This window comes from Colossoma macropomum, unplaced genomic scaffold (genome assembly GCF_904425465.1).
Source record: "Colossoma macropomum unplaced genomic scaffold, Colossoma_macropomum, whole genome shotgun sequence".
NCBI lineage: Eukaryota > Metazoa > Chordata > Actinopteri > Characiformes > Serrasalmidae > Colossoma > Colossoma macropomum.
Window position 1 is genome coordinate 2,078,737 of NW_023494808.1, and position 60,948 is coordinate 2,139,684.

At 38.8% G+C, this 60,948-nt stretch overlaps 3 protein-coding genes and 1 long non-coding RNA gene across 6 annotated transcripts in view; 2 read left to right on the forward strand and 2 right to left on the reverse strand.

Annotated features, from left to right (window-relative positions):
• The window catches only part of LOC118797898 (lysophosphatidic acid receptor 1-A-like), a 41,590-nt gene extending 17,362 nt beyond the window's left edge, over window positions 1-24,228 (forward strand). Inside the window, exons 2-5 of the mRNA XM_036557195.1 lie at window positions 6,757-7,293; window positions 9,127-9,541; window positions 11,091-11,347; window positions 23,887-24,228. Coding sequence (XP_036413088.1) covers window positions 6,958-7,293; window positions 9,127-9,541; window positions 11,091-11,347; window positions 23,887-23,991 — 1,113 coding nt within the window. The 5' untranslated portion in view covers window positions 6,757-6,957 and the 3' untranslated portion in view covers window positions 23,992-24,228. The remainder of the gene's footprint in view (window positions 1-6,756; window positions 7,294-9,126; window positions 9,542-11,090; window positions 11,348-23,886) is intronic.
• A 3,004-nt stretch (window positions 24,229-27,232) lies between these two features.
• On the reverse strand, window positions 27,233-29,657 carry LOC118798157. Its single transcript, XR_005005979.1, has 3 exons — window positions 29,549-29,657; window positions 28,356-28,667; window positions 27,233-27,277 (listed from the first exon to the last, which is right to left on the reverse strand). It is a non-coding gene; the product is annotated as an uncharacterized LOC118798157 (long non-coding RNA).
• Window positions 29,658-35,223: 5,566 nt separating this feature from the next.
• LOC118798153 (lysophosphatidic acid receptor 1-A-like) lies at window positions 35,224-41,411 on the forward strand. Of its 2 annotated transcripts, XM_036557507.1 has the most exons (5): window positions 35,224-35,327; window positions 35,581-35,624; window positions 37,337-37,925; window positions 39,158-39,572; window positions 40,762-41,411. In XM_036557507.1, exons 3-5 carry the CDS (start codon window positions 37,578-37,580, stop codon window positions 40,989-40,991), a joined length of 993 nt encoding a protein of 330 aa, XP_036413400.1. In that variant the 5' UTR covers window positions 35,224-35,327; window positions 35,581-35,624; window positions 37,337-37,577; the 3' UTR covers window positions 40,992-41,411. The 2 variants fall into 2 exon arrangements, with proteins under 2 accessions (XP_036413400.1, XP_036413402.1); XM_036557509.1 differs by lacking the exon at window positions 35,581-35,624 and having other exon boundaries at window positions 35,263-35,327.
• Window positions 41,412-45,244: 3,833 nt separating this feature from the next.
• Window positions 45,245-60,733, reverse strand: LOC118797669 (NACHT, LRR and PYD domains-containing protein 3-like). 2 transcript variants are annotated; one of them, XM_036556941.1, is made up of 12 exons: window positions 60,671-60,733; window positions 58,214-58,432; window positions 58,074-58,112; window positions 54,049-55,882; window positions 53,764-53,938; window positions 51,608-51,687; window positions 49,907-50,080; window positions 49,356-49,526; window positions 47,611-47,784; window positions 47,152-47,325; window positions 47,013-47,059; window positions 45,245-46,237 (listed from the first exon to the last, which is right to left on the reverse strand). In XM_036556941.1, the coding sequence occupies exons 2-12, from the start codon at window positions 58,356-58,358 to the stop codon at window positions 45,789-45,791; spliced, it is 3,462 nt and encodes a 1,153-aa protein (XP_036412834.1). In that variant the 5' UTR covers window positions 58,359-58,432; window positions 60,671-60,733; the 3' UTR covers window positions 45,245-45,788. The 2 variants fall into 2 exon arrangements, with proteins under 2 accessions (XP_036412834.1, XP_036412835.1); XM_036556942.1 differs by lacking the exon at window positions 60,671-60,733 and having other exon boundaries at window positions 58,074-58,132; window positions 58,214-58,326.
• Window positions 60,734-60,948: the final 215 nt, after the last annotated feature.

Sequence of the window (60,948 nt, forward strand, 5' to 3'; positions counted from 1 at the left end):
CTTGTAGGTTTTTTTGTTTACGTATGAATTTAACATTACAGCATTTAGTAATAATGTTAATATTCAATATGAGGCAAATTTACAAGGCTAGTTAAGAAAGCTGTAAGGTGGCTGTTCTTAGATACGTTACTGTTACCTCTCCATAATCTACGATGAACCCAGGCAGTGGAGTTAGATTGAAAACGTGGTGTGGAATCGATCAGCGGTGTAATCTGCAGTGGTGGGTTTGCTGTGATTAGCTGACCTTGTCATGATTAGCAGAACTAGCCTTAAGCAGCTTAACTAGCTATATAAATAACTCATGGTATGTTTACAGTGCAGTTTTACGAATATAATCTTGAATGATTTCAACATTATAACATTTAAGTCAGTAAATGATAGAATTCTGTGTTATTTTTGCTGCAAGGCTACTTAAAATAGCTATTGGCAGCTATGCTAACATTATTTCAATCCAGGATCCAGTGCAAGCAGGTACCTGCAAGCACCCTGACAGGTTTTCTCACCACGTCAGAGCGGAAATTTTTATATAACTTTCTAAAGAGGGGCTTTCCACTTTTCAGCTTCGGGCCACCAGCCTAGCAACAACAATTTTTTGAAGGTATAAACGCCCATAAAGCCATTTCCTTGTAATACCTGTGTGGCAGGTGTTTGCAGAACAAGTTTTTCTTTCAATTTGGTAGCAGCTTGACAAGAAGTGAGGGAGAGTCGTATTTCCCTGGACAGTGTAAAATTAAAATAGATTTTTTTTTTGTCAAGATTTAAAAAAATGTGTGAATGTTATGCATCATTGTGCATTTTTCCGTATCAAATAAACACCACGTGTAATTTGGAGAACCGAGTTTTTCTGTTTTCTGAAATATGAGTACCAAGCTAAGAAGCCTAGCTGCAAAAACAGCCCATTTTAAAGTCACAGCTTTTATATTGTAACAAAAATGAAGCTATTCATATACAAATCCCAGCAGGTGTACGACGTGTAGCTGCATGCACTGCTGACTACGCTTCTGGAATCAGTGACAAGCGGCTGTTTTTATCTCCTGAATGGAACAGGAATGCGGAATTTCTGATTGTTCCTTCTTCACTCACGCCGGGTGCAACCAGTCAGGGATTGGTTTCCCTTCAGTTCACCAGAGTTCAAGATATGAGAGCAGGAACCCGACCGTGAACCTGGAGCAGCTCTTTATGACTGATCTCCACTGTTCGCTTCCAATATTTTCAGCTTCACATTAAGAATTTGTCATAAGCACAGAGAGACAGGCTGCACTGTACAGTGAAGTTTGCATACTGTACAACTGTGCACTACTAAAGAACCCTTGAAGAACCATCTTTAGGAAAGGAAATAGTTCTATACAGAACCATGAACATGCAAAAAACCTTTGCATGATTAAAGGGTTCTTTGCATCGTGACAGGTTTCTTCAGATTGTGGGAGAATGTGCTGTACATTACATACATACATTACATACATCCTAACCCTAACCTTTACCTCAACCTAAAACCTAAACCCAACCCTCACCCTGGCCCTAATCCTAACCCTAACCTCCACCTAAAACCTAAACCCAACCCTCACCCTGGCCCTAATCCTAACCCTAACCTCCACCTAAAACCTAAACCCAACCCTCACCCTGGCCCTAATCCTAACCCTAACCTCCACCCAAAACCTGAACCCAACCCTCACCCTGGTCCAAATCCTAACCCTAACCTTAACCTCAACCTCAGCCCAAAACCTACACCCAACCCTCACCCTGGTTCTAGCCCTAATCCTGGTCTAAATCCTGACCCTAACCCCACCACTGTTAAGAGTTTCAGTAGATAGTTTGTTAACAATTTGAACATCTGTAGATAATCTATTGGAGACTATCCAAATAAAGTGAGACCCAAGCTTGTAACAATAGAAGAACCCTTTTGGGTGCTATATAGAACCACTTTCAAAAAGATGGTAATTTAATCATTAAGTTAAATTACGGTAATCATCGAAAAAGGTTCTTTGAGTGTTCATGGTTCTATATAGAGCCATTTTCATTACAAAAGAACCCTTGAAGAACCATCTTGTTATCAGCATGAATTTTTTAAACAATATTTTTCATGATATTTAGTTTTTCTGTGGTTTGTGAACTAAATGCACCAGTAAAATTGTCCTGTCACATTAAAAAAGACTGAAAAACTCTCAGTACTGTGATTTTTTTTCTTTTAATCAATGCTCACAAAAACAAACTGTTTAAGAAGGAACAGGAAGAGAAATCAAGCAGTTGGTAAAAATAAATAGGCTGCCATCCGAGAAAAGAGATCCTGTCATAATGGGTTCCCTTCCAACTAAAGATGATGCCAGAATGGGCTGCCTTCCTGTAAAAGACGAGCTATTTTAGTGCAAAATCGGTTATCGAAGTGAAATTATCTTAAAAACCTGGGGGTCGACAGTTGTGGAAAGAGTTCAAGTAGAAGTATGTAGTATAAGAGTTTACCAAGAAATGTGACTCGAATGTTTATCGCATGTACTCGAGGTGTGGCTGTAGATTAAAGTGACACTTTGGCCAAAATAAAAACTCATTTTCCCACCTGACCCCACACATAATTCACCCATCAGGTGATGTTCGGTGTCTGAACGTTCCTTCTTTAGTTTTAGCACTGGAGCTACGAGGCTAATGTAGCTAACAAGTACTGGAAGCTTATACCAACCAGTTAGCGCAGTGTTAGATGACCGCACGCTCACCTCAGACCATGTGGAGGTGTTTAGTATTTCTTGTAGTCTGGATTATGTGGTTTCTAACACTGTATGACACACTGTTCTTTATAAACATGGACTGCAGATCAGTTTGTGAGGATTACGAGGGGAGATTTCCTGAATGAGGCCTGAGGAGAGACAGCGGGAGAGAGGTGGAGATAAACGAGTGTGGAGGGTGGAGAATGTGCTGGTTTGTGTAATAACAGGCTCGGACTGGTAACCGGTGTTTAAAGTTCAGCCCTGCCCAGCTTGGTCACACATGCACACTCACACATGCAGAGCTACAGTAGCAGTGGGAGTTCAGGCTCATTCAGCCTTATGGAGATTTGTATTTTACTGTTTTACACATTTTATAGCCCATGTGTCAAACACAGGGCCCGCGGGCCAAGTGAGGCCCGTGACACAGTCATATTCGGCCTGGAAATTATTCTAATTTTCAATTATAATAGCCCGTTTCACCCTGAGATGCACTACGGTCCCCATCATGCACTGCAACATAGTGTGTGTTCCTTCTTTGCCCAAAAAACAATCTATGGGCTATGGAGCCCTGCTGGTGACATCCTGTGTACTTAAAAATAATGCATAGTCACAACTTAGTAATGCCTGGGAACAAGACAATTAAGTCGTGGCTATGACTTAGTGAGGTGTGGGAATGAGATCCTAAAGCGTGGCCATGACTTAGTAAGGCATGGGAACAAGATCCTAATGCCACATATTAGGCTCTCATCCCACACCTCGTTTCATTCGTTAATAAGGTGCATCATTATCATTATCCCACGCATTATTTTTATTTATATGGGATGGGTCTAGTTTAAGCAAACACGCAGTTTAACAAAAACTACCTAAAACCATTCATTTTTTTCGTAATTATTTTTCAATATGCATTCAGTGCCTATACGGATGTTGCATTTTTGGCATATTTTGCATAAACAGTGGCCCATTCATGTCGTGGCAAAATGTTAAGTAAAAATGAAATAAAAGCACAGATGGCCCACAGATCAGCTGAGATTTTTAATATGGCCCTTTTAGTGGTTGAGCTTGACACCCCTGGTTTACAGTAGCACTGAAGTAGAAGGGCGATAGGGCAAAAATATATTACAGTTTTTTTATATTGACCTAAAATGTGATGTTCGATAAAACTGTCGGAAATCACGACGACAAAATGAGAAGCGGTAAATTATTACAATAGAGCGCCTCTGACTGGATATGATTTTTTTGGATGGATAAACAGAAAACTAACATCTCCTTTGAAGCAAATAGCAAAACACAAAATTACAAAAGCACCATTATTGCACAAAATAACAAGAAATCAAATACTAACGGCTGCTTACATCAGAACGGAGAGCAGAAAGAAATAAACAGTCAGCATGGCCTCAACCGTTTTTTCTGTAAAGGCCACAAAAACAAATGTATAATTTATTTTTACACAGGTGCACAGGAATGAATAGTTTTATTTATTTATTTATCTTTAAGTTATTAGATATGTTTGTTGTGACTGTAGCCATTACTGCCTCGCACACTTACTGTATGTGAGAACAATCTTAATGTGTGATGTGTTTTTAATTCTGGATGTTAGTGTTCGAGCTGTGCTGTGTGCGTGGTGTAATTGGCTGTTCAGCCTAATGGTTAAGTACTGGTAAATGTAATGGTAATTTGATCTGTTCCGTCATCGCAGCTCTTAACAATGTGTTTATTGTGGAAACTCATATGGCGATACTGATAAGATAGGATTCATTGTGCAGCCAAAACGGACCCAATAAACTAGCAGCGGCTTATTTAGGAACAGCCATTTAAAAACTCAATACAGTGACTATTATTTCCCATGTCACATTCTGTACTGCGCTAAAACAGGACAAATTAAACTGTCTCTGTAATGAAACATACAGTGTTCAAGTACTGACGATATCCACGACTCAGGAAAGATTATTGGAATACATGGAATTAGGCAGTGAGCATTAAATGTTGGGCTGTCAAATGAAAGACTTATGAGATCGTCTGCAATATGGCCGTCACTGATTAACGACAGTATCTTCCAACTTGGAATCTCCTACTTCCCTCCATGGTTCATTATAGAGAGGTGTCTTTACAGTGGTGGTGATAGGAACCAGGGGTCGCCATGACTACAACACAAATAAAGACATTTTATTTACTATCCAGAACCACCAGTGAACCTACACGAGTCTTCTGAGTCTATATGGAATGTTGATGATGGAAAATAGTGGAAAATCTGAAATAATAAGTTTTCTTTGGGGACTATTTTGCCTCAGAGCGCCCTGCATGTATCCCTCCACCATGAATGGAGTTTAAGTTCTCTAAACTATCATAAAACAGTGTCTCAGTCATCAGGCAGTGAATTCATAACCATTTCATGTAGGAACTTTCTGTGAGGGAGCTTTTAGAGGTGGACGTCTGGTTCCTATCACCACCACTGTGAACAGTTCTGACTGAGCTTCTCTGGAGCGGAGCGTCTCTCGCCCTCTGTTTTTCTCTCTCTCTGCACTGGACAGTGTGGTTGTTTGGGTTGAGGTTAGGTTACAGTCTACACTCTGACTGATTGTGTTGGAGGGGAAGAGAAGAGAGAATGTGAAAGATAAAGCTGTGTTTTTTGCAGTTCTTCTTTGCATGCAGGAATTCGGTACAGTGTGCTGTGCGTGAGCTCACCAACCCGAGCCGTTCCCGTCAAATATTTCACGGTTATTTTGACCAATTGAAACGATTGAAGCTGTTTTATCAGTGAATATGACTCTGAGGTTTATCCTGTGTAGCTATGACATAACTGTAATTTGTTAAAACAAAACAAAAAAAAAAACAAAAACCAAAAAAAAGTTAGGTTTGCTTCTTTAGCTTTAGCTTTACGCTGGTACTGCACTCTTAAAAAAAGATGGTTCTTCAAGGGTTCTGTAGTAAAGTAGATGGTTCTATACAGAACCATGACCACTCAAACACATCAAAGACTTCGCATGATTAAAGCGTTCTTTGCATCATGAAAGCGTTCTTCAGGTTGATAAAGTGCTAAAATGTGCTGTGTATGGTTCCATATAGAACCTTTTTTAAAGACATTTATATAGCACCAATTGTAAAAATAGCAGAACCCTTTTGAAGCTATATAGAACCCTTTTCAAAAAGGTTCCGTATAGAACTATCTACAACACATTCTCCATCAATCTGAAGAATGCTTTCATAATGCAAAGAACCCTTTAATCAAGCAAAGAACTACAAAAGAACCTTTGAGGAACCAACGTTTTTTAAGAGTGTAGGCTAATGTGTACTGTTAAAGATTGTTCTTTAAGGGTTTTTAGGAGTTCTGTATGAAACCATTTCATGAAATGGTTCTTCAGATGGATGCTGAATGTGTTGTATGTGGTTCTGTGTAGAACCTTTTTGAAAATGGTTCAGTGTAGCACCAAAAAGAGTTCTTCTATTGATATAAGCTTCACATCATAATGATAGCAGAACCCTTTTGGAGCAATGTAGAACCCTTTTCAAAAAGGTTCCATATTTAATCATCTACAGCACATTCTCCATCTGTCTGAAGAACCCTTTCATTATGCAAAGAACCCTTTAATCAAGCAAAGACCTACTAAAGAACCTTTGAGGAACCATCTTGTTTAAGAGTGTAATGTAATGTAAGAGACTAATGTAACTCTTAAAGATGGTTCTTCAAGGGTTTTTGAGTTCTGTATTAAACCATTTTGTGAAGTGGTTCTTCAGATGGATGCCGAATGTGTTTTATACGGTTCTGTGTAGAACCTTTTTAGAAAATGGATCAATGTATATCACCAAAAAGGGAGTTTGTAACCTTGTAAGAAGCCATTATTGGTGCCATATTGAACCATTTTACGTACAGAACTCATGGTTCTAAAAAGAACCGCTGTCTTTAGTAAAGAACTCCTTAAGATCTATTTTAAAAGCATATAGGTAACAAGTCATGAAGATTACAGCCCACCAGTTGGTATGGATTAAAGGAAAAACTAATGATGTCTTTTTGTCTAATTTGCTGTTTCCAAATTTCATTTATATGGTTTTGACTCTTTTTCAGATCTTCCTCGGAAGCTTGTTCTTGGTGTATTGGAGGAGAAACACATGAACCAAAGCTCAATGCCTCACGCTAGTCCATTAGCCAAGAACCCCTTTTCTTAATTTCTACTAGAACCACCACATTGGTGTGCCAACCAACCCTCCCACCCCCAGGCCAGCCAATCGCCTCCCAGTCCAGTTCTGAACTCCACATTTGACCAACATGGCTGCCGTAACTGCAGCTAAACAGACCTGCTACTACAACGAATCGATAGTGTTCTTCTACAACAACTCTCGTAAGCCTATTTCGGACACCTGGCGTACGCAGGACTACATTGTGGTCAGCCTTGGACTGACGGTGTGCGTCTTCATCATCCTGGCCAACATCCTGGTCATGACAGCCATATTTGTAAACCGAAGGTTCCACTACCCCATCTACTACCTGCTGGGGAACCTGGCGGCGGCTGATTTTTTCGCCGGGATTGCGTACATGCACCTGATGTTCCACACTGGGCCATGGACCCAAAAGCTGACAATCTACCAGTGGTTCCTCCGACAGGTGCGTACTTACTTACACATGAACACCAGCTTGCCACTATTTCAAAACAGCATCTCAGAATTTTTGTTTTATTGTTTTTATACACCACTTGACTATGATGTGCTAGCTGCCGCTTTATATTGCGTAAATATGTCTTGATGAATGGACACGACGAAATTCTTCACCAAAACTGAAACCCAGGAGGCGCTCAGCTGAAAACCGAAACAGTTGACGACAAATAAAAACCATAAAATAGACTTATTAAAATTATTAGAGTTTGTAATCCAACGTCCTCAACAATAGAGAACAGTGGATTTTCCAAGATGACGAATATTATATGATTATCATTATGTTCTTCCTGCTCAATTCTACATTCTGCTAAGTCTTACTGCTAAATGCTTAATTTTGTTCATTCTTTCTGTCAAATGCCAACTTCTGCTAATTCTTGCTTCTAAAAACTTATTTCTATATATAAAGTTTATATATTTAATTCTAATTCTGATTGTTACTGCTAAATGCGTAATTCTGCAAATTCTTACTATTAAATGCTAATTCCTACTGCTAAATGCTAATTTTGGTTAAATCGTATTGCTGTATGCTGCTAAAATTTGAGAATTTCTGACCATTCTGAGAAAGAAGCTTAGCTATCCATCATCTTTACAGGAGTTTCTGTTGACCTTTGGTTGTTTGATTGCAGTTAAGAACTACCTAACCTTAACCTCGCTAACCGAAAAGTTTCATCTACAGAGACAAAAATCAGAGTGATTGGTTCAGCCATTTTATAAGCAGTCTTCATTATGGTTTTATTATGCTTTTAACTCTAAAGATCTGTTTTACCTCTCATTTACTGAGGTATATATTATTTTTAGCACAGGAGCAAACTCCTGTAGCATTGAAGTGAACTGTGTTATGGCAGCAGGGAATCAAACCTTCTGCTGTTAGCCTGCTGTGTGTTTGAGTGCGAGTTAGTTTGAACTCTTCATTTACGACAGAAAGAGTGATGGTCATTATCACTGAGGCTGTTTTCTGAGGTTTCGTCATTATTGTTTAACTTTTTTTAAAGTTTACTTGGCTCAAAGCTGAACTGGATCAACCACTCGTTAACCACTCGCTGCTTATCTGCTTTAAATGAGAAAAGAAACCGACGTTCGCAAAGCATAGCAGCTTTTTTATTGTTTTTAATTTAGGAATCAACTGTATGATCATCAGGTTGGCTACTAAGTCTAATGCTAACACCAACCCAAGCTAGCAGCAATTAAACATTATCAGAGTTTCTGTATTAATGATGAGGTATTTCTTATTATGACTTCATCACTAACTAGATTGACTAGATTGATTTCCCACGGTTAGTGGTGTTGTTAGGCATCACTGAATGGAGTAAATGACTAACAGCGCTGCCTCCAGTGGATGATTGCTCTTATAAAACAGCCACAAAATATAATATGACAAAATATGCTTATGTGCAGTAAATAAGCGGCGGGGTGTCAGCATGCATTACTTGTTAGCTATATTAGCCTCGTAGCTCTAGAGCAAAACTAATGAAGCAAACTTTGACTACAGGTGGAAAATTGTGGAAATTTTTCACCGAACTGTTTCTTTATCGTACACCAGTTAGCTCCACCCACACCGTCCGATAGGTTGAAAAGTGCTTGACACATTATTTGTGACAACAGCACATTTTTTTTCCCACCATACCCATCTACACCTAGTGTACCATTCCACTGAATGATCAGCTAACGGAACTACTTTTTGTGGCGGAAGAAGTTGCCATTATTCAAAACATACATTTGAAACAGTATTATTTGCTTAATGACCGAATCACAGCTGCTCAGATGTTCTCCGTGTTTGTCGTAGGGTTTGATCGACACCAGTCTGACCGCTTCGGTCATAAACCTGATGGCCATCGCTCTGGAGAGGCACCAGACCATCTTCACCATGCAGCTGCACAGTAAAATGACCAACCAGCGTGTGTTGCTGCTGATCTTGGGCATCTGGGTGGTGGCCATCCTGATGGGCCTGGTGCCCACCATGGGCTGGAACTGCGTATGTAACCTCAAGAAGTGCTCGATGATGGCGCCCCTGTACCACAAGGACTACCTGGTGTTCTGGGCTGTGCTGAACCTGGTGAGCTTCACCATCATGGTGGTGGTTTACACGCGCATCTTCATGTACGTCCGGCACAAGAGCCAGCGCATGAGCCAGCACACGACGCAGGTCAAGCACAAAGAAACGGTGGAAAGCCTCATGAGGACCGTCTTCGTCATCCTGGGTAAGTCGCCCAGACTCGCACACGTGTGCGTGCGTGCGTGTGCGTGTGCGTGTGCGTGTGTGTGTGTGTGTGTGTGCGTGTGTACATACCAAATAGTCTTAGAGCACATTCTAAAGGACAGTTAGCATTTTAAAATTCTCAAATAAATAGATAGATCGAGATACAAGTTGTTATGACAGCGCAGAGCAGGTACTATTTGGGTGGTGGGTCATTCTCAGCACTGCAGTAACACTGACGTGGTGGTGGTGTGTTAGTGTGTGAGGGAGGAGGGTTCAGAGGCTGTTCTGTGTCAGACGTGTTCAGACTCGTTTATCCAGCCTTTCTTCATTCTCGAACACCTCTGTCTCTCTCCCTCTTTCTACTTTTATCATTTCTCTCTCTCTTGTTATCTTTCTCTTTATTTCACTTTTTCTTTCACTTGCTCTTTTCTTTCTATCTCATTTCTCTCTCTCTCTCTCTCAGTCTCTCCCTCAGATTAAATTCCTTGTCTTTATCACTCCACTCCCTGCGTTGTGTGTGTGTGTGTGTGTGTGTGTGTGTCCTGACAGAACAGCTTGCTTCACACTCGCATATGAAAGAAAACACACACACACACACACACACACACACACACACACATGGTCTGGAAATGCTTAAATTCTTGTGAAATTCTCCTGTTTCATATCAGCACCAGAGACTAAATTGTCAGAGACCCCCCCCCCATCATTTATTAATTTCCAAACAAAACAGCCGTTAAATACAAATTATTCATTTTTCAGCACCAGAAAACACACATTTTAACCCACTCGCTTTCAGTTCCTCAAAGAATCTGCAGACACGCCTCCAAAGTTCAGTCTTAGAAGCTGGTTGATCATTTTCTGAAGTAATCAAACACATTCAGTGGTGTTGAGGTCTGGACTCTGGGGTGGTCAGTCCATCGTTCAGCTTCTTTGTTTGATGTGTCCGTCTCCTTTTCTCAGTGAGGTTCTTCTTGACCGCTACACATCCTTTCAGACCCACAGCGCTGAGTCGTCTTCTCACAGTGGAAGGATGGACAGAAACCCCTGTGGATGTTTTCAGATCTGAAGCAGCTTGATTTTCTCCTCTCTCTCAGAGATGAAAGCTTTAAGTGCTGTTTATCTGGTGGGGGGCAGTTTTGGGGGCTACCAGCTCTTCCAGGTGGTTGTTAGGAGCCACATTTTCTCTGCAGCTTTTAAGTTTTGGAAATTCCTGTATTTTTTCCTTTGACTTTCCTCAGAAACATCTGTTGAACAATTAATAACTTGGGCTTGGGTTCCTAATTAATTGTGCCATTTGGACCCATGAATGTGTGTCTGCAAGAGACTTTACTTAATTAAGCATCGTAGTGACCCCCCCAGCCAAGACCACTTCGAGCCAAATTTGGGAGCCTCCTCAGTTTGTCATTTTGTGCATATGGTCTGGATTATCAATAATAAAAATTCTAGCAATTCCAAGAAGGATTCCAGCACCCACATAATTAATAATAATAATAATAATAATAATAATAGTAGTTATATATTCACCTTATTTCTCTTTCTCTCTCCCTCAGGTTGTTTTGTGATCTGCTGGACGCCGGGTTTGGTCCTGCTGTTGCTGGACGGTGTGACAGATAAAGATTTCGTCTTAAGGGTTGAGAAGTACTTCCTGGTTCTGGCTGAAATGAACTCCCTGATGAACCCAATCATCTACTCGTACCGAGACCAGGACATGCGCCGCACCTTCAAACGGATCCTCTGCTGCCTCTGTCCTCGCGCCGGCCAGAGGGGGCAGCACGCCGGTGTCCAGTTCAACACCCTGGACCAAGAGGTACACTCCGACAGCAACGGGACTCAGATCACCCACCACCCCAAGGGCAGATCCACCCTCCGCCACTGACTGTAACGGCGCCAGCGTTAGCATTAGCGTTAGCTACTTAGCTGCCTAGCTAGCGAGTGCTTCGTTTGTCAATATGAAAATCATCAGGAAAGTGAAACTGCATTTGCAGCAGTTGGGAGGAACAGGTTAGAGTGCATTGGTTCTTCAGATCGGGAGCCGTCTAGATCTTCATTTTTAACACGAAAGTAAACGTGCTGCTTAGGAATAACCAGTCTGAGCGAAACGTCTTAGCAGATTCTGAGCTACACTCAGCTTTTCTTGCGTGTGGTCATTTTACAGTTTTTATTTGGGAAAAATCAATGTAAGGAAGTGGTGTTAGCATCAGTGTTAGCACTGAAAAATCACACCACCATAAAAATGAATATTAATAGCATCAGCAAAGTGAAACTGACATTTGCAGTTTGGGAAGAACGAGATTTTTCTCCGATTGGGAACGAGGCTTAGATACTTGCGTAGGATGCTGAGATTGGACGTAGAGCGCCGCTAGTTTTAAAACTCACAATCAACATCTGAATATAAATGTTAGTAAACGTAGCTGTTTTACAACTTTTACACAGAAAACTGCTCAAATTAATTTAAGATGCTGCTGTTAACATTTTTTTAAACTTTTAAATTTTTTTTCATACCATTTGAGCCACCGACCATCAGCGCTGCAGTTGTTTTGATTGGCTAGCGACTATATTAGCTTCTAAAATGAAAAATGCTTGAATCCCAGCTGTGCCACGTGCAGTCCGTGGATGGGGGTGCAGGACGAGGTGTTGGTGAGTCGAGCACGGTGACGGAGTGGTTAGGGGCGGTTAGTCCCAGATTGGAGGTTATCAAGCCTTACCAAGGCTGATAATTGGAGACAATTAAATTGAAGTTTTTTTTTTTGTTTTTTTTTGTTTTTTTTGGTTTATTTCATTTTTTCTCATGTCCAGAAAATTGAGAATCATGAACTATTATTATTACTATTATTATCATTTATTCTTTTAGTTACTTCCAAGTACAGAAACTGACAAAGATGTCAGGAGAATGCTAATAAGGAAATCAGTGAGTTCAGTGAGCTCTCCACACACTCCATACCTTTTTACCTTTAATTGACTGATGAGTCCAAATCTAACATCAAATATATGCAGCTTATTTGTTAGTAAATAGTTTCGGCTGCGTTCACATTACCAGGCTGAAGTGGCACAGATCTGATTATTTTTCAGAGCCGTGTGAACAAATCAAATCCACTTAGGCTGCGTTCACATTACAAGCCTCGTTGCTCAAATCTGATTTTTTGCTCAAATCCGATCTCTCTGACTCGATGGTTCACACTCGTTTAGGTAAGTGACTCAAATCTGTCATTAATGTGACGAACCGGCGTCCTGAAATGACCCTCATGAGCTCATCCTACTCAGTAACGTCACGTGAATGAATCACGTTCATCATCAGCACAAACTAACGAGCAGAACGAGCTTCGCTGAGAAGATCATTAACTCTGAGCAGCTCTCAGCTTCATTATTAGAGCGAGACGAAGGAGAAAAAGGTGAGATGAGCTGCTTTTCCACCGTTTACAGGCTTTAACTTCTGTTTGCGCTGCTGCCGCCAGAGTAACGCTGAACGCGCAGTGCGGAAAAAGCAGATGAATTCCGATCTGAGCGTCACGTTAAGGTCGCATGGCCACAAATCGGATACGTATCCGATCTAGGACCACATATGAAAGTGGCTCAGGTTGGATATGAAAAGATCAGATTGAATAGATTGAATAGATTCGCGTGTCCACACAGCTCTCAAAACATCAGATCTGAGTCACATTAGGGCAAAAAATCGGATTATTGCTACTTCAACCTGATAATGTGAACACAGCCTTTCGTGTGTGGTCCTTGATTGGGAACGTGTCTGATTCTTGATGAGAACGGTCAGATCAGAATCCATGTGAGGGTTTTTTAGTACCGCGGCAGCAGCGTCTTGCTTCAGGGAGTGAATCTGTTCACATTAATGAGAGATTTGGAAGTGGATCTGTGGATCTGGGGAAAAAATCTGATTTGAGGTGTGTAATGTGAACGTAGCCTTAGAACCACATAGACACACTTTTCCGGTGGCCCCTTAGTGTGGCCTTTTCACCTGACATACGACATGTTTCATACAAGAATTTGGCTCAAGTGACCCAAGCTGTGCTTTTGTAGCTGTCAATCAGTTAGAGGTTTATTTATTTATTTTTTTTGTTTCGACTAGTTGCCTTTTCATATTCAATGTAAATCACATCGCCTAAATGAAATTGACATCCACAGACCAGAACGAGTGCAGACGTTCTTGACTTTGGGGGCCAAACACCCATTTCATTGAATCAGCTGCTTATATATCTGAGCTGGGATTGGTTGAGTGATGTAAACCTCATAGAAAACAAATATTTACCTTTTTAAAACTCATTTTAACAGCTCATGTGGTCTTCGTGTTCTTCAGTGGGCATTCAAAGTTAGGGATGTTTGCAATACACGCATAGTTAAAAACATGACCGGCAACATTACAAGCAGATTATGCTCTATTCTGTGAGTCTAACCATAATTTATTTATAAGTGTAGATACTAATAATGTTCAGATACCCACATGTACATTAATTATCAAGTAGTATTGATGTGTTCTAATCAGATTCCCACACACCTAAAAAAGGGTTCTATATAGAACCCTGAACACTCAAAGAACCCTTCGCTTGGTTAAAGAGTTCTTTGCAGGGTGAAATGGTTCTTCAGAATGATGGAGAACGTGTTATAAAAGGTTCTGTATATTGTTACAAGCTTGACAACGTTACAGTAGAAGAACCTTTTTGGGTGCGACATAGAACCCTTATCAAAATATATACACTACATAAGATGCAGAAACATAAATATGTAAGATCCCCCAATCTAAAGAACACTCACCATGCAAAGAACCATTTGATCATGCAAATCGTTCTTGGAGCGTTTATGGTTCTATATAGATCCATTGTCTTTACTAAAGAACCCTTGAAGAACCATCTTATGCCATCATTCTGGGGGAGACTGTGTGTATGTGTGTGTGTGTGTGTGTGTTTAGAGGTGGGGGCGGCACATCTTCAACAACAATAATAATAATAATAATTATACAGAAGTGGTGCATATTTAGTTTTATATGTGTTCATATAGTGTTTATTGACTCATTCATTCATTCTAATGTACTGTAAATAGTCCCATCATCAGTTTTTTATTGTTTTTAATGTTTTCTCCTTTTCCTTTTTTTTATTTTGTCATTTTTGCTATCCAGAGAAGGCGACAAGAGTTGGAAGACTCGTGGATAGCTTGTAAATTAACTTGCGCTTCATCCTCGTGATTGGATGAAAAAAAAAAAATCGGACTATTCCTCCTTGCCGACCAATCAACTTAACCGTTTGTAAAGTGTGTTTATTGATGACATGTTTCTTTTTTTTCATCTTTATGCTGTGTATCTTTGGGAGAAAGAAGCATAGACTCTGAATTCTGCTGCAGTTTATGATCTACGTGCCCATTAATAGTATCTGTACCCCCAAATGTCCTGAATGTGTGTTAAAGCCTGAACACTGTTAGTTAGAGCATCTGTTTGTGTGGCGTGTGGACTCGTGCTGGGTTTGGGAGAACATTATAACGACCAGCTGTGCTAGCACGCCTAGGATGCTTGTTCGGTACTAGCATGCTAATTTATTGCAGCTTGGGATTAGCTCCACATCTTCGCAGTCCAATAACCCTGCGTCACCCGAGAGTTGCGGTTGCATTGCTCTAAAGTTGTGGCCACGTTGCCACAACCTCCACGACCTACTTCTAGCAGATGTGCAGCGGCTCCCTGGTGTGTCGTGTCCGTCATGCTAGCGTCGCTTCGTGACTCATTTATGAGCTCGTGTGTGTTTTGTAGACTAATCACTCAAATATTTACACATCCGTCCGTCTCCGGTGGAAACATTTCAGCGTAGCGCGCAAAGAGGGGGGTAAATTGTTGCGTTACGCCGAATTGTTCGCGGTCCGCCTTCCTGCCGCTTGTTTGTTCCCCCACACATACATCCACACAAAGGAATGCACTGATAAGTGCCCCTCTTATATGTGCTCAGCAGGCTTTGTGTGGATAGATTGTGGTGTGTTTAGCTGCCATCCAAAAGGGCCCATATCATGCTATTCTCTCCATAATCCATGTTTGAGGTGTAAACAGAGGTTCAGAGTGGTTTGGTGTGAGATGGTTCAGATGTCTTTACAGTGGTGGTGATAGGAACCAGAGGTCGCCATGACTACAACACAAATATAGACATTTTATTTACTGTCCAGAACCACCAGTGAACCTACACGAGTCTTCTGAGCTTATATGGAATGTTGATGATGGAAAATAGCAATAAATCTGAAGTAATACATTTTTGGGGGACTATTTTGCCTCACAGCGCCCTGCATATTATGTATCCCTCCACCATGAATGGAGTTTAAGGCCGAAAATCTTCTCAAAACTATCGTCTCAGTCATCAGGCAGTGAATTCATAACCATTTCATGTAGTGACTTTCTGTGAGGGAGCTTTTAGAGGTGGACGTCTGGTTCCTGTCACCACCACTGTGAACAGCTCTGACTCTAGAACTGAGCGTTTCACAACAAACCACTCAGAATGACTCTGTTTACATCGTAAACATTCAATTATGCAGGCACAATGTTGCAATAAAGGCAGCCTGTTTAAGTGTATGAATTAAATAGAGGTTGGTTAAATCACAAAAATTAATTACGATTTGTTTTTGATACATAAAATTACACAAACATTGAGTGAGAATGAAATACTGGACAGGATATGGGCCCTTTGAACGGGAACTACGTTAAACCTACCAGTGCAATGGCTCAACAGAGCTGCTTTTTTTCAGTTTACTGTAGTTGGTCTTTTAGTGACCACTGCAAAGTTCTCAGAACATCTCAGTAGTTGTGGGGAATTCTCAGTAGGAACATGCATGGCCGTCATACCTCTAGCTAGTTTGTTCCTCGTGCCTCAGCAAGTGCGTTCGAGTGTAATCTGTACGTGTTTCTGTTCATGACCCTGTTGGGGAGGGTGGGGTGTGTGGGGGGGGGTTGGGGTTTTAGAAACATGTGCGATGCATTATGAATGTGTTTGAGAACTTAAAATGGTGTGAAAACTGTGGTTTGGTGTAAACATGACTGTAAGCAATAATTTCCTAGACAGTGCCAGAAAAAGCCAGTGTGGTTTAGCCTTTAGCATCTGAGTTCACACTCGCTTTATACTGCCTGTTTTTCTTTTCTTTCTTCCTGTTTTCTTTATTATTATTTTTTTTTTGTATTTTTGAACGGCTTGTGTTTTATTATTTTCATACACAAATGGATCTCTAGATTATTTTTTTATCCAAATAAACACGCTTGTAAAAGCAGCTTCTCTTTGTCTCGCTGTCTCTTTCGTCCTGCATGCTTGTACTTGCTGAGTTAAAGCGATAGTCCAATTCGGACACCCTCCCCCACAGATGTGGCCGATCAGCCAAGGCATGTTTGGTGCCTGAAGATTAGCAGTGGAGCTACAATAGCTAATGGAGCTAACGAGTAACACTGAATGACGTACTGTTGCCTATAAAGATGGACCAAAGTACGTCTCAAAGCTAAAAAGCAGTCCAGAGCTAAAGGGGGAGCAAAGATGAACAAATCAAACATGCACAAAACTATCGCTTTAACACCGGAGGTGATCCTGAGCAAGGCATGATCGTTTGGTTATGCCTGTTCAGACTGGCTCAGGTTGTGTGCTTGAGGTTTGCCCTTTTATGCTAACATAAAACCAGCTTTACACAAATTAACCACAGAAGCAGAAAAGGCTAAAGCCTAATATCAACTAAGACGTTAACAACTGACCACCAAAAATAGCCACAATCAGGCCATGTTAGCATAAAAGGGCAACCAATTCCACCAATGCTAATGCTAGCCCAGATAGATGAATGGAAATTGCCTGTCATCAGCATAGCTATGAAAATTTATGACAAGTTTCCTAATGGCATCACCTTGAGATAACGTACTAAGAGAAAAGCAAAGGCCCTAAAACTGAACCTTGAGGGACACCACATGCAATTATTGATTTTCCAGTGAAACCATGAACTGCCTATTACCTAAATATGATTTAAACCGGTCTAAAACTGTGCCTGAGAGGCGGAGCCACCGTTCAAGACGTTGGATTAAAATCTTGTCAACAGTATCAAAAGTTGCAGTAAGATCTAATAAAACCAGAATTTAAGGATTCTGTACATCAGCGCTGAGCCTGAGGTCATTCACAACGCCAACTAATGCTGCCTCTGTTCTATGATTAGAAAACTATCGCTTTAACACCGGAGCTGATCCTGAGCAAGGCATGATCGTTTGGTTATGCCTGACTCAGACCAGCTCAGGTTGTGTGCTTGAGGTTTGCCCTTTTATGCTAATATAAAACCAGCTTTTCCTTCCCACAAGTTAACCACAGGAGGGGAAAAGGCCAAAGCCTAATATCAACTATGATGTTAACAACTGACCACCAAAAATAGCCACAATCAGGCCATGTTAGCATAAAAGGGCAACCAATTCCACCAATGCTAATGCTAGCCCAGACAGATGAACCCAAAGAGTCTTTAAAACGTTATGGGTGTGTCTGAGAGGTTGAGACTGGGCGCATATCTGCTAATTTGAATTTTTTTGAATCTGCATTGCTCAAACTTTGCATCTTTGCAGTGCCTTGTAGCGCAAACCCTGTCACCCCCAGAGGCCTCACTGTGATCTACAGAAGGCAGTCAAGTCCAGATCTTTTGATTTTATGCCTTTCGATCAATTTGATTAATGATGAGCTCCATAAAGCGTCAATGGTGGTTTTTATTTAAAGGTGTAAGACACGTTAGAGTGATGACAAGAAGGTATCTACACTCCTATGGTATTAACGTTTGGTATAGCACCATTGGAGGTTCTTTAAGGCTATTAATTTTCATACATCTCATTAATAAAAATAGTCCTTAAAAAATGCTCGATTTGAAAGGGTCTTTAGGGAACCAACAGTGGTCAAGAGTGGTTTGGTGTGAAATGGTTCAGATGTCTTTACAGTGGTGGTGATAGGAAACAGGGGTTGCCATGACTACAACACAGATATAAACATTCTATTTACTATCCAGAACCACCAGTGAACCTACACGAGTCTTCTGAGTTTATATGGAATGTTGATGATGGAAAATAGTGGAAAATCTGGAATAATAAGTTTTCTTTGGGGACTATTTTGCCTCACAGCGCCCTGCATGTATCCCTCCACCATGAATGGAGTTTAAGTTCTCTAAACTATCATAAAACAGTGTCTCAGTCATCAGGCAGTGAATTCATAACCATTTCATGTAGTGACTTTCTGTGAGGGAGCTTTTAGAGGTGGACGTCTGGTTCCTATCACCACCACTGTGAACAGTTCTGACTCTGTAAGTTTCTCTAGAATGGAGCGTTTCACACCAAACCACTCTTAACCGCTCCGATTACATCTTAACAATTTAAATGGTGAAGCATACATTTGCATACAATTTGCATAAATATTCCCTTGAAGAATCAGACCAGGTGAAGACGCTGATCATTTAAACATTTCAGCTCCATCATCCAGCACTTTAGCTGCACAGCGTTGCTCAGCTGCTTGCTTCACTGAGCTGTTTTTTCTTGTGAAAATGCTTTCTGCACATGAATTAAACACATTTACAGCATTTGGCGGATGCTCTTATCCAGAGCGACTTACAATTTCATCACCTTTTAAACACAGCTGGGTGAAGGTAGTGTTAGGAGTCTTGCCCAAGGACTCTTATTGGTATAGTGTAGGGTCCTTGCCCAAGCAGGGGATTGAACCCAAGAAGGCAGAGGTGTTAACCACTTTTTATTAATTGTTATTAATTTTATTTTTAACTGTATTCTGGATATAAAATTGACCAGCTTTTTTGTAGCAACTTCGGTGAGGTTGGACAGGTCTCGCCTCTATAAAGTGTTAATAATATCCAACAATACCCATATTTATCAGCCTGGAAATCCCCCCTCAGTAGATCACAGTGCGTTGGCTTTTATTTCCTTGTGCGTTCTATTTGAGGACATTCTCACAGTACAGAGTAGGTTTCACAATATTTAGTTTTTCCAAGATTTGCAAACAGACTTGAGCCAAATGTGCCAAAAAACAGAAGTGATAAATTTTAAGTCCTTCAAATACACTCTTAAAAAAGATGGTTCTTCAATGGTTCTTTAGCAAAGAAAATGGCTTTGTATAGAACCATGAACACTCAAAGATTCCTTTGCTTGATTAAATGGTTCTTTGCATCATGTAAGTGTTCTTTAGATCAAAAGAGAATATGCTGTAGAACCTTTTTGAAAAGGGTTGTATATAGCACCAAAAAGGGTTCTTCAATTTGTTACGATGCCAAGCTTGTTACAAAAGAAGAACCCTTTTCAAAAGGTTCTACATAGAATGCTTTCATGATGCCAATAACTCTTTAATCAGGCAAAGGGTTCTTTGAGTGTTCCTAGTTCTATATAGAACCATTTTCTTTACTAAAGAACCCTTGAAGAACCATCTATTTTAAGTGTGTATCTAAGGAAGACGATGTGGAAAAATCAAACAGGTGATAAAAAAAATGATTGAAGTAGTAAATAAAATAGTAAAATATCAAGGTAAATATTTGGAAAGGGGGGAGGTGGGTGGTGGTGGTGGTGGTGAGGGGTTCTATACGTTCACCAAATTCCAGGATTTTATACTGACAATCAAGTGCAAGGGATTGTTATTACCACCAGTCCAGATCTTCCTCTGGAAGTCTCTTGAGAGGCTAATCTGTTTCCTGAAGCATGACCAGCAGGAAGTTCCTCTGAATCTAATCATGTATATTTGTGGTCAGCAGTGAATTTCACACCAGCAGCTTGTGTAAACGCAGCTCTCGGCTCTGGTTAAGACTCAGGAGAGGAATTTTGCTTTGGTTCCTCCGTCCTCACGTCCTGCTCTTGCGTCTCGCTTCTCTGTCTCAGGTCCTCAGGGCGAGGAGCTAAGACGAGAAGGTGGGATAACAAAGAACTAGCACCAGATGAACTGACCGGACTGATGTGCTCGATCACTGAGTCACCATCACTCGCTAATGATTCACAGCTGTATGACTCGTCACTCCGACGCTATAAACTATTCAGAAGTTTGGGTGCCGTTAGTCAAATTCCATGCTGTAAATAAGTGAACACGTCGTCTACAGAGAACACTTTGGAACAGGACGAATGCGGTCACTTTAAAGTTAAAATCAAACACTAAATACCCAGAAAAAATCCAATCATATGTCTGATTGCGTTTATATGTGTGCTGTGCTGTGCAGAAGTCAAGAGACCCTTCTTTCATTTATTCCAATCAAAATGGCCATTACGAACAAACCCTTAGTGTCAGATACATTTAACAGAAGATGACACAAAAATGTCATGAATTCAAATCTAATCTCAGCTGTCTGAGTGTTCAGTGTTCAGTGAGTCTCTCTTCACCTTTATTCCAGCTTCCATTCTTTTCAGGAGACTCACTTTCAGTTCCTCAAAGAATCTGCAGACACACCTCCAGAGTTCAGTCTTAGAAGCTGGTTGATCATTTTCTGCTTTCCACCATCCAAATAATCACAATTACAAATCTAGACTCATCGGTCGATGAACCCTCATTCCACACCTCAAGAGTTTTCTACACTCTTAAAAAAGGTGGTTCTTCAAGGGTTCTTTAGTAAAAATAATGGGCCTCATTCACCAGGATGGCACAGTGGGTAGCACTTTCGCCTCACAGTAAGAAGGGTCTGGGTTCGATTCCTCGGCCGGGCGGCGAGGTTTCTGTGTGGAGTTTGCATGTTGTCTTGAACTTTAAGTGTACCTTTTTTTGTAAGGGATCTCAAGATTATCAGGACTATCAAGTTACCTTGAGAAAGCATGTTATCTCGAGATCACAAGACAAATAAGTCATGATCTCAAGACAACAGTAAAAAAATGATACCTACCTCATGACCTCTCTGGACTTCCGTATACACTCTATTGAGAGTCTGTTCTCCGATTCTGTTTGCCACACACATCACATACATCAGTGTTGTACAGTATTGTACTTGAGACAAAGTGGACACTCAAAGTAAAGTGTGACGTCTTTAACCGAAAGTGCCTACAGTACATACGCTTGTATATCTGTGTTAAAAACAAAAGCCTCACTGAAGCGCTTCACTGCGCTGGTCATTACTCCTGCGCAGTAGCAGCCGAGCGCACACCGGGGGCGGGATGTGCCGCTTCTCTTGAGCAGTTTTCCACAAGAATTATGTACAAAATACAGACCTGTGATGGTTTTCTTACAAAGACTGAAAACCCAACACTATAAAACCAAAAGAAACGTTGAGATCTTCAGTCCGTACTTAGGATGTCATTGTTTTTCCCAGTAATGTTCACTCATGATCTCTCCCAAGAATTTTTTGGGAATCGTACTAAATGTTGTGCAGTCAAACTGCAGCAGCGATCTAACCGGAATTAAGACTCCGGCTTGTGTTCACACCTAACCTCTTCCCATTTAGTTATCGTTGAGCTTTCCCTTGTAAAGGTTCCTGTGTAAGGATGAGCTGATGTCTGGACTCGGAATTACGAATCGGAAAATTACTGTGTGGAATCAACATGGATTCCTAAGGAGCCCCGCTGGTGACATCCTATATAAATAAAAACAGTGCGTGGCCACGAGTTAGTAAGGTGTGGGAACAAGATAATTAAGTCGTGGCCATGACTTAGTAAGGCATGGGAACGAGATCCTAATGCGTGGCCACGACTTAGTAAGGCACGATGTCATCATTCCCACGCCTTACTAAGTCGTGACCACGACTTAATTATCTCATTCCCATGCCTTACCAAGTCGTTGCCACGCATTAGGATCTCATTCCCACCTGTAAATAAGGTGTGGCCATGCATTATTTTTATTTATATGGGAATGTCACCAGCAGGGCTCCGTAGATTCCCATCACTTGGAATCAGAACTGGAATTGCAGATTGAATATAATCAGGTTGCACTGCTAACATCACACTCTGATTTATTCACGTTCATAATCGTTGTGAAACTTATAAAATTGTGTTTTTAATCCTCTCGTCAAGGAAGCTCAGTTTTTCAGTACTTCATCGTGTTAAATCAGGAGCTGCTGATGGAATTTAATAAATCTGCGATGTCTGGAGAAGAAAACTAACACTGTTCTTCAAACTACTGATTTTTTAAAATCAGAAATTCTCGTTACTTTTTACCCTCGTTTTGTTTATTTGCATTGATTCTAGTGACATATTGTGTTCCAACCAGCGAAAGCACACTTATCGCCGAGATTAATGGTTTTAAATAATGTGCTCAAAGCAAAAAGTGCAGATTCTCAGCTTGTGTTTGCATGAAAAACGAGAGATATTTTATCATTTTATTATTATTCAATTGATCAAAAAAAGTTATTCAACTGTTATCAATCAGATTGACTTGATTCAGTTTATGGGTGCACTCAGTAAGCTAATGCTAAAGGTTCAGCCTCAGGGTGGTCACCGCCATACATAAAGGGCCGAGTTAAGCTGAAATGGAAAAGTATGTATTAACTGAATACAGTGCTGTGAAAAAGTGTTTGCCCCTTTCCCAGTTTCTTCAATTACTGCATTTGAATGTTTCAGATCATCAAACTACTTGTAATATTAGACAAGTAAAACCCAAGTAAAAGTTTTTTCGAATGATGATCTCATTTACTAAAGGAAAAATGCTGTTCAGCCCTACCTGGCCCTATGTGAAAAAGTAATTGCCCCCTTATCTACTAAATCCACCAGTTAACCAAATTCAATTGACTATTGGGTTCAACTTCACTAGCCACACCCATGCATGATTACTGCCGGACCTGCTGCATCTAAACATCACTTAAATAGAAAGTGTCTAACAATGTGAAGCAGCTAGAAGGTCTCAAAAAGCAGCATGTGATGCCACGTTCTGAAGAGATTCAAATACAGATGCAAAACAGAGTCATTGAAATCTACTAATCTAGAAAGAGTTACAAAGCTATTGCTGAGGTTCTGGGACTCCAGAGAACCACAGTGAGAGCCATTATCCACAAATGGTGAACCTTCCCAGGAGTGGCCGGCCGACCAAAATTTCACCAAGAGTGGATCGGCGACTCATCCAGGAGCTCACAAAAGAACCCAGACAACATCTAAAGAGCTGCAGGCCTCAGTTAAGGTCAATGTACACGATTCCACAATAAGACAGTGGGGAAAAATGGCATCCATGGGTGAGCTGCAAGGTGCAAACTACAAATTAGCAAAAACAGAAGAGTCGTGTGGGGGCAAATACTTTTTCACATCACTGTATATACTGTATATACAGACCTCTTGTTTAGATTTGATTCCAGAGTTGGTGGAAAGAAAAATCAAGCTGTATTAACAAGAGGAGGTTCCAAGCAGATGCTGGAAAAAACATATTAAAAAATCAGATGTTAATGTTACAGCATTGCTCATTTCATTTCTCTGTATGTGAACAGGCAGGCAGGAACCCCAAAGACGACCCGATCCTGATGAGTCAGTCAAACGGGACTCAGCTGTCTCTTCGAGAAGCAGAGGACCTACAGAACTGCACTGAGACCTGAGAGCTGGAGTTCTCACATGTAGATGAACAGAAGGAAAACTGATTGTTAATGTAGCACGAACTGGTGACCAGTTCAACATTTGTGTGGCAGCAAAACTGACACAGGTCACGAGTTATGTGATCTGATCTGCAACTGAATGGACTTGCTTGGACAAATTGAAGGAAACAACAGAGGAATCCACTGATTAGCCATAACATTAACACTCATTGTCCATCTTATCAGCTCCACTGACCACATAGTTTCACTTTGTAGTTCTACAATTACAGACTGTAGTCCATCTGTTTCTCTGATACTTTGTTAGCCCCCTTTTACCCTGTTCTTCAGTGGTTAGGACCCCCATGGACCCTCACAGAGCAGGTACTATTTGGGTGGTGGGTCATTCTCAGCACTGCAGTAACACTGACATGGTGGTGGTGTGTTAGTGTGTGTTGCGCTGGTACGAGTGGATCAGACACAGCAGTGCTGCTGGAGTTTTTAAACACCTCAGTGTCACTGCTGGACTGAGAATAGTCCACCAACCAAAAACATCCAGCCAACAGCGTCCTGTGGGCAGCGTCCTGTGACCACTGATGAAGGACTAGAGGATGACCGACACAAACTGTGCAGCAGCAGATGAGCTATCGTCTCTGACTTCACATCTACAAGGTGGACCGACAAGGTAGGAGTGTCTAATAGAGTGGACAGTGAGTGGACTGATCTGATCCACTCGCACCAGCGCAACACACACTAACACACCACCACCACGTCAGTGTCACTGCAGTGCTGAGAATGACCCACCACCCAAATAATAACTGCTCTGTGGGGGTCCTGTCGGGGTCCTGACCATTGAAGATCAGGGTAACAAAGTATCAGAGAAACAGATGGACTACAGTCTGTAACTGTAGAACTATAAAGTGCTGCTATGTGGTCAGTGGAGCTGATAAAATGGACAATGAGTGTAGAAACGAGGAGGTGGTTTTAATGTTATGACTAGGGTGGATCCAAATAGGGCTAAATATAAGTGTAATGCAACCTTAATATGTGAAACTGTACAGCTATAAAAGCACTGTTTTCTCTTACTGATGGAGTATTCTATGATAAAATTTCATTTAAACAATATAGACGATCAGCCAAGACATTCAGTGTCTGAAGCTTCTTGAGTTTTAGCACTGGAGCTACGAGGCTAATGTAGCCAACAAGCAGTGAACATTTAGCTTAGCTTGGAAATATGCATTCTCCTACTCTGAATAATCACAGACTTTCTGGAGGTGTTCAGTGTCTCTAATAGACTTGATTATGTGGTTTATGAGTTTGTATGACTCACTGTTATCCGTAAACATGGACTAAAGAACGTTAGCATAGCTAAAAACAGTAGCAGCCACCAGCTACACATTACCTCCATACTTCTGTCCATTTTGCATTCTTTCAACCTGAATCGACTCAACAGTTAGTTACTTAGCCTTTCATTTACCTTCTATTACATGCATTATTCAAAAAAATAATCATTATTCTTGCAGAAAATAGACATGGTTATTCAATTTAAAAAACATTTAAAAAAAATTGTGCAGGGATCCTTTTGGATTATGTTGCCTTGAGGCAACATCGTGCAATGATAGGAAGAAATAATATAGAGCTGTGTTCCCTGAAGCGGTGAGACCTGGCTTGTGACTGGCTAAATCCATTCCACTGTTGCTTCTAGGCAACACACATATTTCTGCAAATTCTCATAACAAAAAATGATACCGAATGTTTAAAAAGAGGTGCAAGTGGCCCATAACAAATAGTATAACCAAGTATGTGCTTTTTACTGACTTGCTCAAATTCTTCCCTTTATTGTGAACCATATCGTTGTCTTTAAATTTGTATAATGTTGCCTTATGCGACGATGAGAAGAAATGATATAGAGCTGTGTAGTCTGAAGTGGTGAGACCTGGCTTGTGACTGGCTAAATCCATTCCACTGTCACACAATGTTGCTTCTAGGCAACAAACATATTCCTGCAAATTCTCATAACAAAAAATGATACTGATTATTAAAAAAGAGGTTTAAAAGTGGCCCCTAAGAGACAGTATGACCAAGCACATGCTTTTTACTGACTTACTCAAACTCTTCTCTTCATTCTTAACCCTATCATTGTCTTTAAATATGTATAATGTTATTGTAAAGTAAGGAAAATGAGTTTGTTGCCCTGAGGCAACATTGTGCAGTAAAAGGGTTAAGTCATTCAGATCATGTGGCTCCACTGCAATAAAAGTGTGCCACCTGCTGGCTGGCCAAAGAACTCAGTGTTACATATATATATATATATACTTAATCTAGCACTGATTCATCTTAAAGCTCATAATAGTCATTTATGTAATGCACTTAAACCTTTTTTTTTATTCTTGGAAGTTGCAGTTTTAGTTTAGTAGGTCTTGATGGACTGCAAAGCCTTTGATGATGTCTGTAATTTATATTTAAAAACCAATAAAGATTTGAGATATAAATGATGAGGCCACAGTGTTTGATACTGGTGTTTTGATATATAATACTTTAATAGTAACACTTAATAACATTTCTTTGATCAACAAACACCTTCACTGATCAGCTAATGCCATGTTAACACAAATGTGAACAGCAAAATAGAACATCGGTGAAGTTTTCCTTCATTATTTTGCATCATTTTAAAGTGCAACACAATTATTCATTATAATACTACAAAGACATGCATATACTGTAATCTAGATAATACTCAGGGCTGATATATCAGAGTGGGACTTAAAGTCAACATCATGTTGGTTTGTTGCATACAAAGTCAAAAGTTTTAGAAATCTAAATGAATATACATTTTTAATGATCTTAAAGACGTTCTGATCTAAAGACTTAAATGAGAGTTAAAAATGTTTCTAAGACACAAAGTGAGGTTGAGTCATATGGATAGTGCTGTTCAATAGTCAGAGACCATCTTTCATTTCTTTAATTTCCATTCAAAACAGCCATTAAGCAGAAGTTCTTCATTTTTCAGATGTTTGTGAGAAGATTAGATATAAGATAATCTAACTTGCATAAAGGAGAAAGTCAAAGTGAAAAAACAGGACTTTCCAAAACTGATTAAAAGCTACAGAGAAAATGTGTCTCCTAACAACCATCTGGAAGAGCTGGTCGACCCCAAAACTGCCTCCATCAGATAAACAGCACTTAAAGCTTTCATCTCTGAGAGAGAGGAGAAAATCAAGCTGATCAGATCTGAAAACATCCACAGGTGTTTCTGTCCATCCTTCCACTGTGAGAAGACGACTCAGCGCTGTGGGTCTGAAAGGATGTGTAGCTGATCAAGAAGAATGCAAATTAGATGTACTTACTTTTAAGGTGAGTAATAAAGGGTTATAAGAAGCTTGATATAAATAAATAAACAAACTTTTGTGGGGTACTGTAGTCACGAAACACAAAAAAACACAAAAAATCAAACTTTTATGGAATTTCTTTCCAATTTCCACCCAGTTTAGTTGTGTCCAATTCCACCCACTAGTTAGGACAATCACACCAACCACCAGCGCTAGGAGGGTGAAGGCAAACACAGGCTTCCTCTCTGTCCTGTGAGACGCCACCGCATCTTTTCAAACTGCGGCTCACACAACGTCATTGGACAGCTGAACACACTCGGAGGAGAACACTAGATCTGTTACATCAGCTAACAGACGCCTGCACTGACTAGCATCGCACAGAGTGAAGAGGGACAGACGGACTTTGGTCTCAACAGCAGAGAAATATTGATTATTTTTTGAATGTTTTCTTGCAAAAATAACAAAATGAACAAATAACAGCCACTACCTCCTCCTTCTACTTATTTATTCTGTCCATCATATCAGCTCTGTTGTTCCACGTGTTTTGATTGGAGGAGGTGGGATTATTGATTAGATTTATATTGTAGAACCGACAGCTTTTCAAAAGTGAACTTTCCCATCAGAGCTCAGAGAGGAGGAAAGAACTATTAATCGAGCAGCGATGCCGATGAAACTGTTCAAATTAACGGTGACAAAGCCTCAGCTCAGAGCTCCGAGCATTAGAAATGAGCAAATTAACTACAGAAGTAACCATGACAACACAGCTCTGATTGGTCAGGCTGCTTATTAATGTATTCACCAAACACAAATCAAACGAGCCCCGTTTAAAGCTTTACGCGGTGTTGCTCTCGGTCAGCTTCGAACTTTATATCACTGATGGTTAATAATATGCATGTGTATGTTTTCAAATCTTGACGTGTGTTTATCGTCAGTAAAAACCGGATTGTGACAAGGCCTGAAACTCACTATATATATATATATATATATATATATATATATATATATATGCTTATATATATATATATATGTATGTATGTATCTTTTCTCTTTAAGTTGATCTACCTTGTGTTTTTCGTAACTCATTTGAGAGAAAGGTTCTTCAGTGGCTGTAGAACTCTGCTGGCGTCGCCTAGTGACAGCTTCCTTAGAGACGGAGCCTTTTTCCTGTTGTTGCCTAGCGACAGCTTCCTTAGAGACAGAGCCTCTTTCTTGTTGCCTGGTGACAACTTCCTCAGAAACAGAGGCGCCTTCTTCTTCTTCTTCTTCCTCTTCCTAAACGCCCCCTTCAGGCCTTTAAGGGACAGCACTGAGTCAGATCTGGATCTTTCCTCTTTGATAAACACACTGCTTTTAGAGCTGGACACACCCATTCTACTGAAACAGAGACACCACGGTACATAAACATCAGTGTTATAAACACTATATAAACATCTGCATTACACTGTTATAAACATACTGCTTTTAGATCTGGACATGCCCATTCTACTGAAACAGAGACACCACAGTACATAAACATCAGCGTTATAAATACTATATAAACATCTGCATTACACTGTTATAAACATACTGCTTTTAGAGCTGGACACACCCATTCTACTGAAACAGAGACACCACAGTACATAAACATCAGCGTTATAAATACTATATAAACATCAGCATCACACTGTTATAAACACACAAACACTATATAAACATCAGCCATACACTGTCATAAACACATTCATGAACAATATATACACAACAGCCTATAACACTGTTATAAACACATATATAAACACTATATAAACATTAGCCTTACATTGTTATAAACACGTACATAAACACTATATACACATCAGCTCTATACTGTAATAAACACAAACACTATATAAACATCAGCATTACACTGTTCTAAACACATATAAACACTATATACACATCAGCCTAACACTGTTATAAACACACACACATACACAAACACTATATAAAGATCAGCCTTACACTGTTATAAACACATAAATAAACACTATATAAACGTCAGCCTTACATCATTATAAACACATACATAAACACTATATAAACAACAGCCTTACCCTTACTCTGTTATAAACACATACATAGACACTATATAAACAGCAGCCTTAGACTGTTATAAACACATATTAACTACAAATGCATAAATATATAATACACTATGTATGTGTATCTATGTGTGTATATAACCCAGTACAGTCAGTACAGTGAACTTAAATCTCAGTAAAGAAGTGTGTATTTACCTCGTATGAAGTGTGTAAAGAGTGTTTGTGTCCCGCTGTTGTTCTCTGAAGAGTGTTTGTGTGTCTTCCTTCTTCAGATCAGGTAAAACTGAACTGGACTAAAAACTAGTTACACAACTGCTCACACACACACACACACACACACACACACACACACACACACACGTCACAGGTCTGTGTTACTTAAAATGTACAGGTGGAGCAGGAAATAAACTTCTTATTTATATATGTTGTTCGATATTGAACTGTTAATAGTAGATATGGAGTAATTCAAACTGTGTAATTCGTAGTGATTATTAAGTAATTCATAGTAAATACTGACAAATGTATGGTAAATACTTGGTACTTGGTAAATTACTAAGGTAATTCATAGTAGACACTGAATAATTCTAAACTTTCAAACCACATCGCATTTATTTGTAAGTTTGTCAATATAAAAGTAGATATTTTAATATCATTTGAATTTGATTAAAAGTTATTGTATGTATGGTCTTGTTTTGCTGAAGATGAAACATTCTTTACACTTTGTCAGTTTTTGACACCAAAAAAACTAAGTTGGTTCCAACAAGAAAGATTTTAAATCAAATTTAGATGATTTGAATAATGCTAATTAGCTAATGAAACCTGAACAGCAATTTACCAGCAAATCAAATGCTGAATAATCAGCCCAGGGTTCATAAACGGTTAAAGCTGTCTTGTGATAAAGTTCCAGAAGCTTCAGTTTGAGCTCCTCCCTTCGAGGCTCTAGAACGTTCCTCTTCAGCCTCCTTTGTTTTCTCCTCTGTGGTCCTTCAAAGCTGTGGCCAGTTCAGTGGAGACCCAAGCTTGTAAGGTCATGGCTCTGATCCTGCTGGAGATCCCTGTAGAACATGGATCAGTGTTTTTCAGTAAATAAACACAGCCTCACTAAACACACAACAGGGTTAATAACACAGCTGATCCAGGCTGATGGGTGAACATCGTCCAGGTGACTCTGAGCCGGTTGGTCTGCATTCTTCTCTGACAGATGCCGAGGAATAAGTACAGTTCCAACTGCAGCGCTGCAGAGCATGAGCTTACTGTGGAGCTAACAGTCATTTTAATGGGCTCATATCCTGTATTTTTCCTTTTATTTTATTTATTTACTTTTTAATTGTTTTTACAAGACCATTTTCCAGCCACCTACATTATAAAACTACATAAAACTAAAAAAGTCAGGTCAACTTGAAATTTTGAGTCTTACCCTATATGACCAAAACAGGTGTATAAAATCAAGCACATAGCCATGCAAGCTCTAGAGACAAACAGTGGCAGTAGAATTGGTCATACTGAAGAGCTCAGTGACTTTAATGGTGTCACTGTCGTGGATTCCATCATTGCCAAAAGTCAGTTCTGTCCTGCTAGATCTGCCCTAGACAACTGTAAGTGGTATTATTGTGAAATGGAAGCAGCAACAACTCAGCCACAAAGCGGAGGACAACAAAGCGGGATCACTTATCCTGCAAAGCGCCTATCCTCTGTTGTGTCACTCACTACAGAGTTCCAAACTGCCACTGGAAGCAACTTCAGAACTGGAACTGAGCTTCAGGAGCTTCACGAGCTTCATGAAATGGGTTTCCAGGCTGAGCAGCTGCACACAAGCCTAAGATCTCTATGCCCAATGCCAAGCGTTTCGCAACTGTCTCACAACTGAATCATCAACAGATCATGAGATTACGAGAACTGCATTATATGGGAGTTGCAGTCTGGGAGGGAGGGTTAAATTGGGTGAGGAACTAAGTAAGAATCAATTAAAAGCAACAAAATTCTTAAAGCAACATTTACTGTTTTTTTCTATTTATTCTGTTTTTTTTAAACAAAAAAAGTTTCTTGACCTAACTTTGCGTTTTTGTTAAAAATGATAACTTTTTCAGTAAAATTGAGGAAAAATTAAGATGGACTTTAAATTTTAAGTTGACTTTTACACTCTAAATTCTTAAAATTATACAAAAGTTTGTGCACTCCTGAACAAAATAGATTTTTTGTTTATTTTCTAAGTGTAAAGAAGTAAAACACATCCTCTACAGAGACACACTTTAATACACAATTTCTTTAACATACTGGAACATGTTTATTTACTGATTTTAACATATTGAAAAAAAACTAAACTATATAAAATGTGCCATAACTTTTGCACAGCCCACATTTTTAGTTTTTTTTTTCCCAATGTGTTAAATTCAGTAAACAAACATAAACAGAAATTATGTATTAAAGTGTGCAGAACTGGGACATGTAACTTATTTAAACTTAGAATATCAACAAAACATTTTTTTTCAGGAGCTAAAGAGGGCAAGAAAAGTGGTATTTTTGGTTGTGCCCATTCACACATTGTCACATGTGCCTCTAGACTCTTAAATTGCTATTCTATATATATATATATATATATATATATATATATATATATATATATTAGGCTTTAATGTATATTGTTTACATTTAATGTGAGTACTTTAGCCTCTATGTTTTAAAAGGAAATATGAATTAAATTATATTATCCTAAATAAAACAGATTCTCTGAACGGTTTTAATGTTCTTACTTTTTGATAAGAAACAAACTTCAGTGTGTCATTCAACATAGATTTAAAAAACACTGTATAATGATGTAATTAATATGTAATAATTATCTTACCAACTAAATACTTACACAATGTTCTATTCATTTTGTCAAGGACACTATGAACCATTGTTATGTCTAGGTTTGGCTATTCTAAGTTATTTGATTTGTAAGATAGTACAGTGAGAGTGAAACATTTGACAACCACCCCTATGCTCCCATATATAGACGGTACTGTGCAAGACCATCAACTTCCAGGCAAAGCAGCCAGTAAGAACAGGCTGTTCAGTCGTTTCTGAAGAAATTAGATTAGATATAAGATAATCCACTTGCATAAGGAAGGAGGAAGTCAAAGTGAAAAACAGGAGTTTCCAAAACTGGAGTTCAAAAACTGATTAAAAGCTCCAGAGAAAATGTGACTCCTAACAACTACCTGGAAGGGCTGTTAGACCCCAAACCTGCCCCCATCAGATAAACAGCACTTAAAGCTTTCATCTCTGAGAGAGAGGAGAAAATCAAGCTGCTTCAGATCTGAAAACATCCACAGGTGTTTCTGTCCATCCTTCCACTGTGAGAAGACGACTCAGCGCTGTGGGTCTGAAAGGATGTGTAGCTGTCAAGAAGAACCTCACTGAGAAAAGGAGACGGACACATCAAACAAAGAAGCTGAACGATGGACTGACCACCCCAGAGTCCAGACCTCAACACCACTGAATGTGTTTGATTACTTCAGAAAATGATCAACCAGCTTCTAAGACTGAACTTTGGAGGTGTGTCTGCAGATTCTTTGAGGAACTGAAAGTGAGTCTTCTGAAAAGAATGGAAGCTGGTATGAAGGGAAAGAGTGACTCACTGACTCACACAGCTGAGAGTAGATTTACAGTAATGTGAAAAAGTAATTGTCCCCTTCTCAATTTCTTCGGTTTTTGCATATTTGTTCCAATTCATTGAAATCTGCCACTCTGGAAAGGGTTACAAAGCCATTGCTGAGGCTCTGGGACTCCAGCGAACCACAGTGAGAGCCATTATCTTCAAATGGAGAAAACCTGGAAAAGTGGTGAACCTCCCCAGGAGGGGCCGGCCTTCCAAAATTTCATCAAGAGCATATTGATAATTCATCCAGGAGGTCACAAAAGAACCCAGACAAACATCTAAAGAGCTGCAGGCCTCACTTGCCTCAATTAAGGACAATGCACACGATTCCACAATAAGAAAGCCAGTGGGCAAAAATGGCATTCCACCATAAGAACATCATACCAACAGTCGAACATGGCAGTGGTAGTGTGATGGTCTGGGGCTTCTTTGCTTCTGCAGGACCTGGACGACTTGTCATAATTGACGGAACCATGAATTCTGCTCTTTGTCAGAAAATCCTGAAGGACAATGTCCACCAGTTAGTTCATGACCTAAAGCTCAAGCACACTTGGGTTATGCAGCAGAACAATGATCCGAAACACACAAGCAAGTCCACCTCTGAACGGCTCAACAGAAACTAGATTAAGGTTTTGAAGTAGCCGATGATTGAGCCCCTGTGCACAAAGCAGCTCCATAAAGACATGGACTGACCAGTTTGGTGTGGAGGAACTCCAGTGGCCCTCACAGAGCCCTGACCTCAACCCCATTGAACACCTTTGGGATGAACTAGAACGGAGATTGTGAGCCAGACCCTCTCGTCCAACATCAGTGTCTGACCTCACAAATGTTTTTTTGGCTGAACAGACACAAATTCCCAAAAATACACTCCAAAATCTTCTGGAGATCCTCGTCTGTGGAGAGTTGAGACATCACAGGGACATTAACTCATGATCTCTTGTTTCCTGGTGATCAGGCAGTTAGACTGTTGTGCCATGAAAAGAAAAATTATGCACAGAAACACTAAAAAATTCATATGTTTATAATGCAAATTATTATCATAATTTACAGACAATGCTTTCTGTCTCAGAAGGTGGGACTACATAAGCCCAAGTAACTTCACCTTTACATTCTTTCTTAAACACAGAAATTGAAGCAACTTTGTGGCTCCTGAGTGGCGCAACTGTCTCACAACTGAATCATCAACAGATCATGAGATTACGAGAACTGCATTATATGGGAGTTGCAGTCTGAGAGGGAGGGTTAAATTGGGTGAGGAACTAAGTAAGAATCAAATAAAAGTAACAAAATTCTTAAAGCAACATTTACTGTTTTTTTCTATTTATTCTGTTTTTTTTTAAACAAAAAAAAATGTTTCTTGACCTAACTTTGCGTTTTTGTTAAAAATGATAACTTTTTCAGTAAAGTTGAGGAAAAATTAAGATGGACTTTAAATTTTAAGTTGACTTTTACACTCTGAATTCTTAAAATTATACAAAAGTTTGTGCACCCCTGAACAAAATAGATTTTTTGTTTATTTTCTAAGTGTAAAGAAATAAAACACATCCTCTACAGAGACACACTTTAATACACAATTTCTTTAACATACTGGAACATGTTTATTTACTGATTTTAACATATTGAAAAAAACTAAACTATATAAAATGTGCCATAACTTTTGCACAGCCCACATTTTTAATTTTTTCCCATTTTTTTCCCAAAGTCCTGAGTTGAATCCCATTGAGATGCTGTGGCAAACCTTAAACGGTTAGTTCACGCTTGAAAACCATCCAGTGAAGCCGAATTAAAACAATTCGGCAAAGAAGAGTGAGCCAGAATTCCTCCGTAGTGATGTAAAAAACTCAGACTGCAGTTGTTGCTGCCGAGGGCGGCACAACCTGTTATTAGGTTTTGAGGGGTGGATTCTTTCTCAGATGGGTGATATAGGTTTTGAATAAATGTTTAACTTTAATAAATGGAACGATAATTTAAAAGCTGCATTTTGTGTTTACTTGTGTTGTCTTTATCTTACAGTAAAATTAGTTGGACGATCTGAAACATTTAAATGTGACAAATTGGCAGAAGCAGAAGTAGAAGAAATAGGGTGAGGTGCAACAGTCTGTCAGTGTTTGTGTTGTAATGATGAGCTGTTTTGGGCATTCAGTTCAGATATTCTAAATACGTAGCTTCAAAGGGCGGGATGGCCTGATTCACATACACTGCAACATGACACAACATGTCAAAAGTGGAGGCGGTAGTGGCAGCAGAATGTCTTTTTGTGAGAAGCTGTGTGGTGCTCTGAGGAAGCCTCAGCATTTCGGTGGAGCTCTTTAACATGGAGCAACTCAATTAAAGGTGAGTGATAGATCAAAGTAACTGATTGAGTAATGGCTCGTGATCCTCACGCTGAAATTTCTGCCGTTGTTCTCAGTGTAATATTTACTTTAAAAAACTGGTTTGTAGTTGAGAAAAGAAGAGTTTCAGTAAATGCTCTCTGAGCTACACAGACAGGCTGCTGTTTACACGGCAGTGTCGAATACAGTTGAGTACAATCTAAGGAACCTGGAACTTCAACGACATTTGCATCATGATTTATGTTTATTTACAGGAAGTCTCTCAGGAATATATTATAGGACTACTTTACAATATGTGGTCAGTATATTCCGAAATGTTAATTAGAATATATTTTTCAATGTACTACATTTTTTTTCAGTTCTTACATTCTCCTTTGATTTACTGATACACAAGGGCCTCACTTTTTAACATACTCAAACATACAGTATGTATATGTACACCGACTGGCCACTTCATTGAGTCCATTTCATGAAAATTAATTAAAACCACCTCCTCGTTTCTACGCCCACTGTCCATTTTATCAGCTCCACTGACCATATAGGAGCACTTTGTATTCCATCCGTTTCTCTGCATACTTTTTTACCCTGTTCTTCAACGGTCAGGACCCCCATGGACCCTCACAGAGCAGGTACTATTTGGGTGGTGGATCATTCTCAGCTCTGCAGTAACACTGACGTGGTGGTGGTGTGTTAGTGTGTGTTGTGCTGGTCCAAGTGGATCAGACACAGCAGTGCTGCTGGAGTCCACTCACTGTCCACTCTATTAGACACTCCTACCTTGTCAGTCCACCTTGTAGATGTCAGAGACGATAGCTCATCTGCTGCTGCACAGTTTGTGTCGGTCATCCTCTAGTCCTTCATCAGTGGTCACAGGACGCTGCCCACAGGACGCTGTTGGCTGGATATTTTTGGTTGGTGGACTATTCTCAGTCCAGCAGTGACACTGAGGTGTTTAAAAACTCCAGCAGCACTGGAGTTTAACTAGTTTAATAATAAATATTTTAATAAACTAGTTTTAACGAGTTTAACTAACACTTAACATAGACCTACATAAACATTTATAAACACTTATTCCAAAATGCATCTTTTGCATTTTTCGTTGGCAGCCACATATGCCAATCTTGAAATCAAGTTGAAGGTTAGGGCAGCCCTGGCAAAAATACGTATTTTGTTGATTTTTGGAGTGAAAATAAGTAAACTGTAAAGAAAAGTAGTTATAAATATTGCTTTGGTTTTTGATTAACTTAGAAAATTAAAAAAAGTAATTGTGCAAAAGTTTGGGCACACTTCCAGTTCTAAAATTTCTGAACTTAATTAACCTACTAGGCCTTGATTAACTGAAGTATGCAAAGCAACATCTAGTGAAGCTGGAGGAATTTTGGAAACAAGTGCTGTGGACTGACAAAGAAAAATATAAAGTGTTTGGCCACAATCCCAAACAAGGTATGTTTGGAGAGAAAAAAAAAGGAGCAGCATTTGATGAAAAGTACACTGTGCCCACTGTTAAGCATGGGGTGGATCTGTTATGCTTTGGGATTATGTGGCATCCAGAAACCTCTTTTCACTTTAAAGATCAACAAAATATGTCATTTGACATTGATGTTTTCTAACATTAGGTTGTCATGACACTTTTTGAAGTGAAATGACAGACTTTGCAGTTCAGTGTGTATCACAGTGGCATGAAGCTGACAGTATGGTATGGCTTGCCAGCTCTAAAGTAAGTTTCATTTTATCAATTTTAACTATTTCACATCCTCAGCGTTACGCCACTGTGATATGAGTTGGTATAATGTGCTTTGTCGTTTCATCCAAACAAGTGTCAAGACAAGCCAATGTCAGAAAACATAGATGTCACTTGACATCAGTGCTACGTCAAATGACGCCTACTGGAATAAGTCTTTATAAATATTTATGCATGAAGCAATGCAGGCAATGTGATTTTACAGCAATGGATTTTTATGTCTTTTTAAATTGTGCTTTGAACAAACTATTCTTTTGTCTTTCTCACAGATTTTGATGGCAGAAACAGTTCATCAGGGAACAGTGGGATCAGTCAAATCACTGTAGATTTAACAAACAGTTACAACCAATCTTCCATTAAAATCAAACAAATTCCAGTCGGTGCTGGTCACCCGCCAATCATCACTTCCAACTTAAATCTGACAAACTTTTTTCCAGAAACGCTCCTCGAATCTCTGCTCCTGAGCATTCAGAGTGCATTTTGTGCCGTTGACCGTGCCCAAATGCCAGGATGGCCAGCATGTATAATGCTTCCATCAATGTTCCTGTATGCTATTACAACCAGACAGCAATGTTCTTCTACAATTTGAGTGGGAGGGACCTTATCTTTGAAGCGAAGCACTACAGATCAGTGGGATTTTTCATCGGTTCACTGTTCACTTGCATCTCCATCATCTTCCTCAATGGTTTGGTTCTCACGGCCATCATTATAAACCGCCGGTTACATTACCCTTTCTATTATTTGCTCGGGAACCTGGCTGTGACTGACCTTTGCGTTGGGATCTCTTATCTTCTCATAACATGCCTGGCTGGCGTCTGGACCTCAACAGTATCAACGAGCCAGTGGTTCGTCCGACAGGTAGCTGCAGTTTCGCACTTTCACGTTCAATTAATTATTTGCTTTGACCAATAGACAAAGTGAAATATGATCAATTATTTTAAAATGATAGTGTGATCAAATTTATAGTTTTCTACAAGACATGTTTGGTGTCTGAAGTTCGCATCTTTGGCCTTGCACTGAAGTTATAATATAAGGTTTCAAGCACGGTCAGACGCTCGCAGATGTAACTTACAGAAAGGGCTTTACTGATAGAAACAGAGTTCAAAGTCATAGTCGATAACCAGGCAGAGTTCAGATCCAGAAGGCACGTGAAAGATACAAAGATCAGCCAAGGCAACAATCCAAAAAGGGAAAAGCGGTAGCGTGGTCGAAGGTACAGGCAAGTGGTCATAATCCAAATCAGAGACAATGCAACCAAATCCAAAGGGCAGAGCAAAAAGGGCAGAGACGAGAAAAGGATAAGCAAAGGTCATACATGAAATACACAACAATGGATAAATAGATACAATACCTCGCAACTTTACTAAGCTAAAGCCCGGGCTTATATACTACACTAAGTATATCATATGACAACTAACACAGGTGAATCACATCAAAACTCCGGAGACCTAGAGCGCTGATAGGAGCGCGGTGTCACGTGAGATGTCATGTGACTTCCCAGAGGATCCCGGGATATTGAGTCAGAGGATTCTGGGAGATCGAGTCCAAATCTACAAGGGATTTCGGATGCTGTGTGACATATAAGGCTAATGTAGCTTACAAGCAGTAGAAGCTTATAGTATTAGCATTGTGCTAACTGCATGCCTAAATCACCACACACTTTGCCTCAAAGCGAATGGAGTTGTTCAGTATCTCTAATAGACTTAATTATGTGGGTTTGGACACTGTTACATGGGAAAAATTCAGGATTCAAAATGGCTACTACTGTTTTTAGCTATGCTAAAGTACTTAACCATGTACTTAAGTCTATGTTTATAGATAACAGTGTGTCATACAATTTCAGACACCACACAAGCAAGTCTATCTGAGATTACCTAACAAACCCAACATAGTTTTAGGCATACATTAGCACCATGCTAACTGTTGTCTAAACCTTCCACTACTTAGCTACATTAGACTTGTAGCTCTAGTGTAAAACTATAGAAGAAACCTTCCTACACCAAACATGCCTCAGCTTATTAACTACGTTTGATGTAAGGGGTGAAAATTTGTCTAAATGACACTTTTTGCTAAATTAACCACTCCCCCAGGGTTTGATTGACACCAGTTTAATGGCATCCCTGATGAACCTGATGGCCATTGCGCTGGAGAGGCAACAGACCATCTTCACCATGCAGCTTCACAGCAAAATGACCAACCAACGCATCGTCCTGCTTATCCTTGCTGTCTGGATCATTGCCATTCTGATTGGTCTGGCGCCTATTATGGGATGGAACTGTCTATGTGATCTGAGTTCCTGCTCTGAGACGCTGCCGTTGTTCAATCGCAGCTACGTCTTGACCATCTCCATACTGAGCCTGCTGATCATGTTCATAGTGATCATACTCTACACGTGCATCTGTGTGTACGTGTGGAAGAAAAGCAAACAAATGAGGGAGCACACTTCACAGGACCGAAGTAAACAAACCATACTCAACCTGATGAACACTGTGCTACTGATAGTAGGTAAGAGATCACTATATCGCTGTTGTCGGAAGAAAACTTTGTATCTCCAAAAACCTTTACAAGAAAAAGAAAAAAACAACTTTACTTTTACTTTTAATGTAAGTCAATGGAACCAGATTTCTTTCTAAGTCATTTTGGGCTGTTTCTTTTGGTCCATTCTTCATAAAATTTACCCACAATGTAAAGGACAACAGGTATTTTCAAATAATGTCAAAAACTGAAAAGTGACAAAAATGGAGGTACGAGGTTTTCTTCTGACAGCAGCACTATGTTAGTACAGATTAGTCCTCGAGTGATGCCAAAGAAGAACCACTTTTTGCTTTCCTAAGTAACCTTTCATGTAGACCTAGGCAATATCAATTTATTAGAACAATATTGGGATTATTAATTATATTGCCTTACCTGTGCGGTCTGCTTTATACACTTTTTACCATGAACAAATGTAATACAATATTTAATATAAATTGCATATTACATAATACAATACTCAATAAATGTACTTTGGTAACAAACTATTTCACCTTTTGTTTTGAAAGACTGCAAACACACATCTGTAAGATCCTGCTGGTGTGGGTTCATGTATGTTTTTTCTCTTTAAATAACAAACACAAAGCAAAGTGCTATCAGTGCCTCCTGCTGGAGACATTTCAGACTGCTACATGTTTAGTGCAAAAAGTGAGTTCTAAAGCTACATCCAGATTCCTTGCATATTAAAAAAATCAGATGTTTTCTGTCGTTGAAGTGAAGGTGTTCTGGAATTCAGCTATTATTTTGTTATATGCAATAATGGTAAAGTGGAATAAAATATTACACATACATACAATAAATAATTGAATATAATTTTGCAAGCTGTTTAAAGCTAAACTCATCCTCTCTAATTCTCTGTCAGTTCTCTTTCCCAACGTGGTGATTATAGCCTTTTAAACATCTCTGTCGCTCAGGCCAAGTTGAGTGCTTTCAACTGAGTTTTCTTGGAGGAATTACACAGAATACCTGCTTTTAATTCCTGCCTTTTAATTTATTTGTTTTTTGAAAATTCCTTCAAAATGTTCTTTAAAGAACTAAAGATGATTCTGCTCCAAAGAACCCTTTTTTGCACCTATAATTTTAGTTACATACATGTAAGTGAAAATCCTTCTGTAAATGTTGCTATGCATTCATCACTGTCTTTTATTTGTCTCTCAATCAGGATGTTTTGTTCTGTGCTGGACTCCGGCTTTGGTGTTGCTCTTGCTGGACGGCCTGCATCATGTTCCACAGAAACTGCTGGTGGTGGAATCATTCATCATAACCCTGGTGGCTTGCAACTCATTGGTAAACCCCATCATCTACACGTACCGGGACCAGGATGTTCGTTCTACTTTTAAATGTATTTTCTGCTGCTTTTGTGTGGCCTACCAGCAGAGGGTGCACAACTAAGCAAGACTGCTAGATTAAAAAAAAAACATTCTATCATAAAATTAGCGTTTCTTATGATATTTGTCATGTTTTGTAGAATCTGACTACTACAATAGCCATTGTTGTTCAAGCATTACACATAGATGCCATACAACCATTGGGTCTGTTTAGTGTCATCAAAAAATCCTGAGTTCTAGCCACTGAATGATTAAGCTAATAAATGCAACCATGTTGCTGGCTGGCATCAGTGATCTAGTGCTTACCCTAGTTGCACTGGTCGTGAAGTGAAACATCCCAGCAGAGTTCAACGTACCCCAGTACAAAAATATATGAGAATATATAATGAGCACCAACAGCAACACCTCAGCAACCACCTGGGATACCATTGCAACACCTTAGCAACCATCTTGAATTCCATAGCAATGGCCTAGCAACACTTTAGCGACCACCTGGGATACCATGGCAATGGCCTGGCAACATCTTAGCAACCACCTGGGATAAGATAGGAACACCTTTGCGACCACCTGGGATACCATAGCAATGGCCTAGCAACACCTTACTGAGAACCTATTCTTACAGGATCCAAATCAACTCTCTCTAAAACTTCTCCTTTCTCTCTTTCCATCGACAATGTAACTCTGTCCCCTTCCCCTCTGGTACGAAATCTGGGTGTTCTCTTTGACTCAACTCTCTCATTCAGTGCACACATCAACTCTGTAGTTAAAACCTCTTTTTTCCATCTCCGTAACATTGCAAAAATTCGATCATCACTCTCTCAGTCTGCTGCAGAAACCCTTATTCATGCATTCATTTCTAGTCGCCTGGACTATTGTAACTCTCTACTTGCTGGTATTAACTCCTCCCATTTATGCAAACTCCAGATGGTACAGAACTCTGCTGCTCGCCTCCTCACCCGCACCCATGCACATCAGCATATTACACTCATCCTGCAACATCTCCACTGGCTTCCTGTAAAATACCGCATACAATTCAAAATTCTTCTCCTCACATGCGAAGCTCTACATGACCTTGCTCCTTCTTACCTCTCTGATCTACTTATTCCCTACAAACCAACTCGCACTCTCAGGTCTTCCTCTGCTGGTTTACTCACTGTCCCACCTTCCAAACTACATGGGTACAGTGATCGTGCTTTCTCTAGGCTGGCTCCCCAACTCTGGAACTCTCTTTCCTCACATATTCAACAGGCCAACTCTGTCTCCACTTTTAAATCTAAACTTAAAACTTATCTCTTTTCTATTGCTTGTAACTGTTCTCAATCCTAAACCAGCCCTTTGCCAAGTCCTGCTATGTTTTTGCTTGTGATCTTATGACTGTGCTTCATGTTCTCATGTTTGTCTTTACTGTTCTGTATTTTGAAAACCTGTAAGCGTCTTTGAGTTCTTGAAAAGCGCTATATAAGTATAATGTATTATTATTATTGTTATTATTATTACCTTAGCGACCACCTGGGATACCACAGCAATGGCCTAGCAACACCTCAGCGACCACCTGGGATAACATAGCAATGGCCTAGCAACACCTCAGCAGCCACCTGGGATACCATAGCAATGGCCTAGCAACACCTTACTAACCACCTGGGATACCATAGCAATGGCCTAGCAACATCTTAGCGACCACCTGGGATACCATAGCAATAGCCAACATCATAGCAAACACCTGGAATTTAATAGCAAATCCTTTGTCAAGCCAACTCATAATTAACTGATAATTAACATCAAATGATGGGTGTTTAGATTTTTAACAACAATTAATTTAATTAGTTTGCAAATTAAATTCATCATGTACTAAAATTGAACGGATTGGCCGCAATCATTATAACCAAATCTCACAGGAGATGTTGAGGGGTGGTCTTTTGGCTTTGGTTTAAAACTAGAATCTACATTAAGGTAGATCTATAAGTGAATTTTGGTCATTAGTGCCTTAAAGAGCAACCAGTATTACAGTGTTGTTTCATAACCTCAAATCACATGCAAACACCAAACAAAACCAACTTATCATTTCCAGTGCAGCGTGCCCATCCAGTTGGTTATGATGCAGTGATAATGATTAATGAAATCTTGATGATTGTTACTTTGATGAGCTATTTTTAAGTACGGTCCAAGTTAGTCAGCATGTCTGTGGTAATACTGGGCCTCATTCTCCAGTATCTTCCTACGTTTGTTCTTAATTATGTTCTTGAGAAAGATCATGACGTGTTCTTAAAGTGCAGAACTGTTCTCACCTTTGTGCTCTTGAGAGTGTGTAGTTTCTGTTCTTACCTAAGAACAAATCCCAGATAAGAGAACATTGGTGAATGACAGGATATTCATCAAAACTGCATAAGTGGGTTTTAAGAAGAAATTTCCTTTTAGGAATGGTTGGAGATGAGGACCAATGTTTAACAGATTTTAAAACTATTACATAGACTTCCTCATGAGTTAAGAGTTCACTCTTCTTATTAACCTCTTACTGGTAAATAACTGTGATAAACTGATCCAGTTGATATTGATACATATCTCAACAAATGTCAAATCAAGTTTGAAGGCTGATTTTTGCTCCTGGGTAGTTAATCGCTGTTTTAAACTATCCTTTATGGTCAGAACATGATAAACCCTCGCCAAACAGTGGAACATTTCACAAACCTGTCATGGGAGAGTAGGAGAAAGTGTCTGGTTGGCTGTTTTTACCAGCTGGAATAGCACGGCCACAGTTTTTGTAATATTCATAATTTAAGAAGATTGTTTTAGCTGTCTGGTTACGAGTGCTAAACTGTTTAGTTTCTCAACAACGTCAACTTAGTACAGACAGCGAACATTAGCTGGCTTGGTATGTCAGTGATGGATCACACTGCCTTACTGCCATCACTCTTACCACATCCATCTCAGAGCATATCACAGTATTCTCCAGCTAGCAGACGACTGGATTTCTCTATTTCTCTATTCTATCATAGTAGTTTGAGGGGTGAACCGCAATATATCTGACGCTTGCTGTGTAAAAGCATTAACTGCAGTGTGTATCTCTCACATCAGACAAACGGAGTCCTTCTTTTGGGTATGTTTAGACTGAAATTTGTGCTATTTTGTCTCGTTTGATCTACAGTAACATCAATTTGCCGCGCTGTGTGAGTGACAGAGCACTGCTTCAAGTTAGCCAGCTACTAAAAACAGCTAGCCTGGGAAGCATTCTCTCACTCTCCAATACAGCATCCTCAGTTTACTTTGTTTAAATCAGGGCTGTGATTTCTTTCTTTCTCTTTTGTTGCTTGGGAATGCACCAGCACTAAAATATGACTTAGCACTGTAACAGTGCTGGAGTTGTGAGGAGCAGACGTGATTTAACGCTGCTAAAGCTTGTTAGGATGTGAGGAAATAGGTGAGTTCACTGTGGGAATGTATAACTCCACGTTTCAGATCATTTTACTCGTCGCCCCCTCCCTCTCTAATCATGTCCAAAAACACAGAAGTGTACCCTCTCATGGCAACACCAGAGTAGTGTCGCTTTACATGGTCATATATGTAGTGTACATAATTATATATAAGCATCAAATATTGGACATATATGCATAATATATGGATCATACATTTATGTCTCACAGGTGGGTGAATTCATACATGCATAAAATATAGATCATATTTTGTATATAAATGTTTTTGAAGCAAAAAAATCTAAATGAAATACAAAAAATTATATTGTATTACAAAACATGATGCTAACATATATGAGGAATATATTTCTTTGTTATATGAATAAACGTTTCCTATCACATTTTTAAAAATAGGAAACATTATTCATATATGGAAAAAATGTATTCCTTTGTTTGTATATGTTGATGTATAGCTGAAAAAAATGTCTCAATTTTGACAAAGGCAAATTTCAACTAAGTTGGTATGAATGTCATGTATATGTTCATATATGATAAAATCTAAGTTGGATATAAGGGTGATCCATTTATGCTAATATAAGTCATACATAAGCAGCAGCAGACATTTCAAATTACGTCAAAAAATAAAAAAAAACAAAAATGGAGACACAGGGTTTTGTTTCTAACACTCCATACATTGTTTAAAATGATTTATCTGGCCAGTAAGTATGTTTTGCATGAAAAGTCACAATATAGCATTACAATAATTGCAAATAAACGTAAATACAACAAAATATAAAGGGAAATTATTGCTTTCAATAAAGTTTTGAATGTTTATTTCTATTTATTCTAATGTAAGTATTTTTAATGTGTAGGTAAGTAAACACTTACTGCCCACACAAATTCTGTACCTATCATTTTCTCAGATGCCTTTGTTTTTTTTGTACATGTACGTATGTAGAGAAAAGATGTTCGTAACAGCTGTGAAAACAACACAAATTAAAGCAAATAAAACACTTAATAACTGTTCAAGCAATACTTGCTTGAGTTTATTCCTGTGAAGTTGATGCCTGAAACTTTGGGGTCACTTCAAAATTTCTGAAGTGTAAAATATGAACAAAAAGTTTAGTTCTCCAGATGTGTTGTGATCGAAATATCTTTATTATTATCTTAAATCACAATCTTCCCGGAACAAGACTGCAGATCACAATTTGCTGATTTATAAAACATTTTAAAATCAATACCACACAAATACAGTAATCTCTGGTGTAATAGATGTGTTTAGTACTAGTTAATGATCTAAGGATGTTTGTCCAGTACAAAATGCATTAAAAGTAGAAACATTTGGCATCTATCAGTGGGACGCCAAGTCTAAGGCTACCTACATTCTGGAGAAAGAAAAATCTGTCTTACTGATGTGTGATTTGAAGTCCGGAGCAACAGCTAAGTTGCTCTCTTCAGTTTGGAGAGAATGGCTCTAGGGACTGGACTGAGGCTATGGCAGATGTCTTTTGTAATTTTACATATGGATAAAGGGGCTTCCTGAATCTGTAGTGAAATGTGTACAGATGTGTTAGTTGATCTGATTTTGGAATTGGTTTCTGAACCTGATCAGACAGAATTTTGTAGAAGGACAGGGTGCCAGCTGGCCAGTCCAGATAGATTCCCACTGTCTGGGGGATGGACTCTCTGTCAAAACTGTAACACCTATTCGAACTTTTGTACTTCATTCCAAAATCAATTTTTGTTGCAATTTTTGTTCTACTGGCAAGTTGGATGTTGCTCCATTCAACTTGCCAGTAGAACTTCCCCTGTTCACCACAAAAGCCGCTGTCAACAAGATGTCTTTCCCACTTCTGAACATCTTCCTCACATGACAGTTTCCACTTTGCAAAGTAAGATCCATCTATAAAATAAATAAAACAAAATGTGCAACAATATAAGAGGTACTTTTCATGCATAGAATTCAGTTTATGTCCCATTACCTTTTTAAAAGCAAAACAAAACATATTCTGTAAAAAGTGAAGGGATCTGCACATTAACCTAAAATAAAATGATTAAAATAAACATTTAAATGATCACAAAAACACTTAAAATGTCTATTTCCACCTTTAATGTGGTGATTTCTGTCCCTCCTCACTGACATTGGATATGTCTATGAACTGTATTCGTTAGAATCTTCCAGAAACAACATAATTACATTGTTTTTGGTTAAATAAGAAAACATTGGTAAATGTCAGAATCTTTATGAAAACTGTGTAAAGTGTGGTTTTCAGAAGAAATTTCAGCAACACTTTACTGTATGGTACAGCTCACAAGGCTACATGACACCTACATGAGCTTGTCATGATAACTGACATAACCCGACATAAGTGTTTATTAATGCTTATTCCAAAAGGCGTCATCTGTCATAAATGCTACTTTGATCAAATTTGGCAAATTTAACCTTTATAACCTTTTAGCTGTTGGAATAACCATTAATAAACATTTATGTAGGGTTATATAATTTATAATGACAAGCTTGTGTAGGTGTCATGTATCCTTGTGAACTGTACACTACAATAAAGTATTACCAAAATTTCTTCTTGGTGAAGCTGGTGAATGAGGCCCAATGGCGGTACTAGGACCTCAATACTTGGACAAATGAAATAAGGAAAGATTGCTAAATTTAATTTACTTACATTTTCTGATGCCTGGTTTCATTCTGTGCTCCCCACAGTTTCTTAGACTGCATATAAAATGAGAGAAAACAAGATAAATTTAATACTTTTGCACAGATAAGCTCTTGGTCTCACCAACAGCCATAAATCTACAACATACTTAAGTGTCTCCATTTTGCAGTGTGGATCCTCCAGTCTAGCAGAGAGCACCTTCTCTCCTAATTCTCCTGGATGATTATAGCTGAGATCTAGCTCTCTTAGGTGGCAGGGGTTTGAACTCAGAGCTGAAGCCAGTGAAGAACAGCCTTCCTCTGTGATCATGCAACCAGACATCCTATTAAAATGAACAAGTCTAATCAGCTCACCATGTAATCAAATGATGATACAAATGTACATGAACATGTTATTTATAAATTAACAGTGCAACAGATTTTTATTTTTTTTGTAATTACTTGAGGTGTTATAAGACGAGAACCACACAAGTGATCACTTTGTTTGTTTTACCAACTTGGAACACTTGTATATGTATTTTTCTGCATCTTATTTATTGATAACATTGCATTTCATTGAATGAAGATACATTTAGACAACATTCAGAGATCAGGTAAATGAATATGACCTTAGAATCTCTAGTTTACAGTGTGAGCTCTTCAGTCCAACAGAGAGCAGCTTCACTCCTGAATCCTTCAGGTCATTGTCACTGAGGTCCAGCTCTCTAAGTTCTGAAGAATCTGAGCTGAGAGCTGACGCCAGAGCTTCACAACTATCTCCAGTTAGATTGCAGCGGCCCAACCTGGAAACAGGTACATCAAACATTACATAATTATTAAAACAAACAACTTTGTAAGAATGACTAGTCAACCCAGAACATTCTCACACCAATAATCGGTTAACAGCATTCGACACATACCATTGCATTTTTAGATGTCCTTAGAATTTGTATATTAAACACTAAAATATTTGATTTAGGTAGCTTAGCACTTGGATGTATAACTATGTATTCCTACCAGATAAGTGAGATGGTCGTATGGTTGAGGAAAATGCTTAAAAGCTTTAAAGATTTAAAAGGTTTGTACAAAAAAACAAATGTCCGTCTCTCATTTGGAATGAGTTTGATGTAGTATGTTTTGTTCAAGTTATAAAATAGTCCATACAATCCACATATGGAAAGTAACTGCAAAAAGGTCTGTTTTAAATTCATTGTCTTTGTGAGGTTATGAAAAACCTAAACATTTACATATATCTTCCTATACAGCATACAGCAGTTTAGTCCCACCCATACACATTGAAGGGAGGTGGGGGGGGCAGTGCTCCCGCATGCTCAGGAAGTCAGATTTTTGCAATGAGTCTGCTCAGACTCTGTTCGGACTACTCACTACTGGCTCGGTATGGCTATGCAGAGTGGCGAGCGTGGAGCACCATGGGTACTGCTGTGGCAGCAGTGAGAGACTTATAGACATGTAAATAATTGTGGGCTAGAGTGTTAATGTTGTTGTGGATTATTGTTCTGGGCTGTGGGGCTGGTTGTTGGGGTTTAGCGTCTACCATATTTGTGAGATGAATAGTTTGAGGTGACGTACCCTGCCTCCCATAAAGGTAGCCATAAAGGTAGCACTGAACAATGGGTTTCTACTGCTGTGTTAATAAAAGATGCACTTGTTTGAAGCACAATGAGTCCCAAGTCTTCTTTTCTTTGATAACACCACAATGTGTTTCCAGTTTTTCCCTTTCTAGCTTTTTGTGCATGAAAACAGTCTACCAAGTCTTAAAGCCCAAAGTCAATGCCAGAGGGAGAAACTCTCTCTCACAGAAAACACAAATCGCAGCTGCCTGAAATGTCTCATTGGAATTCAAGGTGTTTTCTCATCTTGTGACACAATCTGTCATAATACAGTCCTTATTGCCCACCTACCGCCTAAAAGCTTGGCACACCATCATCCAATACACAGCAACTACTGAAGACTCAAAAGAGTTTATTCAGGGGTGGAACATGTAGGGGCAGAACTGCTCTGGCAGTAGACCAATCAGAACAGAGTGTATGAACTGAACAATCAGAGCACATGGGGCTCATTAGAAGGTGGGGTTTAAAAATACCAGAACTCTAACAGAGCATTTTAGACAGAGAGTGAATGCACATGTACAGTATGTGTTCCAATGAAACACATACTGTACATGTGTATTGAGATGAAAAATTTGGTACATAAAATGACAAGAAAAACATAGTACATTGGCCCTTTATATGTATTAATATATTAATGTAGATAGAATCTTTGCCAGTCTAGCAGATTCATGCACTAAGGAGGTGTAAGTGTTGGTACTTCATAAATAAATGGAATTATTAAGAAAAAAAACATGAGTACACACCACAGTATTTGTAGTTGGTTTGGACGAATCATCAGAGGACTACTGAGAAGTTTAATTCCAGAGTCTCCAATTCTACAGCCATCCAAATGCAGCTCTTTCAGATGTGACCGAGGTAGAACCTTGGTCAATGTTGCACACGATTTATCTGTGATTTTATGGCAGTAGCTTAACCTAAAAATAGAAAAGAAATTTGCTGACAGAATGGCACAATTTGCCCACAATAATTGGAAAAAATAGTATCATATTCTGATGAGACTGAATATATTAAATATACTGTTTTTCCAACACAGTTACTCAGTGTTGAGAGTATACTAAGTAACAAATGAACTAATATATCCATAAGTACAATCTCATGATAGTGTTTGAAGCATTTGTATGACTGTTTATTAAATCAGTATCTCCACAAGTATGATTATAGAGTGAATGACCACTTTCTGGAAAAAAAACACACCCTGAGTTAAGCAATGTTCTTTGCAACTGTCCTTTAAACTTTCATCTTAATCTATAAACTTTGAGCATGATAACTTCTGTTTTTTCAAACCATGGCTCACCTAAGCTTCTCCAGCTCACATTTTGAATGTTCAAGTTTCTGATAGATGTTCTTGACTCCAGTGTCTGTCAGGTTGTTGTAACTGAGATCTAGCACTTTCAAGCCTGAGTTGGTTGATTGTAGAGCTGAGGCTAGGACTTCACAGCTGTCATCACTGAGATTGCAGTCCTTCAGCCTTACAGAGAAAGCATGTGCCACACTGAAGTACTGAAAACATCCTTGTGTGAAGTTAACTTCATTACACAAACACCGGAAACATAATGCATTCAGGAACTGTAAGATTGTAAATTTCTACATGAAAACACTGTTGAATGTACAGTGAGAGAGTCAGAGACCTTACTTTATTTATTTATTTTCCTGTCAAAACAGCCATTATGCGATAGTTATTCAATATAAAAAAGCAGAAAATGTGCATGTATATAATAATTATTATAATTACACAAAAGAACGGCTAATAGCAGATGTTTCAGTATTTAGTATGTCCACTCAGCTTCCATTCTTTTCAGGAGACTCACTTTCAGTTCCTCAAAGAAATCTGCAGACACACTTTGGAGTGAAGACACTCCAAAGTTCAGTCTTAGATGCTGGTTGATCATTTTCTGAAGTAAATCAAACACATTCAGTGGTGTTGAGGTCTGGACTCTGGGGTGGTCAGTCCACTGTTCAGCTTCTTTGTTTGATGTGTCCGTCTCCTTTTCTCAGTGAGGTTCTTCTTGATCAGCTACATGTCCTTTCAGACTCATAGCGCTGAGTTGTCTTCTCATAGTGGAAGGATGGACAGAAACACCTGTGGATGTTTTCAGATCTGAAGCAGCTTGATTTTCTCCTCTCTCTCAAAAATGAAAGGTTTAAGTGTTGTTTATCTGATGGGGACAGTTTTGGTGTCTCCCAGCTCTTCCAGGTGGTTGTTAGAAGTCTCCTTGTCTCTGTAGCTTTTAATCAGTTTTTGAACCCCAGTTTTGGAAACTCACTTATTTTCTTCTTCCTTGTGCAAGGTGAGTTTGGGTAGTGTTTTGTGTGAATGTTATTGTGTCTTCAATGGGGGATATGGATGTAATTGGTTGGGTTTTAGATTGGAAGAACATCAGAAGGATGGAAGATTTAAATTGTGAGTAGGTGCACAAAGAGTGCAAAAATGAAATACTGACAGATTTAACAGTATACTTAGCGCTGAATGCTAGTGTCTAATTTTCTGTTTTCTGACAGTGAAATATGAATAACATATTTAATGACTGTTTTGACTGGAAATTAAATAAATGGATGTGACTTCTGCATAGTATTGTGCTGCAATGTGTTACTGATCAATGTAACATATTACATTATCTGTTTGGGAGATTTTTGGCTTACCCCTCCACTAACAATTTGCAATGAAAAACAGATTATAACTTAACAAAGAATATATCTTTTAATCCATATCCAGGAAGCATTTCTTTCTACTTGTTCACACTTTGGCTACAGTAACTGTATGCACTTCCAGTGTATATGTACATTTTCTCAATAGAAAAAGCATTTAGATTTAAGAAATAAACGATTTTCAGTTTCATTTAATGTTTGGACTTAAGTTTAAGCATACTTATGCAAAGACTTTTTGCCTGAATAATAATTTGACTGTCCTGCATGGACAATCAATGTAGATTGTTTCAGAGGAAGTCTTTAAGGAGAAACATTCAAATAAAATGATTTTATTAACTTTTACACTTACGTAAAAGAGCGTGGCTGATCATGTGGACCCAACAGAGCAGCACGTATGACTTCTACCCAGGATTCTTGCTTTTCCTCAAACTAAACAAAGCCAAAAATTCATTTTAGAGCCAACCAATGTTTTTTCATGGTTTCTAATCCATTAATTCATTACAGTTGGACTATAAATCTTACAGAAAAAAACTAAAGGCTGCAGAGCATGCCTACATAGATTCTTATTGTCTGGCCTATATAGCAAATGAACCCCCAATTTTCCATTCCTAACATCTCTTATTAATATTCATTATTCTTTATTTTTGCTCATTATTCTATTTATTATATTTGTTTAAAACACCACTTCCAAAAAAGTTGCGATGCTTTGCAGAATGTAAAAAAATAGGATGCAACGATATGCAAATCATGTAAATCAGATTTTTAAAAGAAAATACTGCAAATACAACATAACAAATGTTGAAACTGAGAAGTTTTATTGTTTTATTGTTTTATATATATGCCCATTTTGAATTTAATGCCAACAACACATTCCAGAAAAGTTGAGACAGGGGCATGTTTACCACTGTGTTTCATCACCTCTTCTTTTAACAACACTTTGTAAGTATTTGGGAACTGAGGAGACTGCTGCAGTTTTGAAAGTGAAATGTTTTCCTGTTCTTGTTTGATACAGGATTTCAGCTGCTCATCAGTTCATGAGCTCATTTGTTGTATTTTTAATTTTATAATGCACCAAATGTTATTAGTGGGTGACAGGTCTGGACTGCAGGCAGGTCAATTTAGCACATAGACTCTCAATACAGAGCAATACTGTTGTATTACATGCAGAATGTGGTTTGGCATTATCATGCTGAAATAGTCAAGGCCTTCCCTGAAAAGGATGTCGTCTGGTTGGCAGCATATTTATGTATGAATACATGTATTTAATGTATATATATCGTTCAGCAATAATGGCGCCTTCACAGATGTGCCCATGGCGTGTGCCCTAATGCACCCCTATACCATCATGAATACTGGCTTTTGAGCTGTACAGTGATAACAAGCTGAGTGGTCTTTAGCCCTGAAGACACAGTGTCCATGATTTCTGAAAGGAATTTCAAATGTTCGTTGGACCACAGGACCCTTTTCCACTTTCCCTTAAATGAGCTTGGGCCCAGAGGAGGTGGCAGCGTTTCTGGATCCTGTTTATATTTGTTTTTTTCTTTGCGTTTTAGAATTTTAATTTGCATTTGTGGATACAGTAACAAACTGTTTTCACAGTAGTTTTCAGAAGTGTTCCTAAGCCCCTAAAAACATGTCTGTTTTTAATGCAGTGCCACCTGAGGTCCAAAGATCATGGCCAGCAAATATTGTTTTTTAGCCTTGTCCCTTGTATACAGTGATTTCTCCAAATTCTCTGAATCTTTAAATGTTATTATGTACCGTAGATGATGAAAAGCAAAATTTCTTTGCTATTTTACATTGAGAAACGTTATTCTTGAATTTTTGCACTGTTTGGTAGTCCAGTCTTTTCCAGAGTGGAACTCCACCTCATCTTTACTTCTGAAAGACTCAGCCTCTCTGAGATGCTTTTTTATACTCAACCATGTTACTGACCTGTTGCCAATCAAACCACTGAGTGTTTTTTTAGCATTACACAAATTTACCAGCCTTTTGTTGCCCGTCCCAACTTGTTTTGCAACATGTTATTGGCATCAAATTCAAAATGGAATTTCTTAGAAATTATAAAATGTGATATGTTGTGTTTGTACCATTTTCAACTAAATATAGAGTTTAAATGATTTGCACTTCATTGCATCTTGTTAATTTACACTTTGCACAGCGTCCCACCTTTTTTGGAAATGGGGTTGTATTTTTCTCTTAAATTAAATAGTTGTTGATAGCCTGTTGGGTTTTCTGGTCTGTTTAGCACATTACAGGTCATACATGAGTGACTCACCAAGACAAATTCCTTGTATGTGTTAAATAAAGTGATTCTGATTCTGATTCTTGCCTTGTTTTGCCTTGAAATATATCACCATGTCAACATAAACTGAAATAAAATTGTACTTCTAATCAGTTGTTTCAACTGCACCATTATAAATGTTAATTTGAACTAATGTTTTGGGGAATCCCGACACTAATATAGAATATCAATCTAACATTGGTTCTCCCAGTACAACTTACCAACCAATGTATGTGAGTAAAATGAAGTTCTTTAAGTCTGAAGACTGGGGCCTTTACAGCTTCAACAAGACTTCTGTATTTCATAATCCAACCATGACTGAATTCCAGTTTTTCCAGATGTGAATTTGATGAGAGGAGGGCAGAAATCACAGCAATGTCTTGGCTGCAATTTACACTGATAAACATAAACAGAGATCATACCTATTACTTAATATATGCTTAAAAACTGTATAAAAAAGTAGGAGTGTAAAGGTAGTTTATTGTTTAGCATGCTCTTCTACTCACCAAGCCTTTCTGCAGTTTCTCAAAACTGATATAAGTCTGCACTGACCCTGAAATGATGAGCACAGTCTCAAAACATCCATATCATCCAACACAGTCCCTGACACCTGGACCAGGTGGGCCAGCACTGAGCACTGTGCAATGGAGAGCTGTCCTTCAGCATTGCCACAGGATGACATGAACGTTTGCATCTCCTCCTCGAAAGAGTAATCTTTCAGTTCAGCCAGGCAGCGGAGCAAATTTATGCTCTGATCATGATTGAGCTGTTTCTTCTTAGTCTTAAGCATACGTTTGATATATCTTATGGCCTGCTGGATGCTGTCCTGGTCCTGTTTATTATCCCCTATGAGCTGACCCAGCAGCATCTGACCACAGTTAAATGCCAGGCCAAGAAGAAAGGGGAGAAAATGTTTCAGGTGTCTATCAGAGCTTTTGTCCAGCTGTAGTTCAACATTAACCAAAGAATTGTCCACGGCAACCTGCAGCAGCTCCCACAGTGTTCCTTGAGGCTGTTTTCTTGCCCAGGTTTCTTGGTCTTCATTTTCAGAACTTTCAGTGTCTAATGTTGCTTCATTTTTTGGAACCCATAGTATTTCTGGTTTTAGCACAGTTATGCTATAACTGCTATATGAACGTAGAACAGAAAGCGCAGCAAGATAGGCCTGAATGCTTGAATGCAGGAATCTGTATGTCTTGGAAGGTGAAGAATTTGGGCTGACCTCTAAGATGTGAGCAAGCAGTTCTGATTGCATTGCTTCATCTCCAGATTCAATGCCATGCTCTCGAAAATCGTCCTCTGTCAGGACAGAGTTGTCCCTCGGATGTTTGAAGGCCATCTCTCCTAGTGCATTAAAAAGCTCCACGTCGGCTTCTGACAGCCTGCCTGTTTTTAACGTCTGGTTTCTTTGTATCAGATAACAGGTCAGTACTTCAGTCAGAGTTTTAGGGAGGTCATCACTTTTACAATCATCATACACTCTCTCCAGAGCCGTGGCTGTGATCCAACAGAAAACCGGAAGATGGCACATGGTGTGCAGGGTCCATGTGGCTCTGATGTGCAAGATGATTCTATTGGCTTTATCGCATCCACAGATTTTCTTTTTGAAGTACTCTTCTATCTGTGCATCACTGAATCCCTGAAGATCTGTCACAAGGTCAGTAGGCCTGCATTGAAGCTGGTTGGCTTCTGCTGGTTGGGAGGTTATCCAAATGAGTGCTGAGGGAGCCAGTTCACCCTTTATGAGGACAGATATCAGTGTATCCACTGATGTAACCGTCCCTTCCTTAGTTTTGGAACCAACCATATACGTGGATTTCAGATCAAGATCAAGTTTGCTTTCAGTCAGGCCATCAAAGATGAATACAACTTTGCACTGCTTATATATCTTCGGAGGTAGGACTTTCAACTCAGGATGGAAGTGACATAAAAGCGTATGAAGACTGTGCCTGACATTTTTAAGCAAGTTCAACTCTGAGAATGGAAGCACAAACATGAAATCCACGTCCTGGTTGGCTGTTCCCATGGCCCAGTCCAGAACAAACTTTTGCACGCACACTGTTTTTCCAGTGCCAGCAATTCCTGTTGTGAGTACAACCTTTTGATCTGGCAATGCTTTGAAGAGATCATTGCAGCTGATTGCCTTGTCTTTGTCAATTCTCCATATTTCATTTTCTGTAAATAGTACATTACTCTCTTTTTCTGAGATGTAGAGCTGTGGATGAATCCACTCTTGGAGAGTCATGTTGCTCCTTTTTGCAATCCCTTCTAAGATGGTTTCAAACTTCTGTCTCAAGTTCTCCTTAAATTCGGCCTGCACCATTCGCACGCGTTCCGGATCTGTCATTGATATAAATAAACCAAATTTGAAAAACTAAGCATTGAAAAGGCATTCTCCTTTTCTTTCCCTTCTTAGAACGTTTTTGAAATTTCTGCCTTTCCCTTGAATCTCTTGATTCTGTCAGATATAGCAAAGGTTTGGGCACACTTGATCAAATTACACATTTTGTTGATTTTCTTAATTAAAATAAGTTTTTGGCCACTTCTGCATGAAACTTAAACATGATACACACACACACACACATACACACACACATTTTCTAAGCCACTTATCCTTCTGGGTCACAGGGGGAGCTGAAGCCAATCCCAGCCATTATTGGGCAGAAAGCAGGATTAACCATGATACATTTATTTAAGTTTTAATGTACAATTGTTATGTATTTGCTGACTTTAATATTTTTTAAAAAAAAAAAGCGTCATGTGCATAAATTTGGACATTTCAGTCAGTACCTAAGATCCCCTTCAACTGAAATCACAGAGTAGATTTTTTTCACTTTTTCTTGCGGAACATTTCTAGTTCAACCATATTGTCTTGCATGCACAACATGCTTGAGAACTTCAGTGATGATGGATTTCCAAAGATGCTGGGGATGGCGAAGATCATTTCAAAACCTTAATCTTTCATTAATCTTCTGCTGAAGTAAATCAAGGCTGAATTTGAGGTATTTATAGTCGATTGTTTTGTTGTAATATCCAACCTCTTTTCGCTTTAATTTTCTTCCCCAGCTGTGGGACAATAGCTATAGAATTTATTCCTTTCTTCTTTCTATCTGCACAACATTTCCTGCGTCACTGGCTGACACTTAACTCCAAAGCATAATAGATCCAGCCCCATGCCCAACAGTGGGCAAGGTGTTCTTTTCATAACATGCTGCTCCATTTTTTCTTCAAACATACAATGGTGTCAGAGCATGCCTATGTTCTGATTCAGTATGAGTCTTCATTATATCTGTGAGCTAGACTGAAGTAGATCTACCATTCCCCTGCTGGTATTCTGTTTGCCATGCAGAGTTCCAAGTAAAACTGAGTTATGGACCATAACCTCAAGTCATCTAACATTCTCCTGAGAACCCCCTACACTACAATACCTTTGGTGATTGCAGCCCAAGAGTTCCATTTTTGTTTTACGAGCCCACAGTATATGATTCTGAAATGTCTCTAGTTTGTCTAGATATTGCTTTGCAAACTTCTGACCTTGACTATTTTTAATAAGCTCTTAACCTTAAACCAGTAACACTAGGGCAGCAACAGAAAGGTGTTGAAACTTTTGCACGTCAATTTTTTTCCATTTTTTTCTAGTATGTTAAAAACAGCAAATAAGTATTAATTGTGAATGTTTTATCAAAAAAGCAACAAAATGTGTAATTTCACCAGGGGTCCAAATTTTCATGTACAACTGTATTTTTCTCCTTAATATTACTACATCTATTACAGATGACCACTTCTACACACATGGCTGTCAGTTTTAGAATGTCTCACAATATAATGTACATTTTAAATACCTTTTGTAGGAATTCCTTTCATTATTTTAATTAGTTTATCTTTATGTATTTAATTATTATTATTTAGTTATTATTCTGCTCATACATAAAAATTGTCAGATTGCTCACTCTTACTGTTTCTGTTGATGTTAATTCCAATCTGTATGTGCTCCTTCATTGTTTCGCTGTCCAACTATATAAACTACATTTGGAAGGATCCCACTGCACATTAGCTGTTGGGATTTGTTTCGGCATAAATAACTTTTCGTGTAAACAAAGACAAAAGAGATGTTATTCATTTTGAATGACTGTTGATGCATATTGTAGTTTAGTCATCTTCCCTCAGGTCCAGGATTTAAACAAGGACAACAAACACAGTCTTCCCTCTTGTGGTTATTATGTTTAGGTTGCAAATGCTGATCATCTTTACTTGCTTAATTCATTTCTAGAAGCAAGTCTATAAGATCTATTTCAGCCACAGACTAAGTAACAAGGAGTGTGAATGGACAGATTCTGTGGCCATGTATAATTTCTTAATTTGCATTTTCACCTATTAATGCTTCAATACAGCAGAAAAGAGAACTCATTAATTATATAATATGCTAAAAAATAAGCTCTGTGAAATACAAATGAGTCAATTAACTTTACAACAAACAAACAAACAAACAAACACTTTCACTCACTATAAAGGTGCTTCATTATTTACTCACCAGAAGTTGGACTTGCAGTAGAACCTGTGTTTCTCTCACCTGGGAGAAAAAGAGAAACGCTAGTTTTTATTTTTAAATCAAACTGAAGAATTTTTCACAGAACTAAAGTAATGGAAAAGTCATAAGATCAGGACACATACCATGGAAATGTACATGTATGTTACTGCTGAATGGTCCCTCGATGTGACTGCCGACCACTTGGGGTGAAATAACAGAGGAACCTTTGGAGGCTGTAATGGTGGAGGCGTGAGAGACGTCTGCTGGATATTTTGGTGGATCTGCCATGTTAACCTGGGCCAAAGGGCTGAACTCGGCACTGACGGTCTGGGCAGTTCAACACAGACGTTTAATTCTCCCACCTGAGATAAACAAACATGTGGCAGATTTCAGTTCTGACCAACGGTGTCACTGTAAGTACAGGCACTGCGCTTTTACAAAACGAACCTCAAAATAAATAAAGTTTTAGAGTCTGTAATACAAATAATGATCTATACAAAAGTGCAAAACTGTCTTTACAGCACTCTGTTTTTGAGTATAACAGCCTTTACAGAAAAGTCACAGAACTTTCGCATATGAATGAGCAGCACATGTAGTTTTTGCACACTTCACATGTGAAATGTATGTGGCTTTTCTGTAAGGGTGCAGAGTCTTTTACACTAGCTTGGACAAACTATTTCTAAATGGAACATCATTTTGAAATTGCTTTAAAAGTCTCAAACTCAAAACACGTTAGTAACAGGTGTTACAGTAAAGAATATATTTACTTTGATTCTTTGTGAATCCAGGGACAATCCCCTCACACCGTTGTCCGGTGTCTTTTGTTTCAACAGAAGTATTTAATTATGTTGTCATTTAACATTTGTTCAATGTAGCTTCAGTTGAATAGTTGTAATATTTTAGTAATAATTTAATAGCTCTTTTTTATTTATTTGAAGACCAAAATCACAATAAAACTGGTATTTTAAGGTGACATGATGTTTTTTAATAAGGTGCAGCCACGACTTCCTATATTGAGGCCATAAATTACTATATTGAGATTACAAGTTAATATATTAATATTAATATATTGAGGCTACAAGTTTCTATATTGATATTACAAGTTAATATATTAAGACCACAAGTTAATATATTGAGGCCACAAGTTAAATTTCTTATGGCCACAAGTTAATATATGACTTTGTTGCCATGCCTTATTATAAAACCAGGTCACCTTAGGGGCTCCATATATTTTGACCCAAAATATGCTTCATAAATTACATTAACTCATTACATTCAGCAACAATTCTGTGTTTTATTAGTGTCTGTTGTGATACTAATAAAACATTTCCTATGTTTCATTCTAAAAATGTGAACATGTTTCCAAAATGCATTTCTGGGAGCTAAAAGTGCTCATAGTTCATAGAAACACCCGAGAATTAGAATCATAAAGTTACAATAGTTCATTCTGCTCACAAACACTCTAAACTACTAACCACCAAAAAAATGTACAAAAAACTTTTTTTCTATTTTGGAGTGTCTTTCATCATTTTTCATAATTACTGGACATTTTTTGTGTTGAGTTGCCCCATTTTGGGTGATTGTAAATAATAGAACTATTGGCTGAATAGAAAACTTCAGCTTGAGCTGCCACTTTAGAAACAAACCATTTGACAAATTCCAGCACATCTGGTAAGGATACCTTGGAAAGGCAATTAACAATACTGTTGCAGATCTGCTTTTCTTTAAGGATAATGGTGTTTTGATCATCAGCGTCCTGTTAATTTAGAGGTGTGAGCTGCTATATCTGTCTCCTGCTTTTCTTCACTGCTTGTTAATGTTTGGAGCCTGCCAGCAGAGGGCACTCTACTATGTAAGATGATGGAAAACAAGCATGGAAGAGTTTGGCTGCTCCAGTTTTGCGCCATTTTCCCATCTGCCCTCCCACCAACCAGACCAAACTAGCTAAACCTTCTCTTTCTGTGTCGAGTTCTAACTCAATACTGTCTGTTAGAGATCAGTAATACATGTGGTATTGTATGTATTGGTATATTAGGTTATTATACCATAAGTGTCCCCTGTTTTTTGTGTAGGCAGATGAGTGTAATTTTTGTTTCCCCAATACGTTTTTAGTTTTTGTTTTGTACATTGTTTACTTATTTAGCTCATGCCTGAGGAGCAGCTAAAGTTTATGATGATACATTTCAAAACTGTATTTGTGTTTATTCTGGTCATACAAAACCAAAATGATTTAAAAGGCAAATATATGAAGCCTATAGAAAAGGCAATACCAAAACTAAACTCGAATTTTAGTTGAGATTGAATATCAAGATCTGCCTTGTTTGGCACAAAAGAGATTTTTAATAATTGTAACTCCCTGTTTTAGGCATATTTCACCAAATGAGTACTGCCTATGACAGACAGATTAAACAGACCTCTTGGATGCATTTTAATGCATTCACTACATACTACATGAAGGCCTATTATTAAATCAATTCATAGGTTAGAGTTGATGTTACATTGAGAAATGAGTTGGTGAGCACCTAGAAAAAAAGATCCTGAAAAAAACAAAACTCATTTAGAGTGTTTGATAGTATCACTGTTCTCCCAGCAAAACCTACCTTTCCTTGTTTTCATCCAGCAAACATTCTTCTCTTTGTCTTCTCTTCCTGTTTAACTTTTTCTTCTTCTTAGGCTATATGGCATTTTGAATATCTGGATACTGCTGCCACCTGTCGTGTGGAATTATGGAGAGGTGTTTCTACAACATGTTTGATTAAACCAGTGAACTGAAATCTAAAACGTGGGCAGGAACTTTGCTTTATTTCTCAAAAGGCTCAAGCAGAGACTTAAAACACTTTTCCTTGTGGTTGGAGCTGATCACACAAACCACTGTGAT

Coding starts and splice junctions, on each gene's coding strand:
- LOC118798153 (XM_036557507.1), top strand. CDS start 37,578: ATGGCCAGCATGTATAATGCTTCCATCAATGTTCCTGTATGCTATTAC. Junction 37,926..39,157: donor GCCAGTGGTTCGTCCGACAG/GTAGCTGCAGTT, acceptor CCACTCCCCCAG/GGTTTGATTGACACCAGTTT. Junction 39,573..40,761: donor CACTGTGCTACTGATAGTAG/GTAAGAGATCAC, acceptor TCTCTCAATCAG/GATGTTTTGTTCTGTGCTGG.
- LOC118797669 (XM_036556941.1), bottom strand. CDS start 58,358: ATGGCAGATCCACCAAAATATCCAGCAGACGTCTCTCACGCCTCCACC. Junction 53,939..54,048: donor AGAAACTGCAGAAAGGCTTG/GTGAGTAGAAGA, acceptor TATGTTTATCAG/TGTAAATTGCAGCCAAGACA. Junction 47,785..49,355: donor AACCAACTACAAATACTGTG/GTGTGTACTCAT, acceptor ACCTGTTTCCAG/GTTGGGCCGCTGCAATCTAA.